We start from the raw sequence: 72,089 nt of genomic DNA on the forward strand, positions 1-72,089 counted from the left end.
ATAATCCAGGTATACATTTCTTTAATCTTAAATTAACAGCATTTTCTAGTCTTTCCTAAATATCACATTCAGCATTATAACTTTACATTCTCAATTTCTTGAAATTGTAAAAACAATCATGTTTACATTTAATGTCCTGTGAACTTATTGGGGTCAGCCATATTCATTTGCACCTAACTTATTGAGTGAACAAAATCCCTCTAGGAGTTAGCACTCCTTGCTCCAAAAACTTCTCTTGGCAGCCTATATATATTACTCTTAACGCTTCATACGCGTTTTGCTTATCTCTCTCTTTCACAATTCAGTAAACTTGATTTTAAAGGCCTGTAAAAAATGACTTCCTTAATTCGCAAGCATTTTTTCTCTACGAAGATCCAATCCTCAAAGAGAGATCAAGGCAGTGAAGAGTAAAGACTAACGATCGCCTCTCATAAATGTTAACTAATCAATTCTTCATGTTTCTTCCTTTACACTGAACGGTGGGCGCCAAGGAAAATGAATCATATATGGCAGTCATCAAGGAAGCCACCTAGCAACAATTATCACCTCCAGGCCTAAATGTCCAAGTCATTCTTTTACTCGTGAAGTTGCTTTTTTTCTCCCTGTATCTTCATCTAAACGCCAAATAGCCAAATATTTTGTATATTAGGCTGTCTCCCCCATAACTGTAGGAAGCCAATTCTGTTCAAGGCTCTGTCTCACCCACACAGGAGGAAGCCATGTGTTGCAACATGAGAGCACTTGAATTAGAGTAAATCCTGGGAACTAGTAAGCTTACCTGCAGAAGATCCCTGGTTGATAGCGGGACAACAGAAACTTACATATGGAAATTCTCTAAGCCTCACAAGTCACAACATGATATTGTGTGTATGGTCAACTTATAGATTCCTTGACAAAGGTTATACACATTTACTATATTAAAATCCATTTTAAATGCAATTAACTTTAGTCACCATTCAGCCATTTTAAGAGATTGAACAATGCCAAGCTTTTGCAGGAAGCTGTAGTGCAGAAGCAACACATAAGATCAAAGCAAAGAGGACTTTGTGAATTACTCTGGCCAAAAATTGCTTTTATAAAATTTGAGTCTTGTACATGCATAGAGTAGAAGGCCTTCAATTCATCGTATCATATTATATTCTATGATAAGGTAAAACTTGATGCCGAATATAAATAAAATATCAAAATGGGCTATGGACTGATGTGCAATGAAACAAATATTCTATCAGTTATTTCTCTAAATTTAGTTAAATACAATCTCATTACCTTGTCTTAACAAATAAAGTTTGCCTAAGACAACAATGCCTTAACTCCAACTACTTAGGTTCAGTATTAAACCATATAAAAGGGCCAAAAAAAAAAAAAAATTGATGTATAAGGATCAAGTATACACAGTTTCTGCATAATGAGCTTAAGGCAAAAGATCGAGTAATCAACATTCTTATCCCAATTTTAACAATTACCATCAGAATAATGCAGTGTAGAATGCACTAAACAAATGACTTCTGATCCCTAGAGCAGATATTACTTTTCCTTGTCAATGGATACCTTATCAGGTTTAGGCCGTGCTGCTGACTGAGATGAAACATACTGCAGAATCTCAAAAAACCTTGTTTGGCCAAAATTCTCAGCCTTTTGCCAATACAGAATTGCAATATCCCAAGCATTAACTCTCAACTCCAATAAGGTGTGATCAATTTCCCCTTCATGTTTAGCCACATAAGGCTGGAAGAAAGAATTATAAACATATGATGTTCCCTGGAAACAATTAAAAATTATTGTCAAAGAAACTGTTATGAATGCATAATTAATTAAACAAAATAGTTCTGCAAGTTCAAGATGTCAAATGCGTGCCTTTGTTTTAGGATGCCAAAGATATATAAAGATTGCCAACTTTGCTTCACTGTACAGTGGTAGCCTTCTCCAAAAAAAAAAAAGAAAGTCAAGAATCCAAAAATAAATGCAAAAGAGAACAGGACTATATGAAAAATCAACTTATTTGTGTTGTGTTCAAAAATTGCATACCACGAAATGAAAGTATCCACAACTCTCTCAAAGACCGTAAGCATAGCAACTATAATCCTACAAAATGACACATTTTAGCACTAAAATAAGTTATATCCTAAGATACCATCATACTCACACAACATGAAGATGCATACCAGTATTGGCACCAAAAGAGAAGTTGCTCAATCTCAGGCTTATTCTTCTCGACAGTTTTAAAACACTCATAAGCCGGATAAGCATAGCCAAAAACAAGCCTGCAAATACAAATTAGAATTTTAACTTTCTGTATAACAAAAAAGCAATTAACTGATGTAAATGGGAAATTCCCATATCACTTTTTGTTACATACAAAAGTGATCTTGAAAGAAATGACCCCATCATTTTAAGTCCCGAAAACAATTGGTGCATTTATTTGTCAACTTTATGAAATGAATTATACCTGAAATGAGAGAAAACAAAAGTCCCTGATAAGTTTGAGGAAGTCACAACGGATATTTGCTAGTTATAACCAAAATTCAACATTTGAACAATAGATGAAGTTATTTAAATATAATAGACAGAAGAAGTAGCACATAGTGTCACTAAATAAAATTCAAGGTCATGTTTTACTATATACAATAAAGCTACATACACAACTTTTTTCATGACAAATGTTACATTTGTTAAATTGATCAACTGTGAGTGATGGACATGACTAACATTCATGGACCCATCATTTTTCTTCCATCCCTCACAATCGACCAACACAGTAATTGTGAAATTGGTTGTAAAAAGGTTAGTTTCCGCAACATTAATGTATATGCCTATAGAGTCTAGAGAAGTGTTAGTAATGAAATAAATGCATTAACATATAGAGAGGACAAGGAAAAAGAACATACAGGTTTTGAGAGAGTCTGAGAATATGGAAGAGTTGTATTAAATGAGGAAATGGAGAAACCGAATTTGACATATGAATGATCAAGGCTGAAATCATACGTGGCGTGGAACGAAACGCTGCCAAAGCCGAAACGCCGTGAATATTTTGGTTTTGAATTTCTTTGATCGACCCGCCTTTCCGAACCAGGAAGTAGGAGTTTCGGACTCCGAAATGGTCGGATCGGTCTTGATGCCGCACCGGTATATCGGATTGTCCTCGCATTTCGTGAACCTCATTTGGAGTAGGAGCGATGCGTCCAGTTTCGGAGGCTTGCCGAGTGAGTTGAGTATCGGCAGCCATTCACTGATGGTTTCGCCGGAGAGGATCCGGCGAGCGGAGACGGTGGCGACGCCGATTAAATCGGCGCTGAACACGTCGTTGTCTTTGACGTAGAATTCGACTTCGAAGGCCGAGTGTGCAAGGGGGATCTTGAAGCGTTCCACACGGGGCTTTGGGAGTTGGAGATCACGCGCGTGCGGGCCACGGTGGTGCCGGCGATATAGAGAGAAAGTTCAGATCCTCTCAGCAAGGATTAGAGAGAGATTTTGAGGTTGAGAGAGTTGGTTCGAAGATGGAGAAGACCACCATAGTGGTGGTGCTGGTGATCGGAGCGATGAGTTCAAGGTACTGGGCCATGGTGTTAAGAATCAGAAAAGCTTATGAAAATAATAAGGAAATTTTGGGAGAAATCTCTCTGTTTTATGGAAGAGTAGACTTATAGCCTTACAAAGCAAAGCTCGAAAAACAAGAAAAATAACAGCCCACGTTTAACCAGATCCTAAAAATGACTAAATCAATCAAATAACTTCCCCGAACGATAGGGAATTATTGACAGCGGTAACAAAACCACTAAAGCAACCTAACATCTAGAATAACAAATCTCAACAATTCCTCCCTTAAACTGAATGTTACAAGCATGTAGTTTATATCCATCTCAGAACAAACTCCTAATAGCCTTCGTAGGTTTAAGAAAACATCCAGCTTGAGTGGTTTAGTCATCACATCAGCCAACTGTTCTTGTGTCCCACAATGCACCAGCTCCACTGTACCAGCCTTTGTGAGCTCTCGAAGAAAATGGAAACGTACATCTATATGCTTACTACGACCATGCATTACTGGGTTCTTTGAAAGTTTGATTGCAGAACTACTATCACAACGAATAATAGTTGACTTGCCTTGATTCTAATCCAGCTTTCCCAACACCCTCTTCAACCATACTGCCTGGCATGCACACGAAGCTGCAGCAATAAACTCTGCCTCTATGGTAGATAGACTTACTATTGGTTGTTTTCTTGATGATTAGGATACTGCTCCTGAACTCTATAAAAAAACATAGCCTGAAGTACTCTTTCTGTCCTCCAAATCTCCAGCATAATCACTATCAGTGTACGCAACAAGTTCATCATCTCCTCCCTTCTTATAGAAAATTCCAAAACCAGTTGTCCCTTTCAAATATCTCAACACCCTTTTTGTTACCTGTAAATGAAGCTCAGTAGGATTCTCCATATATCTACTAATAAGACTCACCACAAACATCATGTCAGGTTGAGTAGCTGTCAGATACATGAGACTACCCACAATCTGTTTATAGTAAGTCTTGTCCACCTTAACTGCACCTTCATCCTTCACAAGCTTAAAGCCAGGAACAATAGGATTATGGACAGAATTACTTTTGTCCATTCCAAACCGTTGTAGCACCTCCAAAGCATTTTTTTTTTTTTTTACTGATAAAAACACCATTAGATCTTTGCAAGACTTCAAGACCAAGGAAATACCTTATCTTACCAAGATCTGTCATGTCAAACTCATGCTTCATGGAATTTTTAAACTTTGTAAACATTGATTCATCATTTCCAGTAAAAATAAGATCATCAACATAGAGACTTACAATTAATACTCTACCTTCTTTGCTTATCTTGATAAACAAATTATGCTCGTAGTCACACTTCTCAAAGCCTTCTTTCATGAAATAGGCCCCTATACGACTGTACCAAGCACGTGGTGCTTGCTTAAGCCCATAAAGTGCTTCTTTAACTTGTAGACCTTCTGTTCATTTCCCTTTTGCACATAACCACAAGGCTGCTCCACAAAAACCACTTCATCCAGCTTACCATGTAAAAATGCAGACTTCACATCTAACTGTCCGTCCTCTTTGAGTTGCAAGTGCTATCACCAATTGAATTGTCTCCATGCGTGCCACAGGTGCAAATACTTCAGTATAGTCTACCCTATGTTGCTGAGTATACCCCTTCGCTACAAGCCTAGCCTTGTATTTGTCAACTTCTCCATTTTCATCAAACTTGGTCTTATAAATCCATTTCACTCCAACCTTCTTTGCTCCCTTAGGTAACTCCGTCATTACCCACGTATCATTGTTGTTTATTGCTTCCATTTCTAAATCCATGGCTCTCCTCCATTTCCTACTTTTCACAGCATCTTCAAAGTGAATAGGATCAGTAGTTGCAAACATGGCCAAATGAGCTTCATTTTCTTCTTCAGAAATGCCTTCTCCTGTTTCATAGTCTTTCATCCAGATTGGTGGTCTCCTATTCCTCCCTTCATTTGAGCTAGGAGAGCTTTCTTCAGTCAAGGAATATGAGGAAAAATTCTCTTCGGCTGCGTCTACATTAGCTTCAGGATCAAATTCAGATTCGCTCCCCTCTTCATTGTCATCAAACATAGTTGCTTCCTCCTCAAGATCACCCCATTCCAAGTCACACACAATGGATTCTTCATATTTCTTATCCCAATCCCAATTCTTGTCTTCTTCGAATACAACATCCCTACTTATTATAATTCTTTGTGAAACTGGATCATAGAGCCTATAAGCCTTGGACTCCTCACTAACTCCCAATAGAACACAACTTAAGCTCTTATCATCCAGCTTAGTTCTTTTACTATCAGCCACATGAACATGGGAGACACATCCAAAAACTCGAAAATGCTCAACTGAAGGCTTGACTCCACTCCAAGCTTCTTTTGGTGTCTTGTTTTTCATTGCCACTGTTGGACTTTGGTTCAAGACATGCACTGTCCAATTGACTGCTTCAGGCCAGAAATTTTTTGGAAGTTGCTTTTCAGAAATCATACTGCGAACCATATTCATAATAGTTCTATTCTTCCATTCTGTGACTCCATTCTGTTGTGGTGTGTAGGCAATTGTCAATTGTCTTCGTATGCCATTTACATCACAAAAATTGATGAACTCTTGTGATGTAAACTCTCCTCCTCGATCAGTACGTAACACTTTAATGAACGAGTTTGTCTCCTTCTAAACATGTATCTTAAAACTCATAAAAACAGCTAAGGCTTCTGATTTTTCTATCAAAAAATAAACCCATATTTTTCTACTAAAGTCATTAGTGAAAGTAATTAAATACCTTTTCTTGCCATTTGAGATGGGCTTGATTGGTCCACAAACATCAGCATGCACCAGTTGAAGAATTTGTGAAGCTCTCCAGGTGCTTTTCCTTGGAAATGAGAACCTTTGTTGCTTCCCAACTAAACAAGCCTTACATAGCCTTGAGGGAGACTTAAACTGTGGTAAACCATTCACCATCTTCTTTTGCTGAAGAGTCTTTAAGCCCTTAAAGCTCAAGTGTCCATATCTATGATGCCAAAGTTGCACCATATCTTCCGTGATTGTGTTGAAACAAGTAGATGCTATAGGCTGAGATATAGCATGCAGTATGAACATCCGATTTGAAGCCATCTTCGTCTCCATTATTAAGCCTTTCTCAAGATGAAACACTTTGCACTTTTTACCTTGAAACAGAATGTTAAGCCCTTTTTCTTGCAATTGCCCAATACTTAGTAAATTGTTCTTCAGCTCCGGCACATAAAATACTCCTGTGATAATCTGTGCTCTTCCATTAATCTATAGCCTTACATTGCCCTTTCCCATTACAACCATACTTGAGTTGTTGCCCAGCTTCACAGAAACTCTGAAACTTTCATCAAAATCCGAGAAGTATTCCTTCTTTCCACACATATGATTGCTACATCCCGAGTCAAGGAACCACATATCTTCTCCATTGACCTTATTCATATCAATACAAGCCATCAGTAACATCTCTTCTTCAGTCTGAACACAGTTGGCTTCCTTCTCCTTGCTTGGACATTCCCATTGAAAATGCCCAAGCTTATGACAGTAATAGCACTCCACTGTGGCCTTGTCAAAGCTTTGTCTGCCTCGTCCCCTTCCTCTTCCTCTGAAACTTCCACGTCGTCAACCCCTTCCTCCAGGTTGATCTCCATGAGTAATCTTCAAAGTGTGTTCTTCTTCCACATGAGAACTTATTCGTTGTTCATGCACAAGCAAGCTGCCTTTGCAACTCATCAATGGTTAAGGTGTCTATATCCTTAGACTCCTCAATGGAACACACAACATAATCAAACTTTGGAGTCATGGATCTCAAAAATCTTTTCAACTACAGCAACATCTCCCTTGTCCTCACCATTTGCTTTCATTTTGTTGGCTATGGAAAGGGTTCGAGCAAAATACTCATTCATAGATTCTCCTGCCTTCATGTGAAGAATTTCAAACTCCTTTCGGAGAGCTTGCAATTGAGCACGCTTTACTCATGTTGTACCTTGATACTTCTGCTTCAAAGAATCCCATATGTTCTTTGCTATATCCTTGTTGAGGATTGTCTCCAGGACCAAATGATCTGTTGCTTGAAATAGATAGTTCTTTGCTTTCAAATCTTTCAACTTCTGATCTTCAATGTTCTTCCTTTGAGCATCTGTGAGACCTTCTGCTGCTGCAGGAATCCCATTCTCCACCAAGCCCCAATACTCCTTAGAACGCAAGAAGTTTTCCATGAGCATCGCCCAATGATCATAATGGCCATCAAACTTCGGAACTGCTGGCTGCACTAAAGAACTTTCTGTCATCTTACTTTAATCACTACACACGTAGAAGACTGCTGCTTCTAATTTTAACCAGGCCCTGTGATGGGGCTCTGATACCAAATGTTAAGAATCAGAAAAGCTTATGAAAATAATAAGGAAATTTTGGGAGAAATCTCTCTGTTTTATTGAAGAGTAAACTTGACTATTTTATAGCCTTACAAAGCAAAGCTTGAAAAACAAGAAAAATAACAGCCCACATTTAATCAGATCCTAAAAACGTGGTAAGACTAAATCAATCAAATAACTACCCCTGAACAATAGGGATTTATTGACAGAGTGGTAACAAACCACTAAAGCAACCTAACATCTAGAATAACAAATCTCAACACATGGAGGCTCGGGTGAGAGAAACAGAGAGAGAGTGATGGTGAGGATGGATGCTCAGGTGAGAGAGAGTGTGTGTGTGACTATGTGAGTAAAAGTGAGAGACTTAGGGTTTTTTTTTTTTTTTTTTTTTTTTTTTTTTTTTGGGTCGGGTATGGATAATTATCCATACCCTACCCGATCTATTCGAGTAATATCCATACCTTACCTGTTTAGGTTCTACCCATGAAGAACCGGGTATTATCCAAAACATTTGAATCGGGTAGGGTAGGATATCCATTACCCAATGGGTATGGCCATCCCTACCTTTGACTAGCTTATTTACTTTAAGGTGAGACAAAATATGATTATAAGTAAATAAGTTGAATTATATTTGATTAAAATGGTCTTATTCACTTAAAATCACCTTTTTTTTAGAGAAACAAATCACCTTTTATCTTATCTTTAAGTTATTCACATACTTAAAGCACATTTGGTAGTATCTATTACTATATACCAAATATGTTATTAATTGTGAAGCGACTCAACTCACTCTTTATAAGAAAGAAATGATGGTTGATGCAATTCTTAGTGTTTCTTTGGTAGCAAATTTTTTTTAGCCAGTCTCGTCTATTTTCATTTTTTTGTCTCATTTTTTAGTAAATAGATATATAAACTAACTCTTTTGAAAATAAGTTAACTTGTTTCTTTTTGTCTCACTTCTCAACAAATAAACTACCTAAAAATATGGGATGCAAAATTCACTCCTAATCTTCGTGCACAAGTTGTAGAGCACAATCAAATGTCACCTTTGTTTTTTTCCATTGAGCAAATGTTTCTTCCGGGTGCAAGTATATGAAATTCGAATGTTTGTAGCTTATTTGGATAACATTATAATGAAGTATAGTGTATACAATAAATTTCATAATTTTTGAGGTGGTAGTTTCTGTCTTATTATTTGCAAGGATGATAATTTATAAGTGATGATATTGTGTTTCCAAAATATGATTTTTTTTTTTTTAAATGTTTATGTCCCAAACAACTTCGAGATAATAATATCAATTTAATCAATTAATACTAAAAAAAATATTATTTTGTAAATTGTTCCAACTTTTTACTCTTCAAAATATCATTAATAACATTATTCCTAAATTAAAAATAAATAAATAAGTAAAAAAAAAAGGACAAATAAAATTCCTTAAAATGAGGCCACACCTTATATTCCTTAAAATTATCATAATGTCACTATTAGGTGCATAACGTATGCCCTTACAACTGGTTTCTCAAACGTTTGCCAAACGCAACTAAAAATTTCATTCTCAGTGTTATCCAAACTCACATCTAAGGTGTATTTGGATACCGCTTATTTTGTTGAAAACTGAAAATTTATTGCTGAAAACAATTAAAAAAAAAAGAGTTACTGTTCACTCCCCTAAATACAATACATTTGCCTTAATGTACTGTTCATGTCCCATGGACAGTGCAAGAGGCACTGGTAAAAAAAAAAAAAAAAAAAAAATGCAGATGCAGGAAGAATAAACACAATCCAAATGCCACCCTAGTCAACAAAAAACTTGTAGTCTAATCATCGAAAAACAAGTTGATTTGGGGTGGGGAACAGTTTCCTTTTCTTTTCTTTCTTTGTGTTGACAAAAAACACTTTTAACTTCTAAAATTAAAGCTACTAGAGTTAAAATAGTTTTTTTTTTTTTGGCATGTTGAACTTGTTTTCTTTGGTAAATTGCTTTCTAAACCTTATATAGTTTAGGGGGTATAGCAAATTAAAACCTATAATTTCAAAAGTAACAAATTAAATCCTAAAATTTTTAAAAATAAGAAATTAAATCTATGTATTGGGTCTAAATTTGAATATATGGTAAATGTTTAATTTGTTATTTTCTAAAATCTTAGTGTTTAATTTATTACTTTCGAAATTATAGGATTTCATTTGTTAATATTTAAAACTTTAAAGTTTTATTTGTTAATTTTGAAATAACAAGGGTTTAATTTATTGTCAAAGAGAAAGAAAGTGAGGAACTATATAATAATTTTTTAATAGAGAGATGAGGATTGAGGAATGCCAATGCTGAAGTTTTGATTCGATGGCCAGCAAAGGAAAAAAAAAAAAAAAAAAAAAAAATCATTTGGTAGAAAGTCCAGCCCAAAATTTGGTGAAAATGTGGAAGACGCCACCCCTGGTGCGACCCGTGTTAACAAGTGATTAGTAGGACGACACCTTCTACAGGCTATAATAAGTTTTGAGCCAATAAAAGTTTGACACATCCCTTAAAGTAGGAGGTCAAGTGGTCAAATACATGTAGTCAATGGTCGGAAAGGGGTTACATATAAGATATAAATCTCTCTCGCATGATAGCCCATATGCCCCATACCAGATACTACAAGCGTAAGTCCCACGTCTCATATGAATAGGATAATTATAAAATGAACTTTTTTTTTTTTTTTCTTTTTTTGAGAGAGAGTATCAATTTATGATATCCACTCCTGATGATTGCTCTTTATCATCAGACTAAGACAATAATTACTTTTTTTGTGTAGGCGAGGATTAAACCCCAGATCTCTTATACAATCATCAAAAATTTTATCAGTTAAGCTAACTGAAACCTACTTATAAAATAAACTTGGTTTGGGTCTAGTTTTTGGTTATAATCGACTCATTAGACAAATAATACGTGTCCACTTTTAAACACATGTTACTATCATAATGAGTTTAATACAATTGAACACTAGATTCAAATTTTACCCTTATAGAATATCATCTAACAAACTATAAATAGTGAGTGTTTGTGTACTAGTCATGATTAACCGTGTAAAATTGAGACAAAATTTGTTGTATAAAAAAATTAAACTTTTGCTTTAAATATGTTTGAAGCTTTTTTTTTTTTTTTTGATTCCATTACAACTTATAAGACTATTTATTTTTATTATTTAAATAAATCACATGACTCACTAAAAAAGTCACATACTTAAAACAATACATAGATAAGCTTTTTAATTGTTAGGATATGAAGTTCTAACAGACAAGCAAACTAAGAAGTCCACTACAAAAACCATGCTAACTTTTGAAGAAGTATAGGATAAATTATACTAGTCCAAATATATTAAGAGCCAAATTTTTTCCTTTACCTTTCTCTTTGTTTAGCAAAAAACATAATATAGATAATCTATCTAAGATAAACCACTATGTATTAAATTATCAACTCAAAGCAATTGTTAATTTAAAAAAAGAAAAAAAATTGAAACGTTATAAAGAATGTCGTCCTAAAACCAAAAGGACAACCGAGCCAAGTCATATTCCATAATGTTGACAAAGCTTGCATATATTAGAGTAATCTTTAGTTACTTTCAGAGCATAATAAATGGTGTCTTTCCTCTTACATTTATGGTGAGATCTACTTATTAATTTCACAATGAACTCTAGCACAAACGTGAGAGAAATAAACACTATTTCACTATGTTCCAAAAATACCTAAAAATTTTTCGTTGTATTACAGTCCTTTTATGGCTATGATAAAGTAACCGTTTCTAATTTTAGTTGAGTTGAGTTTATTACTAATTTTATAAACTAAAGTAGCAATTAATATGATTGATGACATCAATTATATAATAAAAATTTATGGATTTATTTTTTTTGTATCTAAAATTTGAAGCATTAATTATAAATCTTATATAATAAAATTTGTAACGTTCAATCTATAAAATTTAAAATTATAGAAATCTTACATCAATTAAGTAAGAACAATAAATTTAGAGGGAAATTTTTTCATAATATTTTTCTTTGATAACGAATGAGATTATATAGATTATACATCTAGTTAAAGTCAAAACTTAAAGAAAGTTCAATAAGATTCTAAATTTGAGTTCAAATTTGTGTCACATGTTCAATTTAATTTTAAAATTTTTGTGTTAAGTGAATTATTAGGTGCAAAAATTGAAAAGTCTGAATCTAATTAAATTATAAATGAAATTTCAATTGAGGATCAATTTTGCGCTACACCTCTAATCTAATTTTTACATTTTTGTTATAAATGAATTATTTGGGTCCAAAAACCAAAGATTACAAATTCGAATAAAATTCTAAATCATAAATGAGAAACTATTATATATGATAGAAATTTATGCCTTAAAAAATATCTAAATTATAATTCTAACATCAGATATAATTTAAACTTATACATTATAATTTTAATTATTTTTAAATATATTAGTACACATGCACAAATTATACACGCTCTAAATAATGCAATAGTGTTCCAAATATGATTTGTCTAACAATAATTATGAAAATTTTTGTACAGTTACCACCGTTAACTTAAGTTAAAAATTTGAAACAGTAGCAACCGGTCACCCAAAAAAGTTAAGAGAAACTCTGAGTCTGAAGTCGACAAGACAACAATGACAGGTACCTTTATTAGCGCCTAAGCCAGCCACAGGATCAGCCAACTATGTTGTCCCTACTTCATTGGGGGAGGGCCACGTAACCAAAAATACGTGCCAATTACGCACTCGAAGTCAGAATAGATTAGCCTGTCATAGCCACGTTTCGTTCACCTACGGGCCGACCAAAGTAAAAAGAATTCTAGACTCTTGTAGGCTTAGCCAAACCTTTCTTTAAAATAAATAATAAAAAAAAATTATTGAGTATCCCATACCGCCCCACGTGTCCTAACCACACACACAATCATGGCCACGATTCTCAGTCTAGGCTGTGTTTGCTTCTATTTTTTCAACAACACAATATCTCGTTTTCTTGTGGGGTGTGTTTTGAAAGGGACATGAAAATGTAACGTGGAAAACATGTTCATAATCAGGGCCGGCCTAGGTCACTTAGGCCATACTTAGGGCTTCTATTAGAGCAAGTTCCCTAAATTTTGGGGCATATATTGATATATTTTTTAAAAGATATTGGGAGATAAATTTAGTTTTATATTTTTTTTCTCCTTTTTAAGAAGTTCTAAAAAATTGAATAATATTAGAGATAATACAACTTTAAATATATAAGTCTTATAAATATATGTACTAATCACAAGAAACAATTTTGATATAAGAAATTATTAGAAATATTATTAATTCATTCAAAAACCTTTACAAATTGATGTGACAATTAATATAATATGTGAACATCAACATTCTATGAAATGCATTTTTAAATTATTTTTTGTGATTGTTGATACATCTTTGTAAACCTCATATGTTATAAAATTTATAATATCTCTAATATCATTCATTCAAATGCTTGTTTATTATATTCTTAAAGTATCACTAATCACATTTGATACTACATCATTTGGTAAATTTTTTTTTTGTATTTTTCAAAAAAAAAAAGCATATTCCAAATGAAAATAATGGATTTTTTTAATAAAAAAAATTATGATATTAAATACTAGTTAAATATTATTTAAGTGATAACAAAAAGGTCCTATTTAAATAGTTCTCCTTAGGCCTCCAAATTTGTTGGACCACTCCTATTCATAATAAAGATATTGTGGTTGTTCTTGATTATATTATATATATGGCAAGAATTTACACTGTTTTTGACAAAACTATGTAGAGTAAATGTTTGAATTAGGGGTAAATATGAGATTGGGATGGATAGCTTTTTTAGATTAATAGGAAAAAGCTTTCTTATTCACCCCCCCCCCCCCAAAAAAAACCTTTATTAAGATTTATTTCTATAAGCTTGGACGATTAGCTGGATTAATCCAATTGGTCTAATAATCATAGAAAAAACACTTTGTTTCTGTGGGGCCAAAGAAAGTGTAGCCTCGGCCCAGGCCCAGTTCATCTTAAGGACCGCAGCCCAAGCCGAGGAGGGCCATAGCCGAGGACGACTTCCTCCTCGGCACTTCATTAAATGCCTAAAGAAAGGAACAAGCCGAGTGTAACGGGCAGGGCCAGGAAAAAAGCAGCACACACAGTAATACGGAATTCGGCGTCTGACAAACCCATGCCCATGCCCATATGCCTTTCCTGCAATTCCCAACCACTCTAGGTATGGGTCGACTGGACAAACCTGCACCCCAAAAGTAGAAATCAACATGTGGGCACAAAAAAGGAAATGGAACACCAGTATAAAAGGCGAAACAAACAAAGATAAAGGGGAGGCTGGCCACAAAGGAGTTTGGCGAGTCAGGCCAAGCCCGCCCATGTAGTGTTTCCCGTAGGAACTACGACTAAAACCACTCACTTATGCCCAGGTCATACCTTTCAAGCCCACTCTCTACAAATGATATTATGGGAGACCCTTTTACTTACGAGTCCAATTTTATCTTGGAGTTGTTACAAATTGCGCCCCCTATAGTTTCTTTTTACAAATTTCAAATAAATAAATAATACAGGAGTTTGAACAATAAACCTATATTTGTTGAGATGATTCAATCCAAGGATATGTCTCCCAATTAAGGATGAAAATAATACTCGATGTGAAGATCACTAGCAAGTCATAAGTCCGTTAAATATATACAAGATATATCATGGTATTAATGTCTTAAGAACATGTGAAAGTAGTTTATAAGTTTGGAGTGAAATATTACCTTTGTAAGTTTTGCTTTGTTTTTTTTTTTTTTTTTTTTGGATAAATAGAAACCAGAAGAAGGAAAGGTGAGAATCGAATTACATACGTAGGACATCACAAAAGATGTCATTGCTACTAGACTATCACTTAAACCTTGTTTTTCTTTTAGATTGTATATTCATAACAATTTTTTTAGGTTGGTTTTTTTTCTATCAAAATCTGCATCAAATGTTTCAATTGTATTTGCAAATTTTTCATGTCTTCAATTCATTTTAGTTGTAATTGCATCAAGTCATTAAGGTGGAAGAACAAAAGAAAATTCAAGTGCTACAAAAGGAATTTCAGTCAACCGAGGTTCATGGTGTCAAGCTAGATTTTGGGTGAGATTATCAAGATTTCAATTTCAGTTACACAAAAAGGTTCACTTGAAATTTCCCTAAAACTTGGTTTTTTTTTATTTTTTTATAAACCAAAACTTGGTTCAGTGAGATTGCCTAGGGATTTCTATTTTAACTTTCCTAATTATCCCTATAGTCAACTAACCCTCAATTGTGGTTGAGTTAAGAATTAAATTTAAATTATAATTTTAGAAACGAACGAAGGGAGAGTCTATCCACACCCTAAAAAACATAAACCTTGTAGCCTCCACACATTCACCCTCCCTAAACTTACATACCTTTGATAGGATAATCCATCCGAGATTCCGAATACCTTGTGATACCTTGAGTGCATTGGATTGGTGTTGGAAAACATAAAGGATCCAAGGAATCTTCCAGTGACTTTGAAGTGTCTAAGAGATCAAATTGTGATTACTTATTAACATTCGTGCTGAAATCTATTGATGAGAAGTTATTGGTGCTAGCAGGGGTTGAGAGCTTGGATATAAGAACTTTTACGAACTCTAGAGGTTTTGTAACTAGTTTTATATCGCAACTATTTTCATAGTGCAAACGGTTTACTAGATGTGGCCTCTAGATGTTTTTCAACATATCTTGTCTTTGTGTGTGAATTGATTAATTATTTGTTGCATTACTAATCAACCATTTAGTTATTATTATTATTTTGTTTGAGAAACAACCGTTCAGTTAAATTTAAATCTATTAAAATCAGTAATAAGTCATATTAGGGTCAAAACATGATCACTCAATTTTAATTATTTTTTAAAATCACACATTTACAAATTTACAATTTTTTTTTTTTTTGGGATAAGCTCATAAATGCGGTTTGAAGAGGAAATCAAACATGCCCTTAAGAAAACTCACCCACCTCTTCTCTCTCTCTCTCTTTCTCTCTCACATATTTAAGGCCAACATTGATGATCCATTGAGTAAGCAAAGGCAGCCTCTTATCACCCACCAGACCAAAGCAACTCTCTCAATCACTTTAACTCGTGTCTAACTCACGAGACTCAGAGCCAAAAAGCGCACACACATACAAAAAAAACTCACAAGACTCACAAGAAAGCATAGCTTAATCCCACACCGAAAAAAAGAAAGCCAGTGAATGGAGACTCCAACAGGCACACCCAAGAAGAAAAGCGTAGAACATGGACAGGTTCTGGACGGTTCAGATATAATGGAGTTGGTTGAGAACGAGCAGGTGTTTAGCAATTTCGTGGACCATAAGTTCCAGGAGTTGGATAGAGATAGAGATGGTAAGCTTTCTGTGAAGGAGCTCCAGCCTGCTGTGGCTGATATTGGTGTTGCTTTGGGTTTGCCTGCTCAGGGCTCTTCTCCTGATTCTGATCACATTTATTCTGAGGTTTGTGTCTCATTTCTCTTAACTTTTCCTTGCTTTTGATCCTCTGTGTTCTTCAGTGTGAGGCCAAGTGAGAAAAAAAAAAGTTCAAAAAATTTAATCTTAGGACATTTTTAATCTATTTACTTAACTGACATATCGTGTTGTTTCCAATGAAAACGTGGTGCTTAACCTTAAATTTATACTAATATTTAATCTGAATTATAAAATAGATTGATTTCATTGAGCATTCTTTCCCAACAATTAGTGCATGTTAATTGTTTCAGTTTATGTGATTTTGCTTCTTATGTTAAATGGTTTTTATCTTTTTAACACCATTGTTTAGGTGGATTAGAAAGTAGTCAAAATAAACAATAAAGATGTCTCTAGTTCTGGTAAGGATTTGACACTCTTTTGCACACATGTCACATGCAAGCCCATATAGATAAAGAGGAATATGTGGCAGACAAATATGTACATTATTTTTAATAAATTGAGTAATGGGGCATGTGGTCCTTTTCTGTTTTCTTTTCTCTTCTTGTTTTTGAGCCAAAATCGTGAAGGCATTTGTGGCCGTTTAGAATTAAGCTGATCAAAAATCAACATAGTAAGGTTTTCAACCAAGTATTAAACAAAGAAAATGAACCTATTTATCACACTCATGAACATGTTAACGGTGATATGTGGTCAATTTTTTGTGACGAAGTTCTTGTTGTCTCGAAAAAAACAAAGGGAAAACACATGTCACTCATCCATTGTTTTGCGAGCTTCAAATTAGCTTACGCAGAAGATAAGGGTGGCACGTATATGCTTTGACTAAAGAGCTCTCGATTACGTGTTGTCGGTATTCTATAAGTCCTACTAGTTCATTATCTTCAATAAATTAGAGTTATTGAATTTGTTTTCATTCTTCTATGACTCTGTTTAGTTTACATTGTTCTAGGATGTAGCAATATTCTCTGTCTCTGGACTTAATTTAATCAAGGACATCACCACTTTGCAAGTTGCACCAAAAACTATTATGAATAAACCTAATCCTTAAAAAAAAATGGTCTATAGAAGTATTTATTTATTGATATGATCCAAGTTTCAAGAGAGTGATGGTTGTACTTGCCTTCTTGAGGCCATGTATAGGAAAACCAATTTTCTCGACATTTCCATATCTAGTTAGCTCGAGAAGCATCCAACCTATGGTTCAACTTTGTCGGTTTTGTGGGACTTTTCTTTTCTTCAGTTGAGCTTTTCTTTTCCAACTTTACTTTTGTTCTTTTTTCTACTCTTTTTTATGAGGAATCTAGTGACGAATGTAGTGGAAAACTATAACTTTTCTTTGGACTTTATCACACACGAATATTAATGTGCGCAAAGTCGGCACTTGGCATAATTGTCAATAATAAGTGTGCAATTGGTTTGGCTTATTTAATAAGCATTGCTATAGGGGATAGCATTTTCCACCAACTTTTTTCATAGTGGTTGACATAGCCTGTCAGATCAAGGTGAGTGATATTGCTCCAATCACTATATACCATATAAGCAGTTGAAACATATATTATGTTCATATCATTACTCCAATTTATTTGCTTAATTGTAGAAGTGCGTAAAAGTGTTTTTGTAATTAGAAAAGGTTAGATTTGAATCATTTGATAAACTGTTCATAAACAATAAGCTAATTAAACTCCAGAAATATCTAAACCAAATACCAATTCTGTGGGGATAAGCAAAAATGTCTACAATGAAGTTGCTTTGTGGAAAAGCAATAATTATGTACTCCTACCTTTTTTCTTTTTGGAAGCAATAATCTTGTACCTAATTTGCTACAGTTGTGGCTGACCCAATGATTATTATTATTGTAAGCACGAATTCTAAAATAATGTCACCACACCAGTTAGGCGCGTGGTAAATAAGGAAGCAATGGACCATTTCTCTCATGCTCATGAAACAGAGAGACCCGGCCCAGGTCTTGGGTCAACATAATATTATTTTACATTATTCATACTCTCTTTTAGTTTTATACCTAAGACTACCTTACCGACTTTATAAAAAAGAGAAAGTGTGTGAGTTGGAGAGTAACCTAAAAGGGCGTTTTTACTTTTTAGGCTGATAAATCTAGTGGAGATCCACCTAGGATGAAATAGAATTTGAATACTTTAAACTTATAATTCTTAATTGGTTAGTATAAAGGATAGAACTTAGAAGTACTTGTTATATATATTTTTTTATACTATGGAATTTGAGCCAATAACACTCACCCCATCACGATTGCTCTTCACTATCAGGCCAACACACCAATGAACTTCCTTTTTGGTAGGTAGAATTTGATGATCCTAAGTCTCTCATTCAACAATAAAAGACTTTTCTAGTTAAGCTAACTGAAGCTCGTACTTATCCTGTCTTTTGATGCTACTGTCCTGTTATCTGCCAATTTATTCTGTGGTCCTGCATATGGTGTACTTTAGTCCATATGTGACACAACTAAACACCTCTAGTACTCTCTAATGTTCATATTTAAATTGTTGGTCAAGAGCTCAAACAATATTAGAATACCATTTGACTTTTTTCAACAGTGATAGTTCAAGCATATTAAGCTTATCAATTAAGTATACAAAATAGAGCCTTCTTATGTTTGCATCAACTGTGAACTAAGAGTGACCTTAAATTATACAGGTCTTGAGTGAATTCACACATGGCAAACAAGAAACAGTGAGCAAGACTGAGTTCAAAGAAGTTCTTTCAGACATTCTATTAGGCATGGCTGCTGGTTTGAAGCGAGATCCTGTTGTGATCCTCCGGATTGATGGGGAAGATCTCCTTGAATTCATCAATGGCCCAAGTTTTGAAGCTGAGATTGTGTCCATATTTTCACAGATAGAGTCACCTGACAGATCCCTCCGTGACCATTTAATCCAGGCTTTCGAAAAAGTTAGTGTTGATCAAGGAATGCCTCCTTCTTCAGACCCTTGGGTAATTTATTCTTAAACTATTGAACTGAAATTCATTATTCAGTATCAACATAGTTATAATTAGAATAGGAAGATCATCAATGGAAAGTGTTACACTTCTTGTACTAGTCCATCTTCAACGTGGTGGCAAGCATCATCCTACAACTCTAAAGCATTCATGCTGCCTAAATGTGGGTTTTTAGTACACAGGTTATATTAATAGCTGCACTCTTATATCATTTTTCTTTTTCCAATTACTGGGTTTTTTTGTTCTGTAGGTTTTGGACAACATTGTGGAACCAGCATTGCAAGCCTGTTCTGGTCATGACTGGCACAAACCTGCCTCTCAAGAAGCATTCTTGGTGGAATTTAAGAAAGTAGCAGAGCGTGTAGCTCAACATCTCAAGGAGCAGCCTGTGATTGTTGCCCATAGTGAAAATACCTTTGATGGAAGTGGCATTAAGAGATTATTATCCAACAAATTTGAATTAGACAAGGTTTATATTGTTGACACACATCTTATTTCACTCATTCCAATTCAATAGTCGATTTTTCTTTAGATAAATTTTTGGTATTTGTTGACATAAATTCCATAGTGCACACTTTACTCATGGGAAATACGCATTACAATCTATTATGCAATGCAGACCTTGAATGCAGCTTTAGAAAATGTGCCAAGAGATCGTAATGGAAAAATGTCCAAGGAGTATCTTCGTGTGGTGCTGGATGTGGTGTCCCCATCAGCTGGTCTACCTCCAATTGGTGCAGTTGACCAGGTATGCTGCTCTAGTCACAGATCACTTATCTTCAGCTTAATTTATCTTTGCATAAATCAAAATGTCACATGTTGATTGATTTCTTGAATAAGTACTTCAAAGAATTGTAGCCTTTAAGGTGAATACACTATTATGAGTAAGATGCCACATGTATCAGATCCATCATGCTTAAGAAAGGGTAAAAAAAAGGGTTGTATGGTAGGCTGATACCTAAGGTTTGGAGTCTAAGCTCTACAATTACGTACAATCACTGCCACAAGTCTAAGTGCTTACCAGTTTCATCATTTTTTGCTTTTATAAGTAAGCCTTGTCTGCCTTAACACAATAATTAACATGTGATGAACTTGATCTTTAATTTATGCAGATGGACAAGGTTGTTGCTGATGTCTTTCAGATGATTAATGCGGATGATGGGAAGCTGGTTAAAGAAGATGAGTTCAAGAAATTATTGACTGAAATCCTGGGGAGTATCATGTTGCAATTGGAGGGAAATACGATTTCAGTTTCTACAAATTCAGTGGTGCACGAGCCCCTTGCCTCTTCTTCCTCACTTTTGCTGCCATCTTCCCAGTAATATACATTGCTGCGTTGTGTTCAATATATCAAGGGTAACAGGAAAAAAAAAAAAAAAAAATAAATAACAATAAAATTTTGATTAGTGTAATGATTACTAGCATAAGTTATGTATTGTGCAGTTAAAGTGTGTGTGCTAATGGTATATATGCTTTAGACATGCAAATATAGAAGGCTGTGGAGCCAAGAATTATCATGGTCATCCACCCCTTCTTTCTTTGTGCTAATCAGTTTATCACAACCTTATAAAAGATAGATGATCTCAGATGTTATTTGAATTTTGGGGAAAATGGAAGAGCATTTTTGATTTTATCTTTTAATTGATAAAGTAAACGTCTGCTAAACAAGAAGTCTTTTCTTTAACAGGACCAGCCTGGAGCCAATAGAAAAGAAAGTTTTATATGAACCAAATTTGAAGTCTTAAATAAATGCCTTATTAAAAGCGTTGTATGGGATTTTATTTTTTGAGAGAGATATACATTTCATTAAAAAGGGTATAAGGCAAGTACATCCTTGTCAACAGTTTCAGGGATACAGGGAGGCTTTTCCTCAACCTTTACAGTTGCAGATTTGTATTTGTTAGAGCCAGTTGCTCCAATACAAGCCCTTGCAACCTTTATAATCTCATACTTTCCATCATTGGCCAAACCCTCCTTAGGTAGGGTCTTAGAGAAAATATAATAAACAATGCAAGCTAGAAAGGGCCCCAACCAGAATACCCATTGTCCATGCCACAATGGACCTCCAAAAAGCAATGCTGAGGCAAAGCACCTTGCAGGGTTCAGTCCAGCACCAGCATAGCCAATCTTCCCAGTTACCACACTGGACACATAAACTGCTAAGGCCAATGATGCTGCTATCTGAATACAAACCATAGTCGCCCCAAGTTCTTTGCTCCTTTTCTTGTCAAATCCCACTGTAACAGCAACCAAGAGGATAATAAAGGTACACACAAACTCTAACATCAGTGCAGTTCCCAGGCTAATACCAGAGCCATTATCATTGATAGTGCAACCACCTAACATGTACTTCTCTACTGCATCATGGCTCATCGCACACTTCAATAAGTAGATGGCCATTATAGAGGCAAGGCATTGCCCCAAGAAAAAAACACATGCACGTACAAGACATATAGCACCCTTGAGGGTTGCAATGAATGTGAGCAATGGATTCAAAAAGGCCCCGGTTAGAGGAAACATGGTAAAGAGGAAGAAGAAAGCAACGATGAACACCGCAAATGGGACGAGCAGCTTGGGGTCAGTGACATTAGATTCATAGCATGAGAGAAGGCATGTCGTGAGTGTGAATAAAAAGAAGGTGGTTGCCACTGTCTCTGCAAGGGCTGCCCTCCACATCTGTAAGAAGAAGCCAAGAGGGAAAAGTCAATCCCACACTTCTTAAACAAGTTGAGACATAAAACATACAAAGAATAATTATAAACCTCACGAACAAATGTGCCAACTTTTGTATGCGTAGCAAGAAAATAATTCAGAAATTTGTTTACGGGTAATTATACTTGCACATTGTACAAACAATGTAAATTTTATATTGCTAGTACAATGTAAACTAAGAATTTTCCTTCATTATATTAATGATATGTTACCAATCACATTCAAGTTTGGTTTAAGAGGTTTGATTGGAGATTTTTAATTAATTTATACGATTTTAGAAGTTCAAGATTTGATTTGAAACTAACAAATTAAAACCTTTTGGATTTAATTTGAAACAACCTTCAACTTTAGGATTTAATTTAAAATTACTGCTAAAGTATAATGTTCAACCTTTATCTTGGCATTTTCAAGCAAAAGAAAAAACTCAACAACAAACCAATTTGATCTAAAATCTTGGAGGAAAAGAGCAAGCTTAACAAAAAAATTTAGCAATTTGTTGATCTTAAATTTCAGAAAAAGACAATTAAGTGAGTAGTATAGTGTTAACATTAAAAGACAATTAAGTTTGAGGTAATGGAAGTGGGCATGGGAAGTGAATAAATTTTTTATTCTATTTTTTAATTATTGTATTGTACTGAATTCTTAATAAAGTAATGCAAAAGACACGACAAAAATTCTTCTTAATGAATTACAAAAACCAATAAATTGTCAAAGTTGAGTTGAATTGTTAATTAAAAGAATTGAAAAGAATAAAGAAAAAACTAATAAATAATAAATTAAAGTATTCTAAGAAATAACTATTAAAGTTCACTTAGCAACAATAATTAATTTTAATAACTTTGTTATAGTATGAGATAATAGATAATTTCCAAGATCCAATCTTAGCAACAATAATTAATATCTTCATTATACTAAAAAAAAATATGTCTAATGAACTTATATATACTTTATCATTTATTTTCTTGCTAGTATTATATATCAATAAATTTTTTATAAGGAAATCATGTGTAGTGCAAAATTCATCTCCTACCTAAAATTCATCTTCTAAGAGAACTCGAGTTGACTTGAAAAATCTTCCTTTGTATCAAGAGTTATAAGAAAAGATCTCATCTTATCATCCTAATGATCAATATGAAATAAGGAAATATTATTTACAAAGAGATTCATTGTTAACATCTTCAATACAAATTTAAAATCTCATTAGAAAATATTCCTAGAAACAACACTGTATGTATGAGTGTGTATAATATATATAAGCAGTAGGATAATTAAATCTCGCATGATTCTCCAAAGATAATAATCAAAAATTTAAATCTCAAATGGACCCAAAAAATATCCTATTGACTTGAGCTCTTGGGAGGGGGTTCTGAGACTATGGATGTGTATAATAAGAATCAAAGCCTATTGACTATACTTGGGCATCCTATAGACACATTGATAAGTCAAGCTTACCTCGGATGAGAAAATTTCATGGGCACCAATTGAGTCAAGGAAAGTTATCTTTAGGGATTTTCTTTCTATTTTCTCAAATGGTTGTGAGAAACTTTCATCATTTCCAATGGCTACAACGATATCCATAGCTCCAGTCCTACACAAGGAAAATGTAAGACAGCTTTCATGCTGGGAAAGATATTTGAGAAAAGTGTACAAAAGAGAAGGGCCTGTGCCTTGTACAAATTTTAAGATTTTTATGGTGACATATTATTTAACATTTTAAATGATATAATATTTTGTACACTATTAAATACAATAAATAAAATCTCAATATTAAAATTAATAAAATTGTCAATGATAGTAATTAATTATTCAATAAAATTCATTCTACATAGACAATAAAACAAGAATGCTTAGAAATGAATGAACAGTGATTACTTTTTTTTTTTTTTTTTAAGGAACATAACAGTGATTACTTAAGAGTTAAGACACTTGCAGTCTGCACTGGCAGGTAGCTATAAATGTACAATAATAATATAGCGTCCCGATAATATATTGATACATTTTTTTTGCTCTCATTAATATATTGATATTGTATTATCCTAAAGTCAAGAATTTAATATAGTTTAAAAAGTTCTATATATAAAACAAGAATGCTTAGATATGTTTTCCTCAAAAAAAAAAAAAAAAAAAAAAAAAAAAAAAAAAAAGAAGAATGCTTAGATATGAATGGACATGCAGTCTACACTGGTAGTTAGCTATAAATCTACAATAATAATAATAATAATAATATTATAGTGTCTCAATATATATTGATTTTTTTTTTTTTGCTCTCATTAATATATTGATATTGTATTATCATACAATCTGAAATTTAACATCATTTTAAAAGTTAATATAAAATAAGAATACTTAAATATGAACGAACAATGATCACTTAACACCTGCAATCTGCACTGGTAGTTAACTATAAATGTTAATAACATAGTATCTCAATAATATATTGATATTGTATTATCAATTACCATATTGTCCGGATTTTAATATAGTTTAAAAGTTCTATATACTATGTTTTTTGGGAATATAGTATCCACTATGGCTATAATTATGTATTTCAAAAGTTTTGATTTCCACATTTTCTTCATGAATATAAACAAAAAATAAAAATATTAGCATTAACAAAAGATGATGTATATAACCGCATGCCCATAATTCCTAAAGCTATTGGCTAATATTGGATTGTGCCTGTCGAGATAGCTATATGCATTTTGGGGTCTAAGTCAAATATTAAAATAAATAAAAAATGCAAAATTTTCTAGCGATATTTACCAAAAAAAAAAAAAAAAAAAGAGGTCTGAGCCTTTTTTTTTTTTTAATAAATTTTAATTTAATTTTTTTTTTTTATAAATAAGGATTTTTATGTATTATTTTTATTTGTTCTGTTTTGTTGAGAGAGAAAGAGAGAGGGAGAGACTTAAGCTTCCATGTCACAAACTTCTTTCTTAATTCCCCCCCCCCCCCCTTTCCTATTTTTTTGGCTATATAATTTATTGGTCTCCTTTCTCAAATTTTCTTTTTCTTTTAGACTTTTTTTCCTTCTTTTTTTTTTTGGCTATATTTTGGTTATAATTTATCAGCCTCCTTTCCCAGTTTTTTTTCCTCATAAACGGTTTTTTCCATATTTTTTAGCCATAATTTAGGGTTTAATTTATTCATTATACAGAATTAACATTCTTATTTTTTTTAATCAAATAACTTACCTAATTTGATAAAATTAGGGGGCCTTCCACAATTGGGAGGTCTTGCATAATTTGGGCCTTAGACGGTCACCTACGTTTGAGAAGCACATGTATTCTCATTTAATAATAATATATTTTTTTTCTACCTTTTAGGTTTTTACTGCAAAAGATAAAATATGGTTTGTTAATCTATTTGTCCTCTTTCCCATATTAAACTTTGGTTTCATACATATATACACTTAAATTAGACTATAGTAAAATTTATATTTTGTATATATAAATATTTAAAAAAAATCACTTAAACTTCACATTAATAAAATCTTATTAATTAAATTAGTTTCAAGCACTTGCGTGCAAATGTGTATGTGTCCATCGATTATAACCTCCCCCCCCACCCCCCAATTTTTTTTTTTTTTCAAATTCAGCACTCTTATCAACTTAATTTCAATCCAAAAAAAAAAAAAAAAACCCAACCAACCAATCAACTCTTATCAACTTTTTTTCCTTTTTGTTTCCACACCTTATCGGCTTATACGTTTTTGGATGATCAAAGACCTTATCATCAAATTACGTTTCTTTACTCTTCCTTTTCCCCCTCCTCAATCTTATAACGTATAGGAAAGAAATTAGGAAATTGTGGTGTGGCTTACCTCGACATCTTGATATTGGCCATGAAACAATATATACCAGAGTTAATATTGTTTTTTGGCTACATAAATATAGAGAGAGAAACGAAAATGATGCATTAGATGAAGTGGGTTACATAAATTTGCTTCAATGATGCACACACATAATTAAACAGACAAAACAAATTAAATAGATAGAAACGAAAATGGAAATGTGAAAGGCTTACAGTGTAACAAATGGCAATTCCAATAAACCTATATGGATGCACTGAGCAACAACTTATGGGGTTACATATATAGGCAATAAAAAATACTTATTATCTAAATTAGAAGTATCAATCTCTTTCTCATTGAATATTTTTCCTTTTTTTTTTCCCAATGTTTTAGTGACCTTTGCTTTATTAATTGACTGTTAGGTTCTTAAAATAAATAAATAAAATTTAGTTGACTGTTAGGGATCATGTGATTACGTATCTTAATTAGTAATAATATATAAGTAGTCATTATCAATGGCTATTAATTAATGTACATAAAAGGGTATCAAAGATTTGATTCTCAAAAAAAAAAAAAAAAAAAGTATCTACGAATTGAAAAGGGCTACTAATTATCAAGTCGTGAAAAATGCTATACTTCAAGGCGTGAAAAGTACCAATCAAGTATCCAATGCAAATTTCCGCCTATACCAAAAATTGATTGGTGTCATGGTCTAATGATAAAGAACTATTATTAGAAGTGGGCACCTTAAGTTGAAACTTTCTCTAAAAAAAAAAGGTATCGAATGCAAAATGCAATGCCACCAAACTTTATCAAAGAGTCACATATTTTTTTTTTTTTATGAATTCAGATCTTCTAGATTTCTTAGGATACTTTACCAATAAATTTTTTTAAATTCTAACCACTCTTATATGATTTAAGGGTCTAAATTCTACCATGTTAATATTCTACTAATAATACTCTTAAAATAATAAAATAATGTTGCAAACAAAATAATTAAGATTATTGTTAATGGAATGTTGATATGGTAAAATCTAGACCATTAAATCATTAAAGAATGGTTAAGATTTAAAGAAATCTATTTATTAGAGTGCTCTAGGAAATATATAGGATCTGAATCCATTTTTCACTCAACTGATTTAGGTAAAAGTTCATTGTCTAAATAGAAATATTTTGCAACAATATCATGATTTTTAAAGTTCCTGGATCTTGGGATAATTTTTAAGTACTGAAAGTTATACATCATGGAATCTCATTGTAAGAACTTGATAAAATATGTTGAGATATTGTCTAACAATGTTAGATGTAAAAGTCAACTATTAATAGTTTTAATTAGCTCAATTGGTAAAACATCTGATGGTTGAATAAACTATTTGGAGTTCAATTTTCTACTTATACCAAAAACCGATTAATATTTACAATAATATAATCATTAGAAGCTGAAATTCTATAAAAAAGTTTTTTAAAAAAAAACTCGACCATTGAATTAACAATTCAATTTAATGTCATACAATTTAATTTTGTTTTATAAATTCAAATGGCAATCTCACGTCATACAATTTTAAATTGTATAAATAAAGTCCATAATAATAACAATTAACAATTTTTCTTTTGTTTTTTTTAGGAAACGTGTTCGGTGTTTCTTGAATTTCACGGCTCTCAAAATGATTTGAGACAATCACTACACCGAAAGGGTTTCCGCAAGAAAGTTATCTCATGATGAGAAAGTTACCTATTCAGTTAGTTAATATTTTTGGTAGACTACTGCGACAAAATAGAAAGTTGACAATATAAGATAAATACTCGGCAACTAGTTCGTTTTTGTAGAACTCTCATGATCAGAATATTTAACCTTTTATCAAAGACCAATAAACGAATAAACTATAACTCGGGTGAAGAGTCATAATCCAAGCTAAAAGAAATGGTAAAGCCAAAAGCCATTAGACGAAAATGAAATTTTGGGAAAAATGGGATAGCATTTTCAGATTTATCTTTTAAAAAGAAAGTGATACATTTGCTAAAGAAGTCTTTCCTTCAACAAGACCAGCCTTGTGACAAGAGAAAAGAAAGTTTAATTGAACCACAATTTGAAGCCTTAAATAAAAACTATATATTAAAAGCCTTTCCATGCCATGGCATAGAAGCTTAATCTTTATCTTGAGATAATTGGGAGAGCCATTTCCTTCAAAACAAGCCCTTGCTAGCTTCATGATATCATACCCTCCATTGACATTGACCAAGCCCTCCTTAGGTAGGGTTTTAGAGTAACCATAAAAAACAATGCAAAGCTAGAAATGGCCCCAACCAAAATACCCAATGTCCCTACCACAATTGACCTCCTTGAATCAATGCTGGGCCTAAGCACCTTGTAGGGTTCAGGCCTGCACCAGCATAGCCTGGCTCCCCAGTGACCACCATGGACACAAACTGCTATCGAAAGTGATGCTGATAAGAGAACACAAACCATAGTCACCCCAAGTTCTTTGCACCTTTTCTTGTCAAATGCCACTGTAATACCAAGCAAGAGGACAATAAAGGTGCACACAAACTCTAACATTAGTGCAGTTCCAAGGCTTACACCAGACCCATTGCTATTGATGGTGCAACCCACCTAACATGTACTTGACAACTGCATCATGGCTCATCACACACTTGATCAAGAGGTAGCCCATTATAGAGCCAGTGCATTGCCCCAAGAAATAGACGCATGCACGTACAAGAGTAACAGCACCCTTGAGGGCTGCAATGAATGTAACCAATGGATTCAGAATGGCCCCAGATAGAGGAATGATTGTCAAGATGAAGACGAAACAAATGATTAACACCATAAACGGGACCAGCAGCTTGGGTTCAGAGACATGAGATTCAAAGCATGAAATAATGGATGTAATGAGTGTGAATATAAAGAAGGTAGTTGCCACTGTCTCTGTAAGGGCTGAAAGAAGAAACCAAGAGGGAAAAATTAATCCTACTCTTATTTAACAAGTTCGTACATAAAACATCAAAGAGTGATTATAAAACTCAAAAACAAATTCCTCAGCTATTAAACACAAAACAAGGAAGCAATTCAAAAAAAAAAATTATTATTTTATTGATACGAGTCATATGACATCAATCTCATTCTAATTTGGTTTGAGGGGGTTTGATTTTCGGATTTAGCTAGGAATTTAAATTTATACAATTTTAGATGTTTAGAATTTGATTTGAAACTAACGAAACTATAGGATTTAATTTGTAACAATCTCAAACTTCCGGATTTAATTTAAAATAACCCCTAAAGTATAAGATTTAAAATGTAACAAGTTTGTAAGCTGTCCCCACATATAGAAACATTCAACAGTTGTATTAATAAGGTTATCTTATCTAAGCGAGTGAGATGGTTTTCTTGACTTTTGTGCAGAAAATTAAGCTACAATAAAATACTAATTTGGATTTGATGATTATGAATATTGGGCTTTAATTTTAAGGGTCTAGTTAATGGAAAATATATAAAATTGTTAAAAAATGAGTTGCCTTTTTTCTCATAATTTTTTAAAGTATTTTCTAAACGAATATGCCTAGAGCATATGTTAACAAAATCTTTTTTTAATAATATAATATATAAGATATATGATAATTTAAGATGACACAAGAAATTTTTGAAAAATTATAACATAAAACGGGCAATATGACATCAGTATGATACGAATATGACTCATGTACGGCACCTTAAATGAAGTGTCCGTGGTTCATAAATGATAATTGTCCCGTGTTTAAGTACTCTTTATGAACAGCAAGATTACTGAATCTCAAATGGACCAAAAAAAAAATAAAAGCCTATTGACTTGAGCATCTTATATATAAGTCAACTTAGTCAATCTTACCTCGGATGAGTAAATTTCATGGGCACCAATTGAGTCAAGGAAAGTTGTCCTTATTATGGAGTTAGTTTCTGTTTTCTCAAATGATTTAGAGAAACTTTGATCAGTTCCACCGGAGATATCGACATGCATATATAGCTCCAGTCCTACACAAGGAAAATGGAAGAAAGCTTTCATTTCGGAAAATCATAAGCAAAATTTGTACAAAAGAGAAGGGCCTTTGCCTTCTGCAAATTGGCTACTCCCACCATGTTTCAATTATTGACTAAATTTTCATTTTCATTTTCATTTTCTTTTCTTTTTTTCTAAAGTTTGGTGTTAGATCTTCCTAGGAGGGTGTGTGGAAGTCTGAACTTGGAGGAAAATGATCATTCTCATTTCATAGTTTAGATTATATCTTAAAAATTTTAAAGGTTTATATAATAGTATGTTATTTGAAAATATAAATAACGTGATACTTTGTTGTAGTCTGTTAGATACAATAAAAAAAATATACATTATAAAATCAATAAAGATCTTAACCCTAGTACTTAACTATTCAATAAGATTCATTCTACATGGACAAGAGAATACAAGAATGCTTAGATATGAATGAACATCATAATTACATGCATAAACTTGCTGGTCTGTAATTAGTGAGCACTCAAAACACCTCCAGTCTCCTCTGGCCCCTATATATATAGATGTACAATTATAACATAGTGCAATAATATGTTGATATTGTATCATCATAGTGACTGGTAGTCAATATAGTTTGAGGAAGTTCTATAATACTTCTATGTTTTTTTGAGAATATGGTATCCAATATGACTATAATTATGTATTCTAAATGCTTTTTTTTTTTTTTTTTGTTCTAAAAAAAGAAGTCTTGATTTCATGAATATAAATAAAAAAAATACAAAAATTAAAACAATTGAAATACGCAATTTTTAACATAGTGGGTACCATTTCCTAAAAGTACCTACTTATTTTCTGTTAATTTCCCTGCAAACAAATATATATATATATATATATATATAGAGAGAGAGAGAGAGAGAGAGAGAGAGAGAGAGAGAGAGAGAGAGAGAGAGATGGAAGAATAAAGAAACGTGATTTGTGTTGATTAGGTCCTTGATCATGCAAAAAAGCATAGGTTGGTAAGGTGCAGAAACAAAAAGGAAAATAGCTGGATAAGAGTGTTGAAGAATAAGAGCACTGAAAGGAAATTAAGAGTGATCCATCAGTATCCCTAACGTACTGAATTGGCATGTATTATGTAAGGTTGAATTTAATCAACCATGTGTTGGCTTTATTCCATGACAAATTTGCTTGTAATATAACATTTAGAAACCTTGTATTTAGGTGGGAATCATGTAAGGGTAGCGTGTAAGAGAGTGTGAAGAAATGCTCAAGACAGTGCAGTGAAGCAGAGGCTCGCGGCTAGGACTCGCGGGTGGCTCGCGGCTTGCAAGCCGCCAAAAGTTGCTCACGTGCAGAGCATGCAGGGGAGCTGAACAGTCACGCCACCTGGAGCACTACACGACAAAAATCCAGACTGGCCATTAAGTTAGTTCGCGACTTGAACTCGCGACTCAGTCAAGTCGCGGGGTCAAGTCGCCAGCCAGCCCTGTTTTTGGAAAAACTGACTCTTCGTATTCCATTCTCACACCAGTATAAATACCCCTCATTCCCACAAGATATGTGTGGCTATTCAGAAAGAAAAACCCTAAGAGAGGTTTCTTCAAAACACCCACCCAATTAGAGAGAGCTACTCATTCTTAAAGAGAAACCTTTGTAGTCTCTTCTCATTCCCTCTCTCATTGTCATACCTATTGAGAGGAGATTTCTATCCAAACACTACCCACACCAATATAGAGTGTTGAGTGCTTTTGGAGTTTTGGGAAGCATTGGAAGATGCCAAGGATGGCGGATGCTACGATCTAGTAGCGGAATCCGGGAAGTTAGAAAAGAAAAAGGTTCGGCGCAACCTCATTGGAGGAAGAAGCTTGGAGGGCTTACGTGCACTGGGTAGATTAGGCTTGGAGGGTCTATTGCTGTCCTTGTATTCCAACTGTATTTTCTAGTGGATTGTTTACCGCTTGGAGGGCGGCGGAGAGGTTTTACGCCGAGGGCTTCGGTTTCCTCTTCGATAACACATCGCGTGTTGTCTTTGTGTTTGCATCTTCCTTCCTCTCTATCTTTGCCTTTTTATTATCTGCTGTGGTTTTATTTTGTTATGGCTTAGATAGTTTTTAACCAATTTCATATTATAGCATATGTTAAGTTTCCGCACACTAGTTGTTTGACATATTGCTTGAATTGGTTAAGTTGTAATTTGGGGGTCTAAACGTTCAAAGGTGTTTTTACACGTTTTTGAACTCTCATATTACGCAATTAAGAGAAAATCACTTCCTAAATTTGATGCATTAGATGAAGTGGGTTACATAAACAAAGAGAGAGACACACGAAATTGATGCATTAGATGAAGTGGGATACATAAATTTGCTTCAATGATGCACACACATTGAATCAAACAAAGAGAGAAATGAAAATGGAATCGTTATCATTTTTTTGGTGGGGGGGGGGGGGGGGGGGGGGGAGGGGGCTGTTCTTTGAAGTTCAGGGCCAAATGTTTGAGACAATTACAACACCAAAAGGATTTCCGAAAGAGATAATATATCTCCTGAGAAAGAAAAAGCTTTAGAAGTATTTTTTATTTTCCAATATCAAATTGTTCTTCCATGCAATCTTGTGTGTCTTTTTTAATCTTTTTATTCAGTTAATATTTTTTGGTAGACTACTTCGATAAAATACATACATGACAATATATAAGAAACATACTCGGCAACTAGTTCATTTGTGTATTACTCAGTGGCGACTCCAAGAATTTTTCTCAGGGTGTTCTTGAGTGGGCTTGCCCAGTTACAATTTTTTCTTTTTTAGATTTTAGTTGAAATTTATTTTTTTAGTTTTTTCTTTTTTGCTTGAAAACAATGTTATGAGTACCGTTTTAGACCCTGTTTCGGTTTGTTTTGTGGAATTGAATATTTTGGTATCGATCTATTTCGATGTACAGTTTCAGAGTGTTTTGGGGTTTCTAAAAAAAATTAAAAATAATATATATTTATATTTTCTTATACAACATAAAATTATTGATCCAAATAAGTAATCCTCAAATAAAACAAATCATTTAGTTTTTCTTCTTTGACACTCAAATCATTTAGTTATTACATAACAATTACTATTTTAGAATATTAAAACATAAATATGTAATTAAATAATGAAAAACAACAACTAAAAATAGTACAATAAAAGTGTATATATATATATATATATATCAAGTATCAACTTAACATTGTTTTTTATTTTTTTATTTTATTTTTTTGTCTTTTATAATGTGTATTCACTTACTTTTTAAGGGACCATATACCACAACTCCAATTTAATGCCACGGCCCCATCCACCTCTACACTAAAAGACAAGAGCCGAACAGCAATGTCAACAAAATTACATATTTTTATATTTATATACACTTACCCAAATAGTAAAAAACTAATCAATTTATATTGTCAAAAAGAAGACAAACAGTAAAAAACTAAGCAATTTATATGGTCAAACAAAGGCAAAAGCAGAAAAGTTAAGCAATTTGTATAATTATATCATGAAAAGATAAGTCTAAACTCCAAACGGACCAAACACACAAGTCAGACACTCAGACTGAGAATCGAGCATGAGAGAGAGAGAGAGAGAGTGAGAGTGAGAGTCAGAGCAGAGATGAGATAGGGAAAATCGGAAAAGGAAAGAGAACTGAAATACCGTTGCCGATCTCGCTTATGCCGTTGCCGATCTCCGCGTAATGATCAAGCTAACGGTCCAGAACCGTCAGGCCAAGGTGTGAGGTGTCCGTGGTGCCCTCCGCCACCGCAGCACTAGTGATCAAGGTGGTGAAGGAGCCGGAGCGCGACCGGAAGAAGACGAAGAACATCAAGCACAACGGTAACATCTCGCTCGACGATGTCATCGAGATTGCTAAGGTGATGAAGCCTAGGTCTATGGCGAAGGATTTTTTTTTTTTTTTGACAAGTATGGCGAAGGATCTTAGTGGACTGAAGGAGATTCTGGAGCTTAGGGTTTGCTTTAGCCTTTATTGGGGTTTTTTTTTTTTTTTTTTTTTTTTTTTTTTTTGTGAGAATCCGTGGGTTTGCTACTGTTGGGCTTGCCATGGGCTTGATGTTGGTTGGGCTTGCCATCCGTTTTTTTTTTTTAAGAATCCGTGGGCTTGCCATTTGATCTGTTACAATTTTTTTTTTTTTCTTTCAGATTTTAGTTCATTTTTGGGTTTATTTTTTTTTTCCTTGAAAGGAGAACAAATAAATTTTTTTTTTTAATTGGAGAGTGTTCCTAATTTTTATCTGGGTGTTCCTCCCACCATAACGTGGTGTCGCCACTGGTATTACTCCCACCAGTATACTTGACCTTTACCAAAGGTCAGTAAAGAATAAATGACAACTTGGATGAAAAGTCATAAACCTAGCTAGCTAAAAGAAATGGTTAAAGCCAAAAGCCACTTGAACCAAAAAGTCATCATTTTCACACGATTTTCCTTTAAAATTAAAAAAAAAAAGATATTTTTTTTGCTAAATTACTAATGTGGTCATACAAGTATTAGGTAAAGTTTAATTTAGTTTCTCAACTATTAATATTATCCCTTAATTTTAAAATTAAATCATTTTTTTTTGGAGAATTTCAACCTATGGCGTCCACTCCTGATAATCATGGTTTTGAAACCCAAACCGTTCATTGAACTGTAAAAGGGAGAGGTTCAAGATTTTTGAGGTCGAACCGAGGTTGAACCGGGGTCAAACCGTGATGATATCATAATTAATTTAATAATTATTTAAAATATAAATAATTATATTAAATTATTACAAATATTTAAAAAATGAACTAAAATAGTGCAATTAAATATAGAGATCTAGATCTATTATTCCTTTATAGAAACAAAGAGATCTATCTTTCAAATGTATTTTCTATATCATAACTTTAAGAAATATTAAATCCTAGTAGTTTTTTTTATGTTGATTAGTTAAACTTGTGACAATATCTAATAATATAATAATTAGAATAAAAAATATATATATAAAGTGGTATTTGTGTAATTGTGTTGCATGTTCGCAACGTGGCACTTATAAAGTTACGAATGCATTATTATTATTATTTTTAAAGTGATGAACATTGAACCGATGATATTTGTATTGCATTGCATGTCTACAACGTGGCCCACTAGGAATATAAGAATAAATTATTTTCTTTAAAATAAAAGGCAAAACATAAAAAGTTAAAAACTTCAACCACTAGCAAAGCAAAACGTGGCAACTCCAATAAATTCTCCCATTTACCCCACCTACTACCGAGTCAATACCACACCGAAAGGCGTTTCGGTTTATTCAAAAAAATGAAATATTTCGATACCGGTTTATACCGATATACCGTTTCGGAATTACTACTAATACATATATACCATATATGCATTGAGTTAAAAGTGTGTATATAATTATTAAATTTATATCCAACCTATATGTTTAGCTCAACATACCCAATAAAAATGGCTCAAGTCCAATATATAATATCAGTCTAACATTATCTATCTAAGACTTAAAAAATAAATTAAATTAAATTTAAGTACGGAAAAAATAAAAAGTTTCAAAAAAAAATTGAAAGTAGAATTTCAAAATTGTAACTTTTAAGACCTACGTGATTGCCTTGGAAATAGAAGAGAGTTTGTGTGGACAATAACTCTACTCAGCCACACCTTTTAACTTTTAACCATTTCTTATCCCTCAGCCACACCTTTTAACATTCAACCATTTCTTATTTTTTATTGTTTATTCTTTTTGTTACTTTTTCTCCTCGTCTCCTTCTCCACTTATTCAACTATTCTTTCTTTCATCCATAAAATGACGATTTGTCCAACCAAGCTTCAGTTCCACTCAGCCCAATTAAAGCTTCAGGTCCACCACCACGCCTCTGTTAACCTTTGGTTCATGGTTTTTTTTTTTGGTTTAAATGAAAAAATTGTAGAAGAAACCATTTCGAACCGAAATACATTTTTCGTCTAGAATGGCCGAAATGGTCCAGTGTTGAGCTCTCTGTCTCTCTCTGCAGTAGATTTAAAGATTGTGAATCAGTGAAGTTTAAGCACCTCCAAAAATTATCAGATCTCCTTCCGATCTTTGTTCTTCTTCGTGTTCTTTCATTTCTTTTTCATTTCTTCTAGATCTAATCGTAACTTCATACCGATGTACTAGCCAAAATTCACTGGAAAAGCCGAAACAAAAAGAAACCGTCCAAACCTCAAAAACTGGTCACGGTTCTCAGAATCGTATGGTCCGACCACGGTTCGCATGGGTCCCTGCTTTTTTCTCATAGAGCGGTTCTTGAAGCTAAAAAAATCGCAAAACTGAGAGGTTCGCGGTTTTTCTGGTCGGACTGTACAGTCCGGTCTAGGTTTCAAAACCATGCTGATGATAGCTCTTTATTATTAAATCAAGACACCAATCAGTTTTTGGTGTAAACAAGAATTGAACCCTAAATATCTTATTTAACCATTAGAAACTTTACCAATTGAGCTAACTGAAACAAATCATTTAATTCTTAGATATCCTCTCATTTCTAAGTTATTTTATTTTATTTTTAGATAGTTGATATGCTAAATTGATCAAACATTAAAAGGCTAATATGAAAAGTGTCAAATTTTAAAAAGATATCAAACCATTCTAGTAATATTTAATTAGAGAGAGGATTCAATGACGACATTAACTTGTTGTTTGAATGGAGTGAGATTGCATTAATATAACTAATTGTTGAAGGAATAAAATAAACTAAAGTTTAATAGTTGAAAATTTAAATTAGTAATTAGTTCCCAATGTTTTGGCCCTTTTCTTTTCTTTTTCTTTTTTGTTGTGGTGGGGGGGGGGGGGGAGCTTTTATTATTACTAGTATGTAACCCATGCTACCGCACGGGAATGGATGTATTATTAATCATGAGTTTATTCATGTTTAAAAGGCTCAGTTAAGTCTAAATTCATATTATTAACCAGAAAATTTCATTAACAAAACTTAGAAATATATATATATATAAAATAAAGTTATAAGAATTTGATATCATTATGTATCTTTAAAAGAAAAAAGGGAAGAGAGGAGGAAAAAATGGAAAGGAAAATTTAGATTGTTAGATCTATATATCTGAACCATGTCATACTATTTCAGAAAACAAAGTGTTTTAACTCATCATATTTCTTGGGTAAAACTCCATAGTGTTCCATTAAGCAACTGAGCATGCATTCAACTTCTTAAAGATTTTCTAAAAAAAAAAAAAAAAATACTCAATAGATGATGAGAAGAAAACAATAGCCTATTTGACATCACTACATTATAGTCATGATACAAATTCTTATGCAAAATTCAATAGACATTATAAGGAAAATTTTGATGCATTCAAGCAAATATATAACTGATCCAAACAGCCACAATACAATTATATACACTATATTGACTTGGTCGAAAAATTAAAATAACTAAAAACATAGTAATCAAAGATGAAATGAGCACACTTTCCAAGCTCTGCAATTTGTTTCATAGCAATAGACACAACACAATTATTGATAAAACATGAATATTCAAATAAAATTTAACCTTTTGCATGTTTAACTTAGTTCTGTCTCTTTGTTACAACAGGAATGAAAGAAACTGGAAAAATATAACTATAAAAAATTCATGTTTCCTCAGTTTCTTTTATATATAAAGTGTGTGAGGACACCATTTTTGCTGATACAAATTTAATATTATGCTTTATATTCATTGTAAGTCTTGTAAGTCTCAGAACATATCTGCCAAGAGGGACGTAGTAGTCTCTAAATTTGTGAGAATGTCCTTGCAAATCAAAATGGGAAATTGCTATTAACGTACAAAATGCAATAAATCCATCTACTTTCAAGCTGCAAATTCCCTCTCAAACTTTGATTTTGACATTAAATCCTGAGTTTGGCATCAGGATGAAGCTGCAAACAAAGAAAAGAAGAAGTTCAATATTGTTTACCTAAGAAAGAAGGAAAAAAAGAAGCCTGAAACTGGGAAAACAATTCCAAAGGATAGATTAAGCAGTCTACATAATTCATTGAAATAATCCAATATTAAATCCTAATTTATGGTCAAGTGCAAATTTCTTCTTGGCATTCTCTATTCTTTAAAAAGACTTTTGAGAGAGGGCTTAGTTTTTTGTTCTTTTGAGTCAAAGTAGTGTAAATCTCATTCAAAACTCTAATGTGATTCTGATTGACAACAATAATCAAACACATTCAAGGCAACTCATCAAATGACAAAACACCCAACTCACATTTGCACCAAATCTAAGTTGCCTAACTCACTGGCTTTTGATGAAAGAAAGTCCAAAACCTCAGCTGAAATTTTTTTACTACAAAGAGGCAAGTACTTTTAGCTGGAAAAAAAGAGAAGAAAATGGAAGTCTAAAACTCTTCCCAAGCCTATATAAAAAAGAGGAAAAAAAAAAATGAAAGAAAATGTTCATCAAAGTATCCTTCACAGTAAAATATATATTAGTGCAAGGGCATGTTGTATAGCCCTTCATTTGTCCTACTTGCAGTGCTACGTATAAAATACAATATCATTCCAATTAAAATCAACTCCAACTATCTTTTATAGAATTTAAAAAATATATATCATATGTTACAATGGTGTCCTTCTAGAAACAAAATATAAAGCACATAGTATGACACAAAACATAGAAATTAGAAGAGATCAAAATACTTGCAGCAAGTAAACTATTTAATAGAATTTACAAATTTCAAATTTCTCAAATGAGCATTAAAACCAAATTATGCTCAAGTAGAAATTGTCCATCAAAAGAATAATGCCTGCTACAAAAAAGCTTACCATAGATATAGGATGGCAAGATGCAGAGAAATAAGTTTCAAAGAACAAAATGCCCATTGTTCCTAATTTCCTGCTTCTTTGCCAAGTTTGCATTCTATTACATGTTGGAATATATATATTTTTTTTAAAATCAATAGAAAAGGGGAAAATCCCTAAACTTACCATTAAATTATGATATTCATTGTAACGCAATTACATGCCTCAATCACTGTGATTTGTGAACTCTTAGACCTTTACATCACAACCCCAGGAAAAATAATTAAAAAAAGAAGCCCTCAAAGAACATAGGAAACCAAATTATAAAGAGGAGCAACATGTGAAAAATAACACCCAGTATGAATTTCAAATTAAATACATAGATAACTATCACAATCAAATTTATAAATGATTGAATTATAGTATTTTTATGAACTGCATCAATAACTAATAAGCAGAATTTTCGAAAAAAAAAATTTTTGGTTCAATGAATGAAGCAAGTTAAATTATTGATAATGAGGAGATATTTGATAGAATTTTAATAACAATAATTAATAGTTCTTATGTGATTATTTAATATTAAAAAAGTCTATACTGACACACCACTTACAGTTTCATTACAACCTAAACTAACTTGGATTTGGTTAATAACCCAAAACAAAATGAATTCTAACCCAAATACCTTAATCAAAACCAATCCAATATTACATTACATTACTCCAGTATTTCAGAAACCAAACACAGCCAGCCCAACATGAATGATATGTAAGTAAGTATTAAGATAAAGAATCCAGGCTAGCTGGGGAAAAAAAAATCACAATCAGATTTTTTTTAGGGTAAAAAACAATGCTTTCGGTAAAAAATTGCGATAACAAAATGAAAAAACTACTCGATGAGGGAACATTGTTGCCACCACCATCATCATTATCGTCATACCCAACTACAACATGTCTTCTTTACATTGAAACTCCATTCAAAATTAACACCCATTTATAACAAAAACTACTTCCTACTTTAATAATTAAAAATTTTCCTTCACCACTTTGGCAAGCTTTATAAATGCAAGAAACATCTAGAAATCCTACTAAAAAAGAGCTAATCATCACCAGCTGTTTTACAATGCATGTCAAACCTCGCTTGAATCCTCTGACATTCAACCTGTCTTTGTCTTTTCTATACTTTCTTTCTTCAAAAATATATTGGACAATCCTGACTGTGAACAAATAAGTAAATCACAGCCACAATAACTGAGCCAAACACCACATCATTTTTTCTCATATGCTCAATTTTTTTCAAAATTAGCACTCTTCTTCTTACTAAATTCTGAGATCTCTTAGGTAACCCACTCAAGCATTGTTTTATTTTAATACTCTTCACATGTAAGCAATCACTCAAACTTGTTTTCATAACTCATGTTTGTGTCATAACTCATAGCTTTCTTAGCCCTGCAACCCATTAAAAAAAAAAACTTTACTGGTAGTAGCAATTTTTTTGGATATGGGTTCTCATTTAAACCAAAATACAAAACTCAAACAATATGATCCATACAAATAAAGAACTATAATAACTCTCTACATCGGAATGTTAAAGGTTGAGCATAAGGAAATAAATTCATAGCTATAAATAATTATAGATATAAACACATTCAAAACTTTGTTTTTTAAATAATTCAGTGACAGGAAATTACAAAAGGTCACAGATATAACAAAAATGGGACGATGATCATTTGACAATCCCAACTTTTTTTTACAAATCAAATAAAAGAAGTAAATTAAAAGGAAGCAAAAACTTACAAAAGGATTTAAGTTTGACAGCTTTTCAGCAGCAATTGCATGATGGTAATCTTGCCTACCATATCCACTTTGGGGTGTTTAAAAATTTTTTTCTACACCTACACATCAATAATACTATCAATGTTAACTTTGGAGCAAATAGCAGATCACTAATTTTGTTGGTCCATGATTGTAAGAATTTACAAATAAAATAAAAACTAAACTTCTAGCTTACTATTGTCATAAGGTAAGGAAGTATTTATAAAAATTTGAATTAATATCAATATCAATCGATTTTTTTTATTACTAATGTCATAAATGATGACATGGTTTGTCTTTATAAAGGATGGAAGAACATAATTCTTTAGAATGCAGCTCCTAATCTACAATTGAAAATATTAACTACAAAATAAGATCATTCTTATCTGATTAAAACCATTATGGAAGGAAAAAAGAATAATTGTTTATAATATTTAGCTTTCTGCATCAAATAGGGAAATAAACACCAGATAACAAATTTATTTTAGAAAGCAATAAAGCTTCTTTGAGAAATTCCATAAAACGTACTCTAAATTTTCTAGATTTAGCCTATCAACTACTCAAAACACATAGATTTTAGAAATATATATATTGGGCAGTGTTGGTGTAGTAATCTAAAGCATTTTCTTATCTTTCTTATTCTCTCTCTCTCTCCTTCACTCTCCTTTGTCTCCCTCACTTGCTAATTTGGCATCAAGCTACTATCCCAACCCTTATAACCTGCATTTAGTAGGTAAAATTTTCTGAGTTGTTTAATCAGTCATTGATGATCATAAAGAGGATCTAAAATGCAACATCAAACTCATAACATCAAGATTACATGAGAAAATACAATTCTCATGCAGTTGCAGATATCTCAATAACATGGCACTACACAGTACTAAACATTACCTCATATTTGTTCAGTCACAATGGCCTAATGCTTGTCATGCTGCTTTATCTCTTAAGCTTTATCTTACATCTAGCTTCCTAGACAGCTTCTACATCTGCTTGCCTTTTCTTCCACTCACCTTAAAATAAAATCAGAACTAAGAAACAATTGACCAAAAATTCAGTTCAAGCCTTTCTTCGAATAGTTTTATGGGAATTGAGAAACCAAGGAAAAAATTGATTTGAAAAAAAAAAAATAGATAATGGAAAATCCTTAAGAGAGAGAGGTTGAAGCATAGTCAATCTGTGTTTTCCATGCCCAAGAACAATAGAGACAGATTACATGTCACTACTTTCATTTTTGCAATAAATCTAATGAAACACACATGAACAATTTTTATCTGTTCTGAAAACCCATTTATCGATGAGGTTTACCAACAAAAAAATTGGGATTATTCAACTGACATGATTATCAATTTTCTTGTTAACCCTCTCATCAACATTTCTTCAAACATATGAAACCAAAAAGATACAAAAATTGGAATTATTGTTAGTAACAAAATTAATGGCAATGCAGGCAATCCATAGTAAAAGAGAGAAAAGAAAAAGCACTTAATATTTCAATATAAAACAAATATTGAAATCAATAGAAAAGAAAAAACACCAAATAAGAGATATAATAAAGGGGAAGAATTGACAATTTCTTCTTCTTCTTTGGACTTGGCTTCCCATTCAACACCATGAATTCATAAACAAAATTTAAAAAAAAAATGGCTTTAATTAATAGTAAACATCAAATACCAAATCAAATTCACATATAAACAAACAAATGTTTTCCAAGTTTCACACTATAACAAAGCAAAATGAAAAGAAGAAATCATAAAAGTACTGCCCATTTCATAGAGTAGAACGTTCACATACAAAATGATAGTTCCTTAATACAAATAAATTCAGCAAAGAAAGAACAGAATGAATGAATGAATCATAATTTCCCAAATCAAAAAAGGGAATAGTTTTATACAATTTGAAACAGTAATTGAATAGGAAAAAAAAAAAAACCATGCCTACCTTCTACTAAATCCATATATTTTTCGATAGGGATAAAAGTTTTGCTGTTGGTGATGAATCAACAACAAAACCGGTTTTCCAAATCAAAACCCCAGAAATAAAAAAATAAAAAAATAATAATAAAAAAAAACAAAACAAAACAAAAACAAAAACAAAAAAAAAAACTATGAACGTAGATATTAGAAAACAGGGAAAGGCTTAGTGATTTCTATAATCCAAAATAGGGAAAAAAATTGAAAAATTGAGAAAACAAACATTTTCATGGAGAATCCAAAAGCCCAAAACAAAAAAGTATCAAAACCAAAATCAAATCTAAACCTATCCAACAAAAAAAACTCAATAAAAAGTAATGTTTCATTCCCAAATCTTAAAAAAAATGAAGGAAAACGTATCGAAGCTGGTTCCTATGATCTGATGGTGAAAGATATGTAGCCCATAGATTTTTCTTTCCCTATGTGCTTGCAACGGTGCTTTAAGTCTGAAGAGGGAACGGAGAACTCTCTCCTTCTCTCTTATTTGTCAGTTTTTGCCCTCTCCAAACCTAAATCATATATAACCCCAAATTTCAAAAAATCAAATCAAAACCTAATGTTACCCAAATACCTAAATAAAAATCAATCCAACCAAATTTCTCAAAACTAATTCATATTTCATACCCATACCCAGATCTAAGAAAGAATGAAAAGAAGAAAAACTTACCGGTGGTTAAGATGGCATAACTTATTGAAGGTGATGCACAACGATGTAATTAAACATGATTAATTACAATTACAGAGAATTGTTAAAATTAGAGTTTCGAAATAAAAGTGGTACACATAAACTGAGACCGGAGCATCTAAATTGTATACATGAAGATGAAGTGCAACTCTAACACTTGTTATTCCAGACACAAGCTTCAATAAAATATATATTTTGCTTCTAAGCCAAAAGGGACAGCCAAAATAATTAGGAGTATAACCTGCAAGAAAGACACATATTTGCCAGTCTACTAAAAAAAAAACGCAAACCTTCTCAAGTACCTCCAAAAAATAGTAAAATAGCCAAAATTCAAGATAGCTAAAAAGAAACTCAAAAACATCCTTTACTATGATATAACCTTTATACAAACCCAAAATCTGATCAATGCACCAGATGAAGAGAGGGGGGAGATGTCAGAAGCTCTTCAAACCAAGAAATATCCTGCAAGAAGCTAAAATCAAGTAATTATTTTTCTTTGAAAAAAATTCTTACCCATGGTTACTCTTACAAAATACTATCAAAATGAGATCTCCTGCAAGAATTGCACAAGAAAAAAAAAATCACCAACTCAACTAAAAGATATTCATCCTATTTTCATTTCTCCATTTTCTAGGCAACAAACAGGAATTTAACCAAAATAAGAAAGTATAAATATCACCCAAATAAAAAAATATAAAAGTTTCATTTTTATTTCATCCTATTTTCTCGACAACCAAACAATGTTTAAACAAAAGAAAATTCTTTGGTTCTTGGCAACCAAACAAAACTTAAGCAAAAGAAAAAAAGCCAAGAAAGAGTGTACCTTCCATGTAGGCGGAGTAGCGGAGAGATTGAACCGCAGAGGAGAAGTTGAGAGATCGGTAACTGAACACAGGAGGAGGAGTGGAGGAAGAAGCAGGGAAGGTTCTAGAAAGATACGGAGAAGAATTAAAAATCCTAGACCTAAGAGAAGAAGAAGCTCCGGAACTCCATTGGAGGAGTTGTTTATGGGCGAAGGGGAATTTTTTCGTTCTTGATACTAAAGTCGGCTTCATCTTCCTGCTTCTACTTCTTTTTTTTGGAAAAAATAAAAAAGAGAGAACTCTAATCTGAGATTTAGCGAAGGCGAGGGGCTCGTTTTTGAGAGAAATTAAGAGACATTCTCTTTGGAACTGAGACAATGAGTTTTTAGAGTGATTGAGATTAATGTGAAAAAAGAAAAAAACAAAAACGTGAAGAGCCAAAAGACAAAGAGAGTCGAGGTGGAGGAAAATTAGACTCTAATTTCATATTGAAATTGGTGTGGTTGTGAGAATCTAGACACATGTCACATAATTAGAGTTTTAATTTAGAATTGCAATCTGGACACATGGCACAAAATTAGAGTTCTAATTTGAAATTGCAATTTGAGTTTCTCTCTGCTTCACCTATAAAATAATTTGGAATTGCAATCTAAACACATGGCACAAAATTAGAGTTCTAATTTGAAATTGCAATTTGAGTTTCTCTCTGCGTCACCTATTATTTTATATATAGATTATATGATAATTACAAGCCAATGAAGTGAGAGATTTAAATCCTTAATATCTCTATTGAAAATACCAAAAAATGTCATTTGAGTTACAACTTTAAAAGCACTTGGGCTTCATCTAAATAAATAAATAAATATATATAAATATATATATATATATATATATTAACAGGCAAACCTAAGAGAAAGTCAAATTAGAATTTAATTGGAGTCCAATTGTGCGCCATGTGTCATTTTTAATATTTATTTTTTTGTGCCAAGTGAATTATTGAATGCAAAAATAGATAAGTCAAAATCCAAATAAATTCTAAATTGAATTTCAATTGGAGTCTAATTTTGTACCACGTGTCTATCTATTTTTTTTATGACAAATAAATTATTGGGTATAAAAACTGAAGAATCTAAATCTAATTAGATTACATATATAATGAGAAACCATTACATATTTTAGAAATCTATCATTTAAAAATGGTGTAAGCTAATGCCATGTATATAATTTCAACATGTTTTATAGCATATGTACAGAGTTAGATACTAGTTTATATTAATACTGGCCTATGAGCACGCTCATATGCATGCTTAGAGGCTCTTCTATTTTTTTGGGTAAAAATTAATAATTTGCATAAATTATAATTTGGGATTAATATATTTTCCAATCACAAAACAATCTAGAGGTGTGATAAGTGTTAAGTATTTGTGGAGAACTAATTTTATGCGATGTGAGTAGTTGCTCAGAGCCTAGTGTTTTTTTTTTTTTTTTTTTTTTAAATTTTAAAATTATGTGATGTGAGTAGTTTTTTTTTTTTTAATATATATATATATATAATTTTTTTTATTGGAACTATTGGTAGTTTTTTTTTTTTTTTTTTTTTTTTAAATTTATAGGAGTCGTGGGTGGGTAGCCTTTCTTTCTTATTTTTGGTTAGAAACGTGGGGTAGTGGGGCTGGGAAGTGAGAAGTGTGAGGGTAGTGAGAAAATTTTAGTTATTTACCATCTTAACTTTATTTCTCTTTTTAAGGAATAAGAATAGATTAATTAAATTAGAGGTATTTTTAACAGTAAAAAAAGCAATAACTAACTTTTTGGAATCCTCTTAATATATTCAAATACTTACTCAGAATGAATGAAGCAGTTTAAAAACCAAATATAAAATTTCTTCCGAGATTATGTACAACAAAATAATTGATGCTGATGGTTTTTAGACCCCTTAAAAACACAATTGGATTAATCTAGGTAATTAGCCAAGTTATTACTTAGCCCAAATTCCAAATCTAAGTTATCACAATTAAACAATCATATCATGCAAAGCAGTGGAAAGATAAATAACACAATGATATGATTACCCAGGAAACCAAACCGGTAAAAACCTGGGGAGGATTTAACCTAGTTATCCTTAAGGTAAACCTGAATCCACTATGAAAGAATCGAAGTTTTACAATAGAACTTAGACCACTAACATCTTATTGCTACCTATCAGTAGAAACTTACTGACACGACCACGTGCAAGCTCCGAGACCACGGATTCCTTCTTTCTTGGATTCTCTAGCAAGTACAAGCACACCCACTTGTGTTTCTTTAAGTTCTTATGGCAGCAACTGAATGATTATCAAGTTCTTGAACGAATCTCCTTCTTGATAATCCTAAGCTTGTGTAAATGGAAGCTCCTCACAGATCTGACAAGAGATTTACATAAACAGCAATATGAGCAACACTAAAACGTGGCTAGGGTTTGCCTTATATACCTAGGGCAAAAATACAAAATCCTAAATGTTTTAAATGAACTAGGGCTAAGTTGGAATTCTGCAGAAAACGCATTCTGCCCGAATTTCGATTGATCGAGCCTAAGCTTCGATCGATCGAACCAGGTCGAATTGCACTTTTAATTCTGCAACAACTTAAATCCAACTTTACATAAATGATACAATTTTGAGCAAGTCTAAACATGACTAAACAACTTGTTTTGATCATGCTTTGCCAATAATACACATTAGAGTTCTAAACACATAAGTTCCTAAGTTTTTAGAACCTAACAAATGCAAATAATGGGCACAAACAGTAGTAAGGCTACCTCCCCTTTTTTTATGTCCCTTATGATTTATGAATGAGAATTTTACAATATAATTAGAATAAACATTCCATTCGGCGGTTTTGGTTTTACACTTTGACTTTTGTTTTGGTTTTGAGCCAACAAAGCTTTTGGAGTGAAAAATTTTACACTTTGACTTCTGTTTTGGTTTTGAGCCAACAACGCTTTTGGAGTTTTTCACTTGGCAAAACCATCATATGAACCTGGGCTTGATGGGTTTTGGGTTTTGCTGAATGAATTCTACCACAAAGATGGTGAATCTAGCGGCTTTTGTACAGTCCATCAACGCTCCAGAAGCTTCTCTGATGACTATGTGGGTAGGTTTTAAGGAGTGATTGTGTGAATTAAGTGTATTTGATTGTTGAGAAAACATTAGGTTAGGCTGTGGCGTAAAACACTAGTTTTACGCCATCCAATAGCCCTTGGCCACGTCACCCATCACTTAAATCTCCTGAAGGAAGAGAAATAGAACAATTTCAAAAAAAAAAAAAAAAAAAAATTCATGCTGTTTTCCTTTGCTTCACTACGTCTTGTCCTTTACTTCATCTCTGCTTCCTCCTTGTGAGATTGTGGGTGTGGGTGTGGGTGAGGAGGACACTAATCAACAAGAAGACAACCTTATTAATAAAAATAATCTCTCTGATTTTGGGGTTCAAGAAGCTTCTTTTGGAGAATATGTTTTGGAATTTTTAGCTAGAGAGAGGTGGGTCATTCTTCTTCTTCTTCTTCTTCATCTTTTCTCTTTTTATTTAAATCTTTGTTGTTTGTGCTGAGGAAACCAGCGAAAAATCTGTCAAATTGGATTATTGAATCATAAGTTTTTTTTTTTTTTTTTTTCTTCATATATTATAAAATTGGGTTTATTCGCAGGAGAGGGAATTTCTAGATTATGTTCATTTTATGTTTAAGTTTTGAAGACAGAGAGAGATGGGGTTTTCTTCTTCTTCTTTTTTTGTTTTTTTTTTTTGTTTTTTCGGTTCATTTGATACCTCTTCTTTGTTTTTGGTCCTTTTTTTTTTTTTTTTTAAATGTCCATTACCTTCTAAGAAAACTAGGAAAAATCTAGGAAAATTGATTTTGAAACATGAGGTTTTTCGTGTTTTTATTTAAATTTCATTGGGGTTAAGAGAAATGGAGGAGGGACTTTCTGCGTTTAGTTCGTTTTCCTGGGTTTGGAAGTAAATATTTTGGGCTTTTTTCTTATCTTTTCTTTTTGAAATTTTGAAATTCTTCTTCTTGAAGCATTTTATATAGGGTTTTCAAAGCATAGTATAAGATGGGCTTTTGAATGTTTTGGTCTGAGAAGAAGGGGATTTTGGTTTGAGAAAAAGGGGATTGATAATTAATTGCTGCAACAATTGTACAATCTTTTCATATTGGGGGAGAAGACAGAAGATGGCAATATTTGAATTTTCTTCTTTCTTTAATTCCCTAGGTTTCTTGGCAACCAAACATACTTTAGAGTGTTTCATGGTCATGGCAGAGGACACGACGTGGTGAAGCAGAGGAAAATGGCGAGAACTTTTTTTTTTTTTTTTTTGAAATCAATTAGGGATTTAAGTTGTGGGTGACATGGCGAAGGGCTATTGTATGGCGTAAAACCAGTGTTTTATGCTATAGCCTAACCTAATGTTTTCTCTTGATTGTTTTGTGAAATAATGCTATTGTAGCTGAAGCTATTAGATGGTGTAAAATGATGGTTTTACACCAAGTCCGGACCAAATTTGTTCTCATACAATTAATAGCTCAAACTACAAACCAAAAGTCCAAAAGATTCCCTTACAGAAGAGGGCATGTTGGAAATTGTCTTATATTTTATTTGTAATTGGTGTCTTTGTTGTGTTTCTTCGGTATGAAAAGAAGGGAAGTTCAATTCCTATTTGTAAAAGAAAAAGTTTTCCTTATATAAGAAGTAATTATAGATTCTTTTTCCGTCGAAGAATACAATTGCAAAAGGTTTTTGGTTGCTTTAGTCTGTATCAAGGGGCTTGTCTAAACTACAAAGTAGTGCTTTGTAACCACTTAAACCTACAAAACTCTTTGGAGGTTTTCTCTACGCTCATGAATAAAGATTTAGGGGGTGTTTGGTTGTGTTGTTTAAACAACACAACACGTATTTCTATAACACTTTTCACTCACATATATTTCCATAATAGTTAAACAACGTTACTAGAACAATATTATCAAACAGGCCCTAGGTTTTCTCTGGTTTTGAATGAGGAGCTCTATAATTAGTGGTGGTGCCACCTTATGGCTAGGGTGGTCCCAAGATCACGTTGACCTGAAAATATATATATATATATATATATATAAAATAATATAAAATTTTATATTTATTTACCTTTAAAAAAAAATTTTGGACCACCCTGAATTTTTTTATGACAATAAAATTAAATTTTGGTCCATAATTTGAGCAACTTAACAATATATTGGAATCTTTCAAGCAAAAAGGAAAAACTCAAAAAAAAAAAAAATTTGAACTAAAATCTGGAAAAAAAAAATTATAATAAAACTGCTACAGGCTGGGCAATGACTTGATTTCTTTGACTAAGCACACTGCCCAAAATAACACAATTTTCAACATTTTTATTATTTTTTCTCACCAAACATATTACTTACTTCTCATTTTTAATTATTTTTTCTTATTTATTTTTAACCACACATGTCTTCTATCTCCTCGATTTTTACACTTCATACTTTTAAATTTTATCACATCTTCACCTACACTTTTACATCTCCATTTTGCTTTTTTCCTTGTTCGTAACTTCTGTGTAGTACTAAAGCGGCAGTGTCTCTACTCAAATTTTGAGTCTCAAATTTCTTAATACGATTTTTTTTAGCAGTACAAGTTTTCATTTTTTTTTCCTTTCGAGGTTTTTTGGTTTACAAAATGCATGCAAATTTTTTTGGTTCTAAGAACTTTTTTTTTTTTTTTTTTTTTTTTTTTAAGCACAAACTTCATGCCAGCCAAATTTTGAAGTTCAGCCGGTATATATTGAAACACCTTGAAACACCTAAAATAGACCAGAATGACCCAAAATTTTTTCCTAAATGGAATAGGGTGGGTTACTGTTCCGATTTATTTACCAACACGGTATTTTCCGGCTATTACGACCGAAACGGAATGGAATTATTAATATTGAATCAAACCTAAATACCTAAAGGCTAAAAAAAAAAAAAAGATTGTATAATTTATGCTTTTTAAGGAATACCTTGAACAAAATTCTTGGAGACGCCATTGTCTATAATAGAAACTTTGAAAAGATTTCACAAAGAGAAACACTCTTAAGGGGAAGAATTTCGAACTTTTTACACTCTAAAAGGTTTGACTTATAGACCTACTCTTGTACGGTAGCCTTTCATCATCTCTATCACTCTATGTACTAAGGGTTGGTTTATATTCCGAAAATTAAGTTAAATAGGCTGTACAACAAATTCAGTTGACTGTTTACACAAAATCTTGTTTAGTTGAGCAACGGTCTCACATACTTTGTGTCTAAATTTTGAAACTCTTCTTCTTGACCTGACTTAATTAAACCAAACTTAATTATAATATAACACTTTATTTTAGCACTAGAGAATTTAGCTGACAATTTAAAACTAAACACAGTGTAATTAGATTTAGGTTAGTTTATATTTATGAGAGTTTTGAGTGTGTTTATGTTTGTAAAGGTTATGAGTGTTATTTGAAAGAGTAAAGTTGTTTGCGAGGTCTGGTTTAATATATTTGTAACTTATATCACTGATAGTGAGTTTAGGTTAGCATTATTTGTAGATGCAGAAGTAGAATTGGCCAAACCATGTTATATTTTAAAACGTTTCCATTGGTCCCTAATCACAGCAACAACTAATGTTAATCAAAACAAGGGTGTTGTATAATCTCTAAAAAAGTCATTTGTCTATTTTTTTTATTCATCTTTAATTAGGTTTTCTACAATGTTTAATTAGCTATCCTTTAATATGGAGGTGTGTTGTAGTTGTGATTGATTGTAAGCAATGCTTTTGGACTTCTGGTTTGCAGCCTGAGCTGCTATTTTGAATGTTGTTTTTGGTGTTGTTCTAAGAAAATGGTCTCATTCATGGAATTGTAATAGTAATAATAAAAAATAAATAAAGCACTAAACTAAACTAATCTAAACTCCAATGATTGTCAAGGAGGCCCAAACGCCCCAAAAGCACAAGAACTGAAAAAAAATCCGAAGGGTAAAGAATCCGATCACCAAGACCAAATATAGCATAAAAATTGAGTTCATACTCAATGAGTTTAGACGTTTTTAAGTTAGGTATGTTTCTATATATTATATTAACTATTCAAAAAGTCATCCCCCAATGTATATATCTCCCCAACACATATTTTTCCAAATAAAAGAATATTAAGTACTAACTCAATTACACTCCCATTTAAAACTCCATTACATATTATTAAAAAAAATCCATTACATATATAATATAATCAGAAAAATAAAACTATATTACAATATATTCAGAAAATTAAAACTCCCATAATAAAAAAATTATAGCTTTCTCAACCTGCTCCAACTCTAATTTAGGGGGTGAAAAACCCATCAAAATTATAAAATAAATATACAAAGACAATGAACATTTGCTAGCCATAGAGACCATTATACTAGAGATAGCAAGCTTTACATGAGGATAAAATGTGGCAAATTGTGCCATTACCAACAAAATTACAAAACTACAAACCAAAATTTTGGAATCTTCTAATAATACTGAGTTCTTCATATACACTAGAACAAAGTTTGTAACTTTGAAGGGATCTTGTAAATTGAAATTCCTTTGATAGGCTCAAAGAGAAACAATAATAAGCAACGCAAGCAAAAAAGGGCCCAACCCAGAAAACCCAATGGCCATCCCACAATCTGCCTCCTTGCAACAATGCTGGAGCCCAGCATCTTGCAGGTTCAGACCCACACCTGCATAACCAGCCCTCCCAGTAACTGTGATTGACACAACACTGCTAGTGCCATAGACTCTGCTACGACAACACATACCATTGATATGCCAAGTTCCTTGCACCTTTTTTTGTCAAATCCCAATGTCACACCAACAAAGAGTACCAAACATGTGCAAACGAATTCTAATGTCAATGCAGTTTCAGGGCTTAGTGCTGATGCTGCTCCATATATTGCCACCATTTGTGCAGCCACCTAAGGAATGATTTTGCACTGTTTAATGGTCCCTCACATTTTTCAGTATAATAAAACCAATTATTGAGCCAAGACATAGATAGCTGCACGAGAAAGAGTTACAAGATCCCTAAGGGCAGCTATGAATGTAAACGCTGGGCTCATCTGGCCTCCAGATAATGGAATTGTAACCATGAGGAATAAGAAGGATATAATGAAGACAGCTAGCGGGACAAGAAGCTTTGGTTCAACCGCATGTGAGTCCAAGCATGAGATTATGGTTGTGAGGCTGAATACAATTAAGGCCGTTACTAACTCTGTGAAAGCTGCCTTCCACATCTGAAATTGAAAATCAATACGGAACATCAATCTCCATTCCTTTGAAGAAATTATGCACTTATTTACCATAAAATTGTAAAAGAAAATAAGCACTTGAAATAATATTCTAGGGGTTAGACTAAAATGCTGTAAATGTAAAGTTGAAATGGTATGCATGAATGTCAGGTAATTAAATAAGTATTGGCATGCCATAAGTAAAACAATTTAGGCGGATGAAAATATTTCATGGGACATCATATTTTGATCGATGATCCTTTAAAAGAACTAAATGTTAACCTGCAAGATGCCGCAAGAAATTTTTTCTTTAAGGTAAACACATATATACACTTTATAATTAAAGCAATTTCTCTATAATCAAGATGAAAAGCTGTTAGGTTCTAAAGATTTAGGTGTAAATGTTTAGAATCATATTTTTATTGTGTTGGCAAACCAAAAACAAAACATGTCTAATCTAGGTGTTTAGGCAATGCTTAAAAGTATATGTTTCAAGTTTCAAGTCTAGTCAACTGCAAAAAAATAAGGAAGCCAGTTTCTGCCTTACTCGACCAATCGAGAATTAGACTCGACCGATCGAAAATCGCAGGTCCAGATTTTTTGCAGAATTTTTAAACAGGCCCAAGCCCGCTAAAATGTTTAGGATTTCATTTAAACTTCTCCACATATAAAAGGGAAACTCTAACCACGTTTTAAAGACTTTTGAAAACTTGTGTGTTACTCTTTGTGAGATTTGAGAGGTTTTATACCTTCTAACTACACAAGAATCTACCGGAGTAAGAACTACAATCAAGTATTGGTAGAACATAGTTGCTGCATCAAGATCATTACTGATGGTGATTTGAAACCTTTGAGTGGGATCTCAAAATCACAAGCAAGGCGGCTTGTGTTGCTATAAATCCAAGAAAAGAAGAAGTCTATGGATTTGGAGTTTACACGTGGTCGTGTCAGTAAATTATTACATGAGGTAGTAATAGATTTAGGGTTAAATATGAATGTAAAAACTTCAATTCTCTTTTAGTGGATTTACTTTACCTTAAAGATAGTTAGGTCAAATCCTCCACAAGTTTTTACCTTGAAATGGTTAGTTTCATTGGTTTTTCTAGATCATCATATCGTGGTATTATTTAATTTTCCGCTGATTTGCATGATATGATTTATTTGTTTTTAACCTAAATCTGAATAATTAATCTAAGTAACCATTTGATTAATATATTAGGTTAAACCATCTGCTTTAAGGGATCTAAAAGAACAAACAAAAGCAAAAAAAAAAAAAAAAAACTTCTCAAGAACTCTAAAGGAAAAAGAAGTAGAGAAAATATTCATTCCTAAAAAAAATTTACTTGCATAACATCATCAAAAACTTGCATAACATCATCAAAATACAATAGATATTGACAATTATTCCCCAAAATAAACTTTCTTAAAATTCAAACTTTCTCACCCTATTTCCAAAATACATATTACCTATCTAAAATATAATAAATCAGAAAAAACAAGAAGACAAGGAGAAGAGGATTAATAGTAAGGTGAAGAATTATGGGGAAGAAGATCAGTTACGAAAATGAGAAAAAGGGTTGGAAGAATGACGAGGAGGAGAAACACCAAGAAACAAAAATTAAATACTAAAAATCCATCACCTACTTCTTGGAAAATGAATCATGTAATATTGTGGAACATCATCCCAAGTAGTAAATTGTGATTATTAAGATATTTATTATAGCCAGTTATAGAATTGGAATAAAAGTGTAACAAATGGAACTTGAAGGAACTAATTATAATATGATATACTAAGCACAAAAGTAAAATTCTAGGATATTATCTCAAGTAGATAAAAATTGTGATTAATAAATATATTTATAGTCCATTATAGAATTAAAATAATACGTGTAACAAATGGATCTAATTATAAACCAAGCTTACCTCTGGAGAGTAAAAAAAATCATTTTTATCCATTTTTTTTTAAAGTTCAAAATCTATAAAAAAAAAATTAAAAAAAAAATACGAGTTTTAATCAAAAAGAAAAAAATAAAGAACTTTATTATTTTATCTTTAAATTTATAAAAATTATAGGATAAAGACTTAAGTATAATTTTAAATTCAAACACAGAGTTGCATTAGTTTTGATTATCATTGGAAAATAAAACATTTGTTTGTGTTTTATTAGTTACTACAAGTATGCAACCAATATTTGAATTTAATTATGAAACCTAATATATTGTACGAAGAAAAAAAAAAATATACCTAAAGTTTGTCCAAAAATATAATAGAAACTTAAATTCTTAATGTAATAATTTATCATTCTCCATTCAAAATTGTGTATAAATAATAAAATAAATATTACAATTTGATCATTTAATAAGTCTATGTTAGCTAAAACATCAAAATTCACATGAGTTATAATTGAAGTTTGTTAGTTACTAAAATCTTTGCATAGTTGGAATTTAGGCTTATTCATATGTAAACATACTCCTTATAAATAAAAAAAATATAACAAATATGTTATTCGTCAATGGATTTCTTGTATTAACAATATCACTTAAACTTCACATAAATGAAATCTTATTAATTAAATTAGTTTCATGCACTTGCATGCATATGTATTATGTGTAAGTGTCCATCAATTATAACCACACCCCCCCACCCCCCCCAAAAAAAAAAAATCATCACTCTTATCAACTTTTAATCCAAAAAACCCAACCAAAGACCTTTTCAACAAATTACATTTCTCCTATACATTTTTGGATATTGATCAAAGACCTTATCAACAAATCACGTTTCTCTAGTCTTCATTTTTTTTCCCTGATCTTAACATATAGGCCAATAAGGAAGACGAAAAAGACATTTTAGGAAAAAGAAATTGTTACCGTTTATAAAAAAAAATTTTTACAAATGCATCATTTTTACATTTCCATAGATATTATTGGCTTTGACACAATAAATACCAGAGTTTATATTGTTTTTTGGCTACATAAACAAAGAGAGAGAAACGAAAATTATGCATTAGATGAAGTGGGTTACATAAATTTGCTTCAACGATACATACACATAATTAAACAGACAAACAAATTAAATAGATAGAAATGAAAATGGAAACGTAAAAGGCTTACAGTGTAACAAATGGCAATATCAATAAGGAAAATTATTAAATACTCTAAGAGTACAATAAATGTGTACTCTCTCATCTATATATAAAATAATAGGTGAAGCAGAGAGAATGTGAAATTGTAATTTCAATTAGAACTCTAATTGTGTGCCACGTATACACACCAATTTCAATATGAAATTAGAGTCAATTAAACGCTGTGCTTCTTTCTTTCTTTTTTTTTTTTTTGGATTTGGCTGAATAAAACATTCTGCCGGTTAAAATAAAATAAAAAAGCGTTTCAACTAGAAGACCCTAGCGACACTGCGATACAGAGAAAGGGAAGGAGAAAAAAGAAAACCTTGCGCCACGAGGTGGGTTCTTTCTAAAATCTTTGACAGCTCTTTCTCTCTCTGTCAATGGCAGACAAGAAATTAGGGTTCTTCACTATAAAAGACCATCAGATCCGTATCCTCCATCGGTTAGTCTCTGTTTTTTGGTTCTTTAAATTTGGGTTTAAATATGATTTAGGTCTGGGTATTTTGATTGTATTGGATTGGAATGTATTGGATTGCATTTAGGTTTTGGCTTAGATTCAGTTTTGAGTAAGGAATTTGGGATAGAATGGTTTTTAATATCAGATATCTATGTTAGATTTGGTTTTTCTTTTGGATAACAGAACCACCCGATCAAACTCTCTCTCTTTCTAATGCACTCCCATGGCCTTCTTCTTCTTCTTCACACAATTCTATCTCCTTATTTTCTTAGTCTCCCCATCGTTTCCCCTAACCCATTTACGGATGGCTCTGTCAAACAATTGCCTCTGTGTTTGGTTCTTAGATTGGCAGTTTTTAAGAGTTTTTTAAAATAATTTTTTTTAATATTGTAATAGTGCTCAAACCATGATTTAGTTTCATGGCTAAAACTATTTGGGAAATTAAAAAAAGAAGAAATTTTGTTTTTGTTTTTGTTTGTTTGTTTGTTTGTTTATTATTATTATTATTTGTGTGTTTATGTTTGTTTGATATGTTATTAATTGCATCTGAATGGTATTTTTGGCCATTGATATGTCAAGCTATTATAATGGGTCAATGAGATAATTTTTTAAAATAATAATTTTATGATATTTACCTGGTTAAGATTATTGAATAATTTTTGTTGTTAAAGTTTGTTAACTATCCTGAAATATTGAATCAGTGGTTGCTGCAAATTTTTTGGGTTTTTCTCTTAACTGGCACCGGTAATAGAGAGATGCAGATATAGAGAAATGGAGAGACAGAAATAGAGAGAGATAGATACAATCCGTAAGCAATAGGGATTGAGATTGAGGATCAGCACTACTCCGTGACCAATATAATTGGAACTAAACACAGACTGATGAAAGGTACACATCACTTCTTTGTGTTTGAATTTGAATTGAAATTTGGATGTTTATTCTCTTTCTTTAGTTGCTTTGTTGTCAATATTAATTCTTACGGCATGGACAAGAATGGTAGAACCCTAGAATCATGAGAGGCCATCTCCAAAGGACATATATAATAATGGCTATATATAAATCAGACTGACCTCTAGATATGGTGATTCTTGAAAAATCAGACCAATCTCTTAATTTAAGGGGAACATTGAGAAGATTATTGAAAAATAAAACCATTTTACAGTTTATTATAGTTTGCTTGAATGGAGTTCTGCCAGGAATGTTTACATGAGGTCAACGGGCTATGAATAATTAAACCATTTGTGAAAGCCATTCGGCCAAAATTTGACTATTGTATTATACACTTTCTCTTTTGTACAAGGTATAAACTGTTATTTTTCTTTGGTCTATTGTATTATACATTAGGGATTATAAACAGATTTCAACATGGATGCTTCAGAGTGTATAGTAATTTTAAGTTCTTTGTAAGTGGGATTATGGGATTTTTGGGTTAATTACTGCATTTTAAAATAACAAATAAACAGATTGATAACTAAAGTATGTTATACACTTTGCAACAGATTTTTAGGCGCTGTTTTTTACAACGATTACTTCAAACTCTTTTCTCTTTTCTCTGGTCTCTTTTTTACTGTTTTATTTGCAAATCGCAAGTGCCATATATTTTATTTGATTAAATTAGAGCAAATCTTTCCCCCTTTTTTTTGATCTGATATTAATTAAACCCAAACAGTTCCTTTGTGTCTATGAAGTTTTTGTTAGTGTCTTCCACAGACAGTGTATGTGAAATTGAAGGAGAGGTTGGTGGTTCATTAACTAATAGAGAGAGATTGGATTATTTTTTTCCATGTGGGATTTGAACTTTTTTTTTCCTTTTCTGCATTAAGCTTAAGAGAGGAGGAGAGGAGGTGCAAATCCTAAACGTGTAAGTTAGGGACATCAAGAGATACCAATTGACCCAACAGTCACGGTGTGTGAGTTTTTATTGGGCATCTTAAATTACTAAATGCCTCAGGTTTGAGTGGAAGATTCCTTTTTATGCTTTGACATATGCTTAATACTTAAGTTATATATCAAAAGTGACATGTTGAATGTCCTGTTTAGATTGATTTATAATGTTCACCAGGCATTTTTGTAAGAAACGTTGTTGGAACAAACTGATAGGTTAGGATAGTCTGATTTCCCTTCTACTTATCTCATACTTTGTATTAGATTTTATCAATTTACTGTATTTGTGTTTCAATTGGCTCTGATTTGCATGCTTTAGCCAGCTTTTTTCTTTACAAATTGATTTTTTTAGCCAATTTTCCCTTCTACTTATTTCAAATCCACATTAGTTATAGCTTATGAGATTTCAATTATAATTTTTTCTAGATCATGTGTTGATGCCAGGTTGGTCATTCTCTAAACAAGAGTGTGTGTCTGTGTTTTCTTTTTCTTTTCACGAGCTTAAAAGGTGGTATGCTTTCTTTGTTGGTTGTCACTGCTTGATTGGTGTTATTGCATATTAAAACCCAGTGTATTCAGAAGGTATGCACTAATTTCTCAAGAACTGCTCACCGGTACTTTTTCTTATTCAAATTTGAATTAAAATCCGGTTGTTTATTCTCTCTCTTTGAATGATTTGGTCTCAGATTATACTATTTGTTTTTCCTGTTTTAGTAACATTATAATCTTTTCCAAATTGAAATTATTGTTTTCTTCGTTTATTTACTGCCTTCTTTGAAATAGAAACATAGAAATAAATGACATAGATTTGATTAAATGGTGTGTTGTTGACGATTCAACCCATATGTTCAATGTTTTCTCAGGCTTTTTTTGCAATATTTCTTTCATTTTTCTCTGCTGCAATTTAAAACTGCTATGATTTATTTTTTGAGCAATCGGAAATAATGGCAGTTTTACCAAACTGATACCAAAGCAGTAGTAAAAGTGTTAAACTTGAAACTAAAATCTTGTGAACACATTAATGTTTTTGATTAGTCCATGGATCTTTATTTTTATGTTTGCTCTGCTTTGCAATCAATTTGGCTTATTTGTTTTTGTGCAATTTTACTATTCAGTGTAGCTCAATGATTACATTGTGTTGGTTTTGAAGGATTTGAGTTTTCTATTAGTGATGATTATGTAATCATTAATTTCAGTTTCAAATCAGGTTTTATATTTGGTTTGTGGTCTCTATAGCATTTATTCTTTTTTGGTGTTTGTTCGTTTTGGTCTTTAGATTTCATGGAAGAACAATTCCAGTATTCTGTTATTTACTAATTTGTTAATTATATTTATCCTTTGGTGACTTTATAATTGACTTTCATTTGTACTGAAATTAGAAACAAATAAATACGAAAGTTAATTAAAAAGCACTAACCTGTGCATAAGTTGCATTTATTTATTTATTTTTCCATGTTATATGTTTTGTAGCCAGTGTTGTTTGCGTATCAGGGATTGGTTTTTTGCTTTGCTATCCAATTGGGTTTTCTTTATTGTTACTCATGCCCTTTTTTGTTGTATAATTATTTTCCATATTTTAGGTTTTTTTTCCTCAAGTATTTGGATTGAATTGACCTGTAAAATTGTAATATCTGTCTGATTTAATCTATAGCCTGTAACTTCACATTTTCCCTCTATTGTACATTCTTCTTTGTCTTGGTATTTACAATGTTTATATGTTTTCGTTATAAATAAAAAGCTATGTTCCAAAAAAATATAACAAAAGTTGTTCATGAAAGAGAAATTACTTTGACCAAAAAATATTAATTTTTTTGTACTATTTAATCAATGGGATTGTGGGTTTGAATTCAATGTGGTAGCTATTCATAATTGGTATATAGTCTATCTTTGATTCCAATTTGTTTGATTAAACTCCGAAATCAATATTTGTTACTTGCTAAAATATGCAAATTAACCCAGTGTGATTTCTTGACATATATATAGGGATGAGATATGCCAATTGAAGAGCATTTAATAGAATTGGTATCATAGAAGTGATAAGATTACCATTTGAAAATCAGTCTTTTAAAGAAAGATTGACTATGACAATGAGGTATATTGGTACTTTATTATTTTGTTTTAGATATGATCAAAGATACTTGGAGATTAGGTCAGCATTGTTTATGAAAGACTAATTTCTCTTTCGTTTATCTTATACTTTGTAATAGATTCTATCCATCATGTATTTGTTGTGTGAATTACCTCTGTTTAGACAGATTTATGATGTTCACCAGGTGTTTTCAAGAAATATTGCTGGATAAAACTGGCAGGTTAGGCGATTCTAACTATCATTCTTCTCATTCTCTATCCTATGACTTCCATTAGGTTGATTCCGTTGTTTCTCCAAAGGACTTCTTCTCTATTCTATCTCAATATCAGTATCATTGGATTCATCCATTGGATTACATTTTGCCAATTGATGTATTTGGGATAGTTCTCTGCAAAATTAAGTTTTCTTTGGTTTATTTTTTTTGTTTTATTGCTTTGCAATATTAGAAAATGTTGCAAAGTTTATATCATCAATTTTGGCTATTCAACCTGTTTTCTTTAAATTGTAAACGCCTTTGTATTTTTCCCTTTGTATCAGTTTCTTTCAGCAAGAATAGTTACTCAACCAAGCAAGGGAGGAGAGTTAGTCAAGGAGCCAATTTGTAAGGTATTCTTAAAGAAAATTAAAACTTAAATAAATCAACAATGGTCTCTTCAAAACCCCTTTGCTATCAGCCTTCAACATTCTTTGGTTTCTAAAACATTCATTGGCTTTAATATACTAATCAAAACAGAATTTTGTCCAATAGATTCACCAGTTTTCTCACATTGTCTCTCTATAATTACCCCCTTTTTGTCTCTGTCTCTGTCTCTGTCTCTGTCTCTCTCATGTTTTTGTTAGGGTAATGTTTGAAAGAACATTAAATGTCTTTGTGTGTGGTTTATCTTTAGAATGAATAGATTATGACTTTGGGAATTTACGTTTTGACTTAAGTGGTTTATAAATAAAGGGGTCTTGAAGCTTATTTTATCATAATTTACCACAAATCAAATTTTATCTAGAATATAAAAAAATCAATTGATATTGTATAACCTATTATCTATACCTTTAAAAGAAAGGTTTTTCAAAGGATTTTTTTTGCCCTGTTTGAAGCTTCTCAATGGGTATCACTAGGCCTTGAATTCGTTGTGTTCTGTTAGTCTATCCGCTCTTTTTTCTCTGCCCATCTCCTTCTCCAAAACCACATTATAACCTCCATTTTATTTGGTATGTGATTTTACTAATAAGCTTTGGCTTTGGGATTTTTGTTTCATTTGCCAAGTTCTATAAAATGAGCAATGTGAGTTTGAAGGTTCTGTTTTGGTTATCTTTGTGTTTGTTCTCTATTTGTTTGTTTAAATTTCCCAGTGAACAAAATTTGGTCTATGGATCCAATTTGTTAAAAAGATTTCTTCTTCAAAATGTTATTTTTCTGCACTATTCTTCTACAAAGAACCTGCACTGCTACACATCTAAAATCTTCGCTACATTGTTTCACAAAATCTACATTGCACTGATTCATAAAAAGTCTGCACTGCACTGCACTGCACTATTTCATTAAATCTACTCTGTTTTGAATAACTATCTACACTTTTTTAAAATAACTTTTGTCTTGGTTATCTTTGTGTTTTTTCTGTGTGTTTGTTTAAATTTTTCAGTGAATACGTAGAACAAATATAGGTTCTGATAAATAAAATCTATAAACATTTCCCAAAACCATTCTTTGTTCTTAAAGGGAATAAATATGACAAAGAAATTGGACCTGAATAAAATAGGACACGTAATTTTTTAAAATCAATTAAATTTCTTAATCAATTTTGACGCTGCATTACATGTCACTAAAACTATCAAAGTTCATATTTTAATGCATAACTTAGTGGGAGATTAGGAGAAAGAGAAACAATAAAATTTGATAAAACAAAACCTGCAGTTGTCTTAAGACGTATATCGGTAATTGAAAAATAGCCATCCTCATTTGCTTTGCTCCAAGATTCGTAGTCTTAATAATTGGGAATTGACATGCAAAAGTTGTTTATAAGGCAAATAGTGTTATGGTTAGGGGTGAAAGTTTTTAATTTGAATACTTTATCTTGCCTTTGGGCATATTTTGATATGATTAGGGAAGGTGGCTATGTAGAATCCATTGTGCCATTTTGAATACTTAATATTTACATTTTCTTACTCTATGCAAATTGAGTGCACTTGATTTATGTGAGGAACTGAGGGCAACTAAGCCAAATCACGAGAAAGAGATTTTGTGGCATATGTGAAGTTTGCCTTGGATCTGACCAATGCACCATTAAAAAATTATGCAACTGTTTGGAAAAAAAGAAGAAGGTAAGTTTGTTTCTTTAAGATGTTTCCTTGCTGTTCTATCTTTTAGATTTTAGGTAGTTATTGAAGAGAGATACAGCTTGATTATTACCATTTAATTGTGTTTTTTTTTGGGTTATGTTGTGTGGATTGCAAGTAGTCAAAACTTTAATTTGAAGGAAAATTATTGGCTAGGGTGCCTCAGCGTTATTTTGGACCATGTGATGCTTTTTTAACCATAGTGAGGAATGTCTATTTACCCACTATAATATTGTGCCCTTTTTTTCCTTCAGTATTTCAATGCTTTATTTCTAATACCTTTCAAAAGGTAGGAAGGTTTAGGATCTCTCTGGATTAATCTCTAAACCTTTAATTTTTGTTAGGACCACACATGCATAATCTGCAGAAAGAAATAACTATAAGTTTACAACTTAAAAGGAAATTAGAGGATTTTTTTTATATAAATGTGACCCTTAAGATGACTGGAGAGGACTGCATAATCTATGCATGGTTTCTTTGGTGTATTAATGGAGATTCATGCTTAGATTATGTACTTTTAATGATACTATTGTCCAAGGGATTAATGCTTACCATAAAAATAATTATTTATTTATTTATTTTTTCCGATTTAGAGATTTTTATTAGACGTGTTGAAAGGAAAAAGAAATGATAAGCTATCTAACATTGATTCATGTGATTTAGATTTGAGATGGTAGAACTAATTTCGCATCTGTATGTGTTCTTCATTTGGAATCAATTTAACATATTTTTTTTTAGAAGTTCTGATATGTCTAGGTATGCAAAAAGATCATCAATGGCTTGGTTGCTCACAACATTAGACCCATAAACTTTTAAGGGGGTTAAACTATTTGACTTTTGGTTCATTTTAAGGTTATAAATGTTATTTTGAGCTATGTACCTAAATTTTTATGATGTTATGAAGAAAACTATTTGTTTTTCCACTTTTGTAAGTTTAATTTTTTCCCGCTTATTCAAAGTGTGTTAATATATGTTACTATAATGAAGTATGATTTGATTTAATATTGATGATGTTATATAAAAAAAAAAAAAAAAACTTTTGAGATGCTACAAAAATACAACAAAAAAATTATTAAATAAAAATCCCGTGTATTTGCACGAGTTGCAAGCTCTTTCTAAAAATAGGTTGGTAAAATAGATAAAGTGGTGTTTGGTAAGCACAATACCTGCTAAATCCCCGCATTTGTTTGGTAAGCTCTTTCTAAATCCCTACATTTCTAACTAAAAATCCCCGCATTTTTACATCCAATCTACCAAACAATACTTGCTAAATAATAAAGCACAATCTTTCTTGTCCAAAGCATATTTTATGTCACTGTGATGAGAGTGAACCATACTCATGTGGAAGCACACAATATAATAAAATAAAAGTAAACCATCCACTAATGGCACATCACATAGCTCTCACAAATAAATTATACAAATCCAATCAAAATATACTCATCTAAGCTAGAATAGACAATACAAACAACATTTCCTATACGCCCAACTCACAATTCACCTATGCACACAAAGCACTCTTATGCCAATTATTTATAAGCACTTACAACTAAAGCCCCAGTTGATAAGCCATTTCGTATAAGGTTTGCTGGCCTGCTCGACTGAAATTGTGCTTAATTATCATCTCCTCTTCCCCTCCTCCTTTCATCTATTCTATCTTACCCCACCACTCATTCTCATTAACAAATATATATTTTACTAAGTTTTGTTAATGAAATTTTCTGATTAATAATATGAATTTAGACTTAACTGAGCCTTTTAAACATGAATAAACTCATGATTAATAATATATCTATTCCCGTGCGGTAGCACGGGCTACATACTAGTTTCATATGAATTGTGGGTCTTATTATGAATTTAATTAGTAGAACTCAAAATTATGTGAGATAGAGGAGTATACATAGTACTCTGAGAGTATTCAATAATTATCCTACCAATAAACCTATATATATATATATATATATATATATATGAAGGCACTAAGCAACAACTTATAGGGTTACATAGATAGGCAATAAACAAATACTTATTTTCTAAATTAGAGGCCTCAATCTCTTTCTCATATAATATTTTTCCCTTTTTTTCCAATGTTTTAGTGACCTTTGCTTTATTAATTGGCTGTTAGGTTCTGAAAATAATTATAAAAAAAAATTAATTGACTATTAGGATTATGTGATTACGTCTCTTAAAGACAAAATTTAACTACAAAATTGGTTATAACTTAAGATTATAACTTTACTTAATATTTTTTATTAGTAGTAAATTTTGACAAATCTACTATTGGTGTACGTACCGGAACTAAGAACATTCAAGATTATGCACAATTATACACGAAAGAACCTTTTTTAGTTCTCTCTTTTTGTCTATGTCTCGTATCCTTAGGAGATCTTCCTCCACTAGAAGGTTTTTTTTGGAAAACTTCATTTATTCTAGTGTGGATGGCAGGCAGGTCTATCCATATATTAATTGATCAGTAATAATAATTACACTCATTTTAATTTGCTATACACAATAATTCTTAATTTCGTTAAGAAGTCTTAATTTTGTCAAATAAACTTACTTATTTTAATAGTCAATAATCAATCCAATTTAAAATTTGTATTCGGATAGGATATACTATACACAAAGTATGGTCTATTTTTGCACTCACCAAAAAAAAAAAAAAAAAAAAATATATATATATATATATATTAGACCCGAAAATAAATAAGAGAACTTTGTTGATTTATTTCTAGATGGAATAAATATTAATATAATTCAACGCATCATTAAATTAAGTATCATGTGTTAGAATGATGTGTAAGTTAAGTAACAGGGATCAAATCTCAAATTTCTTCTTCGAGAATACGAGACTTTACCAATTAAGATAATTAGAACTTACAATCTCTTTGTAAGAACTAAATGCAATATGTTGAGATATTGCCCGAAAATGTTTTATTAACGGTTCAATAATCTCATTATTATTGTTTGCTGTAAAACTCAATCATTGAATTAACAATTCAATTTAACGTCATCCAATTTATATATTTTTAATTTAAATAGCACTCTAGTCATACAATTTTAAATTGTATAAATAAAGTCAATCGTAATGACAATTAACAAATTTTTCTTTTGTTTTCTTAGGAGGGGTGAAGAGTCATAAGTCATAACCCTCGCTAATAGAAATGGGTAAAGCCAAAAGCCATTTGAGAGAAATAAGATTCTAGGAAAAATGGAATAATAGCATTTTCAGATTTATCTTTTAAAGAGAAAGCGATACATTTGCTAAAGAAGTCTTTCCTTCAACAAGACCAGCTGCCTTTATTTATTGTGACAAGAGAAAACAAGGTTTAATTGAACCACAATTTGAAGCCTTAAATAAAAACTATACATTTAAAGCCTTGTATGTCGTGGCAGCTTAATCTTTATTTTGACGATAATTGGGAGAGCCATTTCCTTCAATACACACTCTAAATCTCAGGTAGGGTTTTAGCGTAAGCATAATAAACAATGCAAGCTAGAAATGGCCCCAACCAAAATACCCAATGTCCATGCCACAATTCATGTTTTCCTACAACCAATGCTGGGCCTAAGCACCTTGCTGGGTTCAGACCAGCAGCAGCATAGCCTGGCTGCCCAGTGATCATAACGGACACAAAAATTGCTACAGAAATTGATCCTGCTATCAGAGCACAAACCGCAGTCACCCCAATTTCTTGGAGCCTTTTCTTGTTAAATACCACTGTCATACTAGTCACGAGGACAATAAAGTTACACACAAACTCTAACAATAGTGCAGTTCCAGGACTTATACCAGTCCCATCGCGATTGATGTAGCAACCACCTACCAAGTACTTGTCAACTATTTCATCGTTCATCACAATCTTCATCAAGAAGTAGGCAAGTATAGAGCCACCTAATTGCCCCAAGAAATAGAAAATTGCACGTACGGTAGTTACAGCACCCATGAGGGCTGCAATGAATGTAATCATTGGATTCATAAAGGCCCCAGACAGAGGAAACATTACCCAGATGAAGAGGAAACAAGGGATGAACACCGCAAACAGGAGCAGCAGCCTGGGTTCAGAGACATTAGATTCAAAGCTTGCAATAATGAATGTAACGAGCGTGAAAATAAAGAAGATAGTTGCCACTGTCTCTGTAAGGGCTGCCTTCCACATCTGAAAGAAGAAACCAAGAGGGAAAAGTTAATCCTAGTCTTATTTAACAAGTTGGTACATAAAACATCAAAGAGTGATTATAAACCTCACGAACAAATTCGTCAACTTATAAACACAAAACAAGAAAGTAATTCAAAATTTTATTTATTATATTATTGATATCAGTCATATGACATCAATCACATTCTAATTTGGTTTGAGGGATTTGATTTTTGAGTTTAACTACGAATTTAAATTTATATGATTTTAAAAGTTTAGAATTTGATTTGAAACTAACAAAACTATATGATTTAATTTGTAACAATCTCAATAAGATTTAATTTAAAATAACCCTTCAAGTATAAGATTTAAAATGTAACAAGTTTGTAAGCTGTCCCTGTATATAGAAACTTTCAGCAGATGTATTGATAAGGTTATCTTACCTAAGTGAGTGAGATAGTCTTCTTGACCTCCGTGCTATATAAGTATTATAAATTGGTTATTTGACCCGAAATTAAGCTACAATAAAATACTAATTTGGATTTGATGATTATGAAATTTTAAGGGTCTAATTAATGGAAAATTTAGAAAATTGTTTTTAAAAAAATGAGTTGCTTTTTTCCATAATTTTTTAAAGTATTTCCTAATCGAATATACCTAGAGCATTTATTAACAAATTTTTTTTTAATATAGTATATAAGATATATGATAATCTAGGAAGACACGAGCAATTTTGAAAAATTATAACATAAAACGGTTAGTATGACACTACTATGACATGAATATAACATAAGTACAATATCCTAAATGAATTATCCATGCTTCATAGATGATAATTGCCCCAAGCCTAGGAACTCTTTACGAACAGCAAGATAACTAAATCTCAAATGGACCCCAAAAAAAAGCCTATTGACTTGAGCATCTTATATATAAGTCAACTTAGTCAATCTTACCTGCCATGAGTAAATTTCAGCGACACCAATTTTGTCACGGAAAGTTGTTCTTTCTGGGGAGTTACTTTCTGTTTTCTCAAATGATTTTGAGAAACCTTGATCAGTTCCACCGGATTTATCCACATCCATAGCTCCAGTCCTGCAGAAGGAAAATGGAAGAAAGCTTTCATTTTGGAAAAACATAATGCAAAAATAAACTATATTATATTTATTATAACAATTTAACAACATAAATTTTTTTTATTAATTGAAATAATTTTTATGTCATACAATTTTAAATTGTAGGCTAAAGTACAAAACACACCATGAAATTTGGGAGTCTATGGATTACATCCTAAAATTTTAAAAGTTAGATTTTACTCCCTAAAGTTAAATTTTGTTTGCATCAACAATCTTTTCATTCATATTTTCCTTTGAGTGTCATATAAGTTTGTTATATGTGTTTAGTTCATCTAATAAAATAATGCTACGTCATGTACTCATGTTCATTATGTTATGTCATTTCATTATGTCACATAGCATTATTTTATTGGACGAACTAAACACACATGACAAATTTATGTGACATTGAATGGAAAATAGAGACGAGATGTTGCTTATGTAAACAAAATATAATTTTAGAGAGTAAAATCCAAATTCTAAAATTTTAGAGTATAAAGTCTAAAAATCCTCAAACACTAATGATAATAAAAACTTCTTTCTTTCTTTCCTTTCTTTTTGTTTTTTTAGGGGGCAAGGGGGTGTTCTTTGAAGTTCAGGGCCAAATGTGTGAGGCAATTACTACACCAAAAGGATTTCCGAAAGAGATATATATCTCCTGACAAAAGCAAAGCTTTAGAAGTATTTTGCTTTCCAATATCAAATTGTTCTTCCATGCAATCTTGTGTCTTTTTTAATCTGCCTGTTCAGTTAATATTTTTTGGTAGAGTACTTCGATAAAATACAAATATGACAATATATAAGAAACATACTCGGCAACTAGTTCATTTGTGTATTACTCCCACGAGTATATATACTTGACCTTTACCAAAGGTCAGTAAAAGAATAAATGATAACTTGGATGAAATGTCATCATTTTCATCCGATTTCCTTTAAAATAAAATTTTTATTTATATATATATATATATTTTTTTTGTTGCTAAATTACTAATATGATTATAAAAATACTAAGGTAAAGTTTTAAGAATAAAGTTTAGCTACAAAATTGGTTGTAATCTAAGGTTACAACCTTAATAAAATAAACATTACTACATATTTTAGAAATCTAATTGTTAAATTACATGTTCTTTACGCTCTTAATACACATGTCAAATTTTGTGTCAATTGGATATTATTTATTATATGATCTATAAGTTTATATTTTATTTATAATTTTAAACTACAAAAATTTGCAATTTAAACAATTTATTGATGACATAGCTATTAATCTTTAATTTTCTAAAAATTTTGCAAGTATAGATAATATAAGAAGAAAATGTGATACAATGGTGGATATATCAAAATTCACCTTCAAAAAAAAAAAAAATATTGACTAAGGTTGTAACGTTAGGCTACAACCAATTTTGTAGTTAAATTTTGTCGAAGTTTTATTTGGTTCCTCAAATATTAATATTATCCTTGAAATTTTAAAATTAACTCATTTGATTCTTAGATATCCTCTTCATTTCTATTATAACAAAATTGGTTGATGAGGTAAATTGTGTCAAATTTTCAAAATCAAATCATTTATAGTAAAATTTAAATAGAGAGAGGATTCAATTACGACATTAAATTGATTTTTGAATGTAGTGAGATTATATTAATATAATCAAGAGTTGAAGGAATAAACTAAACTAAAGTTTAATAGTTGAAAAGTTAAATTGGTTATTAGATCCTTTTTCCCCCAATGTTTTGGCCCTTTTGGCGGATTTATTCTCCTAGAGGCCTTTCCTACCACTAGGATGTATGTGTTAGATGGTCCAAATATTGTTGGCTTTTATTATTACTACTCATTTGTAATTTCATCCATATACATAAATACACTTAAAGACATATATAAAAAAAATGCATACTATAATTCCTATAGATATAATTTAAATTCTATTGATAGTCATTTTTATATTTTGTTAACTCTTTAAAAAGTCCTATTCGAATATTATTAGATATAAAATATAAACTGTCCATGTTTACTTATTTGTTTATTTATTTATTTATTATTTCTTAATTTTTGTTATTGTGAAGCATTTTTTTTTTTACGATTCATTTATTCTAGACTCTTTGATTTTTGTACTCAATAACTTACTTGAATGAATATTTATGATGTGGTCTCACATTTGATTCTAAAATTAAAAAATAAAGCTCTCTCTAGAAATAAATAATTTAGAACATATAGCGCAAAATTGAATTCTAATTTGAAATTCTAATTGGACTTTTTATTGATTATTATCTTTAGATGTTAATTTGAAAAAATATATAGATTATTATTATTATTATTATTAATTTGATAGCTACAATAGGGATGAAAGATTTGGACCCTTAATGTCTCTATTGAATACGCCAAAAATGTCTTTTAAGTTACAACTTATAGAAGTCCAAAAGATTCCCTTACAGAAGAGAGCATGTGGGAAATTGTCTTAAATTTTTATTTGTAATTGGTGTTTTTGTTGTATTTCTTTGATATGAAAAAGAAGGGAAGTACTTAGTTGTAAAAGAAAAGGTTTTCCTTATCAAAGAAGTAATTACAGATTCTTTTTCCATCAAAGAATACAATTGCAATTTTATAAATAGCCATTGTTGGAGAAGGTTTTTGATTGCTTTGGTTTGTATTAGGGCTCTGTCTAAACTCTAAAGTAGTCCTCCGTAACCACTTAAACCCCATAGAACATTCTGTAGGTTTTCTATGAATGAGCTCAAGAATAAAAGATTTAGGTTTTCCATAGTTTTGAATGAGGAGCTCTATAATAGAAACTTTGAAAAGAGCTCAGAAGGAGAAACTCTAATGTGGTGTTTGGTATAGAGGAATCCACATTATTTCTAGCATCTAGATTACTAGGAATGCAATATCTTACAATCTAGATGCTTAGAAATGTAACTATTCCTATATTTAGTTTAACTAGGAATCTAATACAATTTCTACAAATGTGAAATTATAATGTTTGGTTTATTCCTAAAAATCTTAAATGAATTATTAATTTTTCTCATACTATCTTTAGATTTGTAAATCCAATATCAAGTCTTTTATTTTATTTTAAATCTTCCTCCAAATAAATAGTGACAAAAAAATAATATAGACTACAAATTATGACAAATTCATTAAAACTATAATTTAACATTTCAAAATGACAAGTACAATCTAGAGTTCAATCTCCACCTACATCAAAAATCGATTGATGTCTTGGTCTGATGATAAAAAGCTATCATCAGGAGCAAACGCCATAGGTTGAAACTCTCTCTCAAAAAAAAAATCTTACTCTTTATGGAAAAATCTTGTTAACAAAAATAAATCATTTATTTTACTTTAGCATCTAACAAATCCCAAATAGGAGATGTAAAAAGGGGAAAATTAATTCTTAATTATAATTTTAAAAAGAGCTTAGTTCATAACAAAACAGTCTGACAACGTTTAGGTCTATAAGATCATAGAAGTAGCAATAAAAATATAAGTAGTTCATCAACAATGAATCAAATGCAGATAAATATTTCTAGCAATTAAAGAAAACCAAGATTCTGAGATACGAATAGATGCATTAACAAATTTTCATGAAAATAGATCCATTAATAATTTGTTGAGCAACATACACACCACAATAAAAGTAAATACCTAGCAATAATGGAGCGTCCCCTTCAAACTTTTTTTTTTTTTACACGTGATACCTGAATATAACTTTGTTAATGAATATATTAACAAAGCTATCTATCCAGTTTATATTGTTTTGGAGGGGAAGAGATAAAGGACAAGGGAGGAAATGTTGATGATTTGTTTTAGGTTCTATCTCCTTTGCTTAAATGATAAAGAAAAAGGGTTAAAATCGTCAATTTCTAAAAAAACAATTTTCTCTAAGTTTGGAAATCCGAATACCCACATGTTCCAAAAGGAATCCATATTCCAACAAAAAAGGGATTAAGGAAGAATTTAGATACTCCTAATAGCTAATTTTAATCAATTAATATGTCAATAGAGATGTCTATCCTCTTTATGCTATTTTGGTGGGAAGAGATAAAGATAAGGGAACAGATATTCATGATTTGTTTTATGTTTTATCTTCATTGCTTATATGATAAGAATAAATAGTTAAAATTGTCAATTTATAAAAAATATAATTTCCTTTATGTTTGGGAATACAGATACCTACATGTTTAAAGGGAATCCATATACTTCTGACATCTGATTCCTTGGTTTGATTTGCAACCAAATATAAGAATCTTTCAAAATTCCTAATAATTCTAAAACATTACCCTGTACCTAACGTCACATAAAGGGAAAAATTTTAGAGTTCTTTCACTCTAGAAGATTTGACTTTTAGACCTACTCTGGTACGGGACCTAGCTTCTCATCCTATTTATGTACTAAAGGTTGGTTTATATAGAGAAAATTAGGTTAAATAGGCATCACTACAAATTCAGTTGACTGCTTACACAATCTTCGTCAAGTGAGTTTTAGGCTATGGTCTCGCTAACTTCTAATTTAAGTTTTAGTTGAGCAGGTCTCACATCATTTATGTCTAAATTTGGCTCGTGGAAATTTTCTGAAGCTCAAGTTTTGAAATTCTTCTTCTTGACTCAACTTAATACAAAACAAATTTAATTAAAATATGACACTTTATTTTAACACAAGAATTTAGCCAACAATCTAAAACTTAACACGGTGTAATGGGATTTAGTTAGTTTGTATTTATAAGAGATTTGAGTGTGCTGATCTTTG

General features: G+C 31.8%; 3 protein-coding genes, 2 long non-coding RNA genes and 2 pseudogenes across 9 annotated transcripts; 2 read left to right on the forward strand and 5 right to left on the reverse strand.

The window, feature by feature from the left end:
- Positions 1-1,170: 1,170 nt before the first annotated feature.
- On the reverse strand, positions 1,171-4,209 carry LOC115969227 (HVA22-like protein i). Of its 5 annotated transcripts, none has more exons than XM_031088832.1 (6): positions 2,886-4,209; positions 2,357-2,446; positions 2,163-2,261; positions 2,026-2,074; positions 1,855-1,918; positions 1,171-1,758 (listed from the first exon to the last, which is right to left on the reverse strand). In XM_031088832.1, the coding sequence occupies exons 3-6, from the start codon at positions 2,245-2,247 to the stop codon at positions 1,525-1,527; spliced, it is 432 nt and encodes a 143-aa protein (XP_030944692.1). In that variant the 5' UTR covers positions 2,248-2,261; positions 2,357-2,446; positions 2,886-4,209; the 3' UTR covers positions 1,171-1,524. The 5 variants fall into 5 exon arrangements, with proteins under 5 accessions (XP_030944692.1, XP_030944690.1, XP_030944689.1 ...); XM_031088830.1 differs by having other exon boundaries at positions 1,205-1,758; positions 1,855-1,921; positions 2,029-2,082; positions 2,886-4,205; XM_031088829.1 differs by having other exon boundaries at positions 1,205-1,758; positions 2,026-2,082; positions 2,983-4,203.
- Positions 4,210-15,921: 11,712 nt separating this feature from the next.
- LOC115968632 lies at positions 15,922-20,987 on the forward strand. Its single transcript, XM_031088070.1, has 5 exons — positions 15,922-16,433; positions 19,074-19,370; positions 19,627-19,845; positions 19,996-20,124; positions 20,489-20,987. Exons 1-5 carry the CDS (start codon positions 16,176-16,178, stop codon positions 20,696-20,698), a joined length of 1,113 nt encoding a protein of 370 aa, XP_030943930.1. The 5' UTR covers positions 15,922-16,175; the 3' UTR covers positions 20,699-20,987.
- LOC115968633 (aquaporin TIP3-1-like) lies at positions 20,789-22,197 on the reverse strand. The gene has a single exon (XM_031088071.1). The coding sequence runs from the start codon at positions 22,050-22,052 to the stop codon at positions 21,183-21,185; it is 870 nt and encodes a 289-aa protein (XP_030943931.1). The 5' UTR covers positions 22,053-22,197; the 3' UTR covers positions 20,789-21,182.
- Positions 22,198-27,862: 5,665 nt separating this feature from the next.
- LOC115966998 lies at positions 27,863-33,741 on the reverse strand (annotated as a pseudogene).
- Positions 33,742-37,480: 3,739 nt separating this feature from the next.
- On the reverse strand, positions 37,481-40,847 carry LOC115969300. The gene is made up of 2 exons (XR_004086922.1): positions 40,442-40,847; positions 37,481-37,780 (listed from the first exon to the last, which is right to left on the reverse strand). It is a non-coding gene; the product is annotated as an uncharacterized LOC115969300 (long non-coding RNA).
- A 10,581-nt stretch (positions 40,848-51,428) lies between these two features.
- Positions 51,429-52,218, reverse strand: LOC115966999 (annotated as a pseudogene).
- A 3,392-nt stretch (positions 52,219-55,610) lies between these two features.
- On the forward strand, positions 55,611-60,150 carry LOC115967945. Its single transcript, XR_004086600.1, has 3 exons — positions 55,611-55,778; positions 56,495-56,681; positions 60,042-60,150. It is a non-coding gene; the product is annotated as an uncharacterized LOC115967945 (long non-coding RNA).
- The last annotated feature ends 11,939 nt before the right edge of the window (positions 60,151-72,089 follow it).

This window comes from Quercus lobata, chromosome 11 (assembly GCF_001633185.2).
Source record: "Quercus lobata isolate SW786 chromosome 11, ValleyOak3.0 Primary Assembly, whole genome shotgun sequence".
NCBI lineage: Eukaryota > Viridiplantae > Streptophyta > Magnoliopsida > Fagales > Fagaceae > Quercus > Quercus lobata.

What these genes read in the sequence shown, in the direction of transcription:
- LOC115969227 (XM_031088830.1), bottom strand. Translation starts at nt 2,415, where the DNA reads ATGCACCAATTGTTTTCGGGACTTAAAATGATGGGGTCATTTCTTTCA. An exon ending in TTTCTTTCAAGATCACTTTT is followed by an intron (nt 2,262 to 2,356) that starts GTATGTAACAAA and finishes TTGTATTTGCAG; the next exon opens with GCTTGTTTTTGGCTATGCTT. An exon ending in TTTGGCATCCTAAAACAAAG is followed by an intron (nt 1,759 to 1,854) that starts GCACGCATTTGA and finishes AATTGTTTCCAG; the next exon opens with GGAACATCATATGTTTATAA.
- LOC115968633 (XM_031088071.1), bottom strand. Translation starts at nt 22,052, where the DNA reads ATGTGGAGGGCAGCCCTTGCAGAGACAGTGGCAACCACCTTCTTTTTA.
- LOC115968632 (XM_031088070.1), top strand. Translation starts at nt 16,176, where the DNA reads ATGGAGACTCCAACAGGCACACCCAAGAAGAAAAGCGTAGAACATGGA. An exon ending in CTGATCACATTTATTCTGAG is followed by an intron (nt 16,434 to 19,073) that starts GTTTGTGTCTCA and finishes TAAATTATACAG; the next exon opens with GTCTTGAGTGAATTCACACA. An exon ending in ACAAATTTGAATTAGACAAG is followed by an intron (nt 19,846 to 19,995) that starts GTTTATATTGTT and finishes TATGCAATGCAG; the next exon opens with ACCTTGAATGCAGCTTTAGA.